This window comes from Somniosus microcephalus, chromosome 15 (genome assembly GCF_052327205.1).
Source record: "Somniosus microcephalus isolate GS21.2 chromosome 15, FLI_Smic_1.0, whole genome shotgun sequence".
Taxonomy (NCBI): domain Eukaryota; kingdom Metazoa; phylum Chordata; class Chondrichthyes; order Squaliformes; family Somniosidae; genus Somniosus; species Somniosus microcephalus.
The window spans coordinates 25,689,040-25,761,128 of record NC_141001.1 but is presented as its reverse complement, the minus strand read 5'-3'; the positions used below and the strand labels follow the sequence as shown (position 1 = coordinate 25,761,128).

General features: G+C 46.8%; 1 protein-coding gene across 2 annotated transcripts; it reads right to left on the bottom strand.

Annotated features, from left to right (window-relative positions):
* Positions 1-33,935: 33,935 nt before the first annotated feature.
* Positions 33,936-69,209, bottom strand: znf408 (zinc finger protein 408). 2 transcript variants are annotated; one of them, XM_086007570.1, is made up of 7 exons: positions 69,013-69,209; positions 67,176-67,272; positions 62,156-62,430; positions 53,225-53,298; positions 51,407-51,603; positions 40,450-41,406; positions 33,936-35,262 (listed from the first exon to the last, which is right to left on the bottom strand). In XM_086007570.1, the coding sequence occupies exons 2-7, from the start codon at positions 67,255-67,257 to the stop codon at positions 33,995-33,997; spliced, it is 2,853 nt and encodes a 950-aa protein (XP_085863696.1). In that variant the 5' UTR covers positions 67,258-67,272; positions 69,013-69,209; the 3' UTR covers positions 33,936-33,994. The 2 variants fall into 2 exon arrangements, with proteins under 2 accessions (XP_085863696.1, XP_085863697.1); XM_086007571.1 differs by lacking the exons at positions 53,225-53,298; positions 62,156-62,430; positions 67,176-67,272; positions 69,013-69,209 and adding an exon at positions 52,625-52,808.
* Between the last annotated feature and the right edge of the window lie 2,880 nt (positions 69,210-72,089).

The following is a 72,089-nucleotide window of genomic DNA, read 5'->3' as shown; positions in this document are numbered from 1 at the left end:
TTGAACCGCTGTAGTCCATGTGGTGATGGTGAGCCACCTCTTGAACCGCTGTAGTCCATGTGATGGTGAGCCACCTCTTGAACCGCTGTAGTTAATGTGGTGATGGTGAGCCACCTCTTGAACCGCTGTAGTCCGTGTGGTGAAGGTGAGCCACCTCTTGAACCGCTGTAGTCCGTGTGGTGAAGGTGAGCCACCTCTTGAACCGCTGTAGTCCATGTGGTGAAGGTGAGCCACCTCTTGAACCGCTGTATTCCATGTGGTGATGGTGAGCCACCTCTTGAACCGCTGTAATCCGTGTGGTGAAGGTGAGCCACCTCTTGAACCGCTGTAGTCCATGTGGTGAAGGTGAGCCACCTCTTGAACCGCTGTAGTCCATGTGGTGATGGTGAACCACCTCTTGAACCACTGTAGTCCATGTGGTGAAGGTGAGCCACCTCTTGAACCGCTGTAGTCCATGTGGTGATGGTGAGCCACCTCTTGAACCGCTGTAGTCCATGTGGTGATGGTGAGCCACCTCTTGAACCGCTGTAGTCCATGTGGTGATGGTGAGCCACCTCTTGAACCGCTGTAGTCCATGTAGTGATGGTGAGCCACCTCTTGAACCGCTGTAGTCCATGTGGTGAAGGTGAGCCACCTCTTGAACCGCTGTAGTCCATGTGGTGAAGGTGAGCCACCTCTTGAACTGCTGTAGTCCATGTGGTGAAGGTGAGCCACCTCTTGAACCGCTGTAGTCCATGTGGTGAAGGTGAGCCACCTCTTGAACCGCTGTAGTCCATGTGGTGATGGTGAGCCACCTCTTGAACCGCTGTAGTCCATGTGGTGATGGTGAGCCACCTCTTGAACCGCTGTAGTCCATGTGGTGAAGGTGAGCCACCTCTTGAACCGCTGTAGTCCATGTGGTGAAGGTGAGCCACCTCTTGAACCGCTGTAGTCCATGTGGTGAAGGTGAGCCACCTCTTGAACCGCTGTAGTCCATGTGCTGAAGGTGAGCCACCTCTTGAACCGCTGTAGTCCGTGTGGTGATGGTGAGCCACCTCTTGAACCGCTGTAGTCCGTGTGGTGAAGGTGAGCCACCTCTTGAACCGCTGTAATCCGTGTGGTGATGGTGAGCCACCTCTTGAACCGCTGTAATCCGTGTGGTGATGGTGAGCCACCTCTTGAACCGCTGTAGTCCATGTGGTGAAGGTGAGCCACCTCTTGAACCGCTGTAATCCGTGTGGTGATGGTGAGCCACCTCTTGAACCGCTGTAGTCCGTGTGGTGATGGTGAGCCACCTCTTGAAACGCTGTAGTCCGTGTGGTGAAGGTGAGCCACCTCTTGAACCGCTGTAGTCCATGTGGTGATGTTGAGCCACCTCTTGAACCGCTGTAGTCCGTGTGGTGATGGTGAGCCACCTCTTGAACCGCTGTAGTCCCTGTGGTGATGGTGAGCCACCTCTTGAACCGCTGTAGTCCGTGTGGTGAAGGTGAGCCACCTCTTCAACCGCTGTAGTCCCTGTGGTGATGGTGAGCCACCTCTTGAACCGCTGTAGTCCGTGTGGTGAAGGTGAGCCACCTCTTGAACCGCTGTAGTCCATGTGGTGATGGTGAGCCACCTCTTGAACCGCTGTAGTCCGTGTGGTGAAGGTGAGCCACCTCTTGAACCGCTGTAGTCCCTGTGGTGATGGTGAGCCACCTCTTGAACCGCTGTAGTCCGTGTGGTGAAGGTGAGCCAGCTCTTGAACCGCTGTAGTCCGTGTGGTGAAGGTGAGCCACCTCTTGAACCGCTGTAGTCCGTGTGGTGAAGGTGAGCCACCTCTTGAACCGCTGCAGCCCGTGTGGTGAAGGTGAGCCACCTCTTGAACCGCTGTAGTCCGTGTGGTGAAGGTGAGCCACTTCTTGAACCGCTGTAGTCCGTGTGGTGAAGGTGAGCCACCTCTTGAACCGCTGCAGCCCGTGTGGTGAAGGTGAGCCACCTCTTGAACCGCTGTAGTCCATGTGGTGAAGGTGAGCCACCTCTTGAACCGCTGTAGTCCGTGTGGTGAAGGTGAGCCACCTCTTGAACCGCTGTAGTCCGTGTGGTGATGGTGAGCCACCTCTTGAAACGCTGTAGTCCGTGTGGTGAAGGTGAGCCACCTCTTGAACCGCTGTAGTTAATGTGGTGAAGGTGAGCCACCTCTTGAACCGCTGTAGTTAATGTGGTGGTGGTGAGCCACCTCTTGAACCGCTGTAGTTAATGTGGTGAAGGTGAGCCACCTCTTGAACCGCTGTAGTTAATGTGGTGAAGGTGAGCCACCTCTTGAACCACTGTAGTCCGTGTGGTGATGGTGAGCCACCTCTTGAACTGCTGTAATCCGTGTGGTGAAGGTGAGCCACCTCTTGAACCGCTGTAGTTAATGTGGTGATGGTGAGCCACCTCTTGAACTGCTGTAATCCGTGTGGTGAAGGTGAGCCACCTCTTGAACCGCTGTAGTCCGTGTGGTGATGGTGAGCCACCTCTTGAACCGCTGTAGTCCATGTGGTGAAGGTGAGCCACCTCTTGAACCGCTGTAGTCCGTGTGGTGAAGGTGAGCCACCTCTTGAAACGCTGTAGTCTGTGTGGTGATGGTGAGCCACCTCTTGAACCGCTGTAGTCCATGTGGTGAAGGTGAGCCACCTCTTGAAACGCTGTAGTCCATGTGGTGAAGGTGAGCCACCTCTTGAAACGCTGTAGTCTGTGTGGTGATGGTGAGCCACCTCTTGAACCGCTGTAGTTCATGTGGTGAAGGTGAGCCACCTCTTGAACCGCTGTAGTCCATGTGGTGAAGGTGAGCCACCTCTTGAACCGCTGTAGTCCATGTGGTGAAGGTGAGCCACCTCTTGAAACGCTGTAGTCCGTGTGGTGAAGGTGAGCCACCTCTTGAACCGCTGTAGTCCATGTGGTGATGGTGAGCCACCTCTTGAACCGCTGTAGTCCATGTGATGGTGAGCCACCTCTTGAACCGCTGTAGTTAATGTGGTGATGGTGAGCCACCTCTTGAACCGCTGTAGTCCGTGTGGTGAAGGTGAGCCACCTCTTGAACCGCTGTAGTCCATGTGGTGAAGGTGAGCCACCTCTTGAACCGCTGTAGTCCATGTGATGGTGAGCCACCTCTTGAACCGCTGTAGTCCATGTGGTGAAGGTGAGCCACCTCTTGAACCGCTGTAGTTAATGTGGTGAAGGTGAGCCACCTCTTGAACTGCTGTAGTTAATGTGGTGAAGGTGAGACACCTCTTGAACCGCTGTAGTCCGTGTGGTGAAGGTGAGCCACCTCTTGAACCGCTGTAATCCGTGTGGTGATGGTGAGCCACCTCTTGAACCGCTGTAGTCCGTGTGGTGAAGGTGAGCCACCTCTTGAACCGCTGTAGTCCGTGTGGTGAAGGTGAGCCACCTCTTGAACCGCTGTAGTTAATGTGGTGAAGGTGAGCCACCTCTTGAACCGCTGTAATCCGTGTGGTGATGGTGAGCCACCTCTTGAACCGCTGTAGTCCATGTGGTGAAGGTGAGCCACCTCTTGAACCGCTGTAGTCCGTGTGGTGAAGGTGAGCCACCTCTTGAACCGCTGTAGTTAATGTGGTGAAGGTGAGCCACCTCTTGAACCGCTGTAGTCCGTGTGGTGAAGGTGAGCCACCTCTTGAACCGCTGTAGTTAATGTGGTGATGGTGAGCCACCTCTTGAACCGCTGTAGTCCATGTGGTGAAGGTGAGCCACCTCTTGAACCGCTGTAATCCGTGTGGTGATGGTGAGCCACCTCTTGAACCGCTGTAGTTAATGTGGTGAAGGTGAGCCACCTCTTGAACCGCTGTAGTCTGTATGGTGATGGTGAGCCACCTCTTGAACCGCTGTAGTTAATGTGGTGAAGGTGAGCCACCTATTGAACCGCTGTAGTCCATGTGGTGATGGTGAGCCACCTCTTGAACCGCTGTAGTCTGTGTGGTGAAGGTGAGCCACCTCTTGAACCGCTGTAGTCTGTGTGGTGATGGTGAGCCACCTCTTGAACCGCTGTAGTCTGTGTGGTGAAGGTGAGCCACCTCTTGAACCGCTGTAGTCTGTGTGGTGATGGTGAGCCACCTCTTGAACCGCTGTAGTCTGTGTGGTGAAGGTGAGCCACCTCTTGAACCGCTGTAGTCTGTGTGGTGATGGTGAGCCACCTCTTGAACCGCTGTAGTCTGTGTGGTGATGGTGAGCCACCTCTTGAACCGCTGTAGTCTGTGTGGTGAAGGTGAGCCACCTCTTGAACCGCTGTAGTCCATGTGGTGAAGGTGAGCCACCTCTTGAACCGCTGTAGTCCGTGTGGTGATGGTGAGCCACCTCTTGAACTGCTGTAGTCCGTGTGGTGAAGGTGAGCCACCTCTTGAACCGCTGTAGTCCATGTGGGGAAGGTGAGCCACCTCTTGAACCGCTGTAATCCGTGTGGTGATGGTGAGCCACCTCTTGAACCGCTGTAGTCCGTGTGGTGAAGGTGAGCCACCTCTTGAACCGCTGTAGTCCGTGTGGTGAAGGTGAGCCACCTCTTGAACCGCTGTAGTCCATGTGGTGATGGTGAGCCACCTCTTGAACTGCTGTAGTCCGTGTGGTGAAGGTGAGCCACCTCTTGAACTGCTGTAGTCCGTGTGGTGATGGTGAGCCACCTTATGAACTGCTGTAGTCCGTGTGGTGAAGGTGAGCCACCTCTTGAACCGCTGTAGTCCATGTGGTGATGGTGAGCCACCTCTTGAACCGCTGTAGTCCATGTGGTGAAGGTGAGCCACCTCTTGAACCGCTGTAGTCCATGTGGTGAAGGTGAGCCACCTCTTGAACCGCTGTAGTCCATGTGGTGAAGGTGAGCCACCTCTTGAACCGCTGTATTCCATGTGGTGATGGTGAGCCACCTCTTGAACCGCTGTAATCCGTGTGGTGAAGGTGAGCCACCTCTTGAACCGCTGTAGTCCATGTGGTGAAGGTGAGCCACCTCTTGAACCGCTGTAGTCCATGTGGTGATGGTGAACCACCTCTTGAACCGCTGTAGTCCATGTGGTGAAGGTGAGCCACCTCTTGAACCGCTGTAGTCCATGTGGTGATGGTGAGCCACCTCTTGAACCGCTGTAGTCCATGTGGTGATGGTGAGCCACCTCTTGAACCGCTGTAGTCCATGTGGTGATGGTGAGCCACCTCTTGAACCGCTGTAGTCCATGTGGTGATGGTGAGCCACCTCTTGAACTGCTGTAGTCCATGTGGTGAAGGTGAGCCACCTCTTGAACCGCTGTAGTCCATGTGGTGAAGGTGAGCCACCTCTTGAACCGCTGTAGTCCATGTGGTGAAGGTGAGCCACCTCTTGAACCGCTGTAGTCCATGTGGTGAAGGTGAGCCACCTCTTGAACCGCTGTAGTCCATGTGGTGATGGTGAGCCACCTCTTGAACCGCTGTAGTCCATGTGGTGATGGTGAGCCACCTCTTGAACCGCTGTAGTCCATGTGGTGAAGGTGAGCCACCTCTTGAACCGCTGTAGTCCATGTGGTGAAGGTGAGCCACCTCTTGAACCGCTGTAGTCCATGTGGTGAAGGTGAGCCACCTCTTGAACCGCTGTAGTCCATGTGGTGAAGGTGAGCCACCTCTTGAACCGCTGTAGTCCATGTGGTGATGGTGAGCCACCTCTTGAACCGCTGTAGTCCGTGTGGTGAAGGTGAGCCACCTCTTGAACCGCTGTAATCCGTGTGGTGATGGTGAGCCACCTCTTGAACCGCTGTAATCCGTGTGGTGATGGTGAGCCACCTCTTGAACCGCTGTAGTCCATGTGGTGAAGGTGAGCCACCTCTTGAACCGCTGTAATCCGTGTGGTGATGGTGAGCCACCTCTTGAACCGCTGTAGTCCGTGTGGTGATGGTGAGCCACCTCTTGAAACGCTGTAGTCCGTGTGGTGAAGGTGAGCCACCTCTTGAACCGCTGTAGTCCATGTGGTGATGTTGAGCCACCTCTTGAACCGCTGTAGTCCGTGTGGTGATGGTGAGCCACCTCTTGAACCGCTGTAGTCCCTGTGGTGATGGTGAGCCACCTCTTGAACCGCTGTAGTCCGTGTGGTGAAGGTGAGCCACCTCTTGAACCGCTGTAGTCCCTGTGGTGATGGTGAGCCACCTCTTGAACCGCTGTAGTCCGTGTGGTGAAGGTGAGCCACCTCTTGAACCGCTGTAGTCCATGTGGTGATGGTGAGCCACCTCTTGAACCGCTGTAGTCCGTGTGGTGAAGGTGAGCCACCTCTTGAACCGCTGTAGTCCCTGTGGTGATGGTGAGCCACCTCTTGAACCGCTGTAGTCCGTGTGGTGAAGGTGAGCCAGCTCTTGAACCGCTGTAGTCCGTGTGGTGAAGGTGAGCCACCTCTTGAACCGCTGTAGTCCGTGTGGTGAAGGTGAGCCACCTCTTGAACCGCTGCAGCCCGTGTGGTGAAGGTGAGCCACCTCTTGAACCGCTGTAGTCCGTGTGGTGAAGGTGAGCCACTTCTTGAACCGCTGTGGTCCGTGTGGTGAAGGTGAGCCACCTCTTGAACCGCTGCAGCCCGTGTGGTGAAGGTGAGCCACCTCTTGAACCGCTGTAGTCCATGTGGTGAAGGTGATCCACCTCTTGAACCGCTGTAGTCCGTGTGGTGAAGGTACTCCCATAGTGCTGTGGAAGAGGGAGTTCCAGGATTTTGACCCAGCGACGATGAAGGAATAACGATATATTTCCAAGTCAGGATGGTGCGTGACTTTGGAGGCGGTGGTGTTCCCATGTGCCTGCTGCCCTTCTCCTAGGTGGTAGAGGTCACTGGTTTGGGCGGTGCTGTCGAAGAAGCCTTGGTGAGTTGCTGCAGTGCATCTTGTAGATGGTACACACTGCAGACACGGTGCGTTGATAGTGGAGGGAGTGAATGTTTAAGGTGGTGGATGGGGTGCCATTCAAGCGGGCTACTTTGTCCTGGATGGTGTCAAACTTCTTGCGTTGTTGGAGCTGCACTCATACAGGCAAGTGGAGAGTATTCCATTACACTCCTGACTTGTGCCTTGTAGATGGTGGAAAGCCATTGGGGAGTCAGGAGGTTAGTCGTGCACCACAGAATACCCAGCCTCTGACCTGCTCTTGTAGCCACAGTATTTATTTGGCTGATCCAGTTAAGTTTCTGGTCAATCATGACCCCCCCAGGACATTGATGGTGGGGGTTCGATGATGGTAATACCATTGAATGTCAAAGGGCAGTGGTTAGACTCTCTCTTGGAGATAGTCATTGTGTGGCATGAATGTTACTTGCCACTTATCAGCCCAAGCCTGAACGTCGTCCCAATTCTTGCTGCATGCGGGCACGGACTGCTTCATTATCTGAGGAGCTGTGAATGGAACTGAACACTGCAATCATCAACGAACATCCCCACTTCTAACCCTAGGATGGAGGGAAGATCATTGATGAAGCAGCTGAAGATGGTTGGGCCTAGTACACTACCCTGAGGAACTCCTGCAGCGATGTCCTGGGGCTGAGATGATTGGCCTCCAACAACCACAACCTTTGTGCTAGGTATGACTGCAGCCAATGGAGAGTTTTTCCGCTGATTCCTATTGATTTCAATTTTACTAGGGGCTCCTTGATGCCACACTCGGTCAAATGCTGCCTTGATGTCAAGAGCAGTCGCTTTCACCTCATCTCTAGAATTCAACTCTTTTGTCCAAGTTTGGACCAAGGCTGCAATGAGGTCTGCAGCTGAGTGGTCCTGGCGGAACTCAAACTGAGCATCAGTAAGTAGGTTATTGGTAAGTACTGCTTGATAGCATTGTCAACATCACCTTTCATCACTTTGCTGATGATTGAGAGTAGACTGATGGGGTGGTATTTGGCCAGATTGGATTTGTCCTGCATTTTGTAGACAGGACATACCTGGGCAATTTTCCACATTGTCAGGTAGATACCAATGTTGTAGCTGTACTGGCACAGCTTGGCTAAAGGCATAGCTCATTTTAGAGTAGAAGTCTTCAGCATGACGGCCCGGATGTTGTCAGTGCCCATAGCCTTTGATGTATCCAGTGCGCTCAGCCATTTCATATCACGTGAAGTGAATCGAATTGTCTGAAGACTGGCTTCTGTGATGGTGGGGATCTCAGAAAGAGGCCGATATGGATCATCCACTCGGCCCTTCTGGCTTGTAGGGGGTGGCGCGTGTGCCCAGTCAGTTATGCCCCTGACTGCCTGTGAGCGGTTCGAATCACTCCCATGCCCCTGGGTTCTAGACACCGGACTTAGGTACAGGCGGCGATACAGAAAACTCGAGTAGACAAGTGGTGTGGTGTAAGAAAACCAAGATTTTATTAAAACTGAAATGAAAACACAGTCTTGAGAAATTACTGGTAGAAAAAAAATTACAAGCATATAACAATAATTATACTTATACAGGGAATGGGGAACACATGGCACATCGAGGGAAAAACAACTTCTTTAACAATCCCCTTATCCTTATCCCACTCCTATACCTAACTAGATTAAGCTATGAGGGGCCAGGAATTCATGCTCACCAATCCCAAGCAAAGCCTGTTGTTTTAGCAATTGCGAGTTTTGAGGTCTGGTCTCCTGTCCGTTGGGGTACTCCGTCGCCATGTGGTCTCAGGGCGCGGTGCTGGAGCTGTTGCTGCGACACACCTTTCTTCTCCTCAGCTACCGTCGTCGTCTCGATGGGTTCTCTTCTCCCTCGGGCGGTCGTCGGTGGTAACGTTGCGTCAGCGAGACGGGTGGCGGTCTTCACTGCTTAGATTTTACTACCCAAGTGTCAAACGCCGGTATATTCGTTATGGCGTGGACAGCTGCGTTTAATGCCAGCTCATTCGCAGTGTTCAACTAGCCAACTTAGTCTCACTATCCATATATTTTCTTCCCCCAAGCGACAGCTTATAACTAGGCGCTCGGTCTTAATTAATGCGGTTTCTGCTGCTCTTGTTGGGTCTTTACCTTCTTCTTCGTCTCGCCTTAAACCGTCTCATTTTGTCTGCCCCTTTTGGTGGCCCGTGTGTCCTGTATAACTTTGGACCCAGGTCTCGTTCCCCTCTCCGCGCTTGGTATGGATGTCCTTGGTTGCCACTTAATGCGGGAGCGAGAAGAGAACCCGCCGCGAGGCCAGGGCACGAGTACGAGTGGCAGCAGCCCAAGAGGCCGGAGCCACGAGCGCAGAGCAGGAGTAAGGAGCAAGAGAGAGAGATTGCTACTGAGAGCCTATAATTATACCCGTTCCTTCATCTCCTATCTGCACGCCAAATCAGGTCAGTCCATTGTTTGATTTTGGCGGGCTGTTTTAAACGATTATACCAATCTAAGTTAACTAGCTTTAGATGGCCGTTTATTGCACCTAATGGCCTGATGTCCGGGCTGTATTGTCATTAATGCATATTAATCGGCCTGTGCAGCCTTGATGGCTTCCATAAGCTGTTTCTGATCATTTATGCAGACAAACTAATGGCCTTGTGCTTAGGCCTAACTGGGTTGATCTGTTCCAATCTGACAAAATGCATATTCAGTGTTTGCCTAGCTGTCTGGTTTTTCAAACACAAAAGCCCTTTTCACAGAAATGCATTTTAAGTTTCAATTTCCCAAAGCAGCCTGTTTTGTGCTGCAGAGTCCAAGCTTGTAAAATCTTACAGGTTTTTGGTCACGAGGTGCGGATGCCATCTTTTAGATACCCTTTTTAAATTGTCCATACCGGGTCCCTTTTATTAATAACCTTGGAGAAATGTGGGAATTTTGCGAATCCTACACTCCCCTCTGTGATATTAAAACTTGCTTGAAGTATCATCCTTACAAGGTGAGCAAAATTTTCTGACCCTCCATAGTCAACCTTCCCCTGTAATTACCTATCTAATATACCCACGACACATGCACTTCCCATTCCGCGAAAATGTTGTGTACATAAGTATACATAGAATAACTACAGTCGTTTACACACATCCAAGCATGGAGGGGGTCCAACACCCCTGCACCACTTGGTACACATACATCTTTATTAACAACGCGGCGCAAGATCTTTATTAAAGACAACAAACACAAAAAACAACAATCTTTAATCAAAAATGCAAGGAAAAAAACTCAAAACAGGCGTATCTCCCTCCACCTTCACAATGTTCCTTCCAGATCCTCTGGTTTTGGAATTCTAACAACTGACCTTTTCCCTTGCACTGGATGCAGATCAGATACAACACTATCCCTAACTGGCAAACCACGAGAATGTGGGAAGCCAGTCTGACCCACGAAGGGACCTCTATGTTATTGAAAATGTCCCACCACAGTGGAATCACAATATCCAATATCTTAGCCCCTATCTCTACTGTTTTCTGCTCTAGAGTGTAAAAATGTTTCTGCGAAACTATAACGGCTTTGAGTATTTTGGTAAGGTGTTCAGGGAGAGGGGGAATTTTATAGCCAAAATGCGCTACATACTTCTGCAAATTGGTAAAATTCTCCTTCACAGTGAGGTGAACAGTGAACTCCTGGGCCACTTGAACTTCTGCCTCGGGTTTAAAATAGAAACTGCTGTCACTAACCGGACACCAGCTATGCTGTCCATGCTGGTAGTGGGACGCTCCTGTGGTGACACAATATGTCCCACCTCCTATATATGCTACCTGCGGGGGAACATGGTCTTGTGCCATTGCCTCCCTGGTACAATTTATAGGTTTCGCGCCAGCAGCTCTGAACTCGCACTGGTTTTGAATAGGCATTCAAGTGCTGGGGACACAGGAGGTCAGTACCTGTCATAGCGTGCTCCCACTTTATGACGTAAGGTGGGACCGCTGTGAAACGAACATGTGCACCCCCTTGAATGACTCCAATGTTCTCTACCCTGTATAGCGGCGCGGGTCGGGCTGTCCTACCCATGACCGGCATCCTAACTACTACTCCCATGATCGTGTGGTTGGACCATCCGCAATCCACTGGGACTGGGTAGGCTTCGGAAGCTAGCCGGAGTTGGCACGGGCTTACTGCATTCTCAAACGGATGGAGGGCTGCGAGGTGCTTGTTGCTGATCCAGGAGGGGACTAAACCCGGTTTTAAATCCTCCAGATTACTGCAGCCCTCGCCCAGCAACCATGCCCCATACAGCACGCACACCTCATTCTGCGCAGCCTGGTCAGAAGCATTTCTGTCCTCCCTTATGAGGGCATTCACTGTCTTTGCGTGCTTCTCCAACTCCGCTATGATCTCCTTTTAAATGGACCATCATGGCCTGGTCCTCATGTAACTCCAAGCCCACTACCTTGTTCTCATCCATTAATATCTTCCTTAACTGTGTTTTTAAACCGTTTATCTGGGTCTGCAACTCGATGTCATCCAGGCTGTTGATGACAGAGGACCCAGTGTTAAACGCAGTAAAAACATCATTCCATACTCCCCTTCTTTGTCTCCCTGCATTACCCAAAAACTCGCGGTGTGTGGTGTACAGTTCGGTTTTGTCGACACTGACGAAATCGAACTCATAAAACTTCCTGAACATGTCCTTCAATAGGGCCTGGTATAGCTGCTCAGTTTTTTTGGGGCACCACTCCGGCAAATGTACCTCAGTGAGATTTAAAATCATGGAGGCTACCGCGTAGTGTACCCCCTGGTACAGCACCTAATCGGTAGGTACTAGTACCAGCCCATTCCCTGGTCCCTTGGTGGTGGTGGGGCACTCTTCCCTGTGTATCCTCGCTGCCAGCGCCGTGGGCGGAGGCTTACGGGGCGTGTTACAAGCTCAGTGGCATTGACTGGGATTGGGGAGAATGTGACCCCGCACACCTTGTGGCTGGTATCCCACTTCATCCCCTCCCCGGCGTCTTGCTACTGCCGGTGGAAAATGATGGATATGCCTGCGGGGCAGACCCTCTCGGAACCCCACATACAGATATAAATCCCTTGGTCCAGTTCCCACCACTTGTCCCAACACACACTTAATCCTCCGTGAGTCCCTGTAATCGTCCGGTGGGTATTGTTCCCCAACCATTCACACGCGACTGCGGGGTTTCTCATATCTTTGCTCAGCTTCCTGAGCCACCACCACCTATCCAGAGGAATGCGTCCCTTGCACGTTAAACATATATGCTTCCCTACGGTGATGCTGACCCTCGTGGTAACGACCCATACCCTGGGGCATAGGAGGGAGGCCTCCCCGTACGTGAATCCGGTTTGGCTGGAGTACTGAGACGAATTGGACCCCAGCCATCCTGGCCACCTTCCCTCGTGGACGTAGACGGTGGTCTCCTCTGCATCTCCCGTACGCCGCTTCCGTCGGTCGCTCTAGGTGCTCTATCTCCCGCGCACCCTGTTGTGTCTCCTTGTGTTCTTATACTATATATATTACAGACACTTTTAGTTCATTTTAGTTAGTGCTTTTACTTAGCTGTATTTTTTGCTTTGTTACAGTACTGCTGCATGGTGCGGAGTGATACAAGATGTCCGACGCTGCACTGTGCACTGCCCGTGCACAGTGTGCCACATAGCAATATAACTACACCATACCAAAGTAGTTCCATTTAACGATGTGATACTATAACAATGTAACATCCCTCTTTCTCAAAAAACGAAAACATGAAATTTAACAATTTAAATTAACAAATATATCTAAACTATTATCAACTACAAAGAATCGTGAGTTTTTTTTATTCGCGATATCGCTCAGGTGGTTGGATGTTGTCCCTCCATCTTGTGGATTTGGTGGTGACCATTCCTCCCTGTGGTGTTTTGGTGTGTTCCGCTCTCATTGTTGTTCTTGCTGTCGCCTTTGGAGTTGGAGTGTGCATGCTCGTGGTTGTTTGATTTGTAGCGCTTGTTTCTGGTGTACTGCTTGTGGTAGCTGGTGTTGTCAATGTTGCTGATGTTGTCTGCTGCTTATCCAGTTCAGGTGAAGGTCTGATGTGGTGTCTGTTCCGTCTGTATTGGTTACCAGGTTCAGTCTCTACGAAGTAGGATCTTGGAGTATCAGCTTTTCCAATGACCTTGGCTGGATTCCAGGTTTTCAACACCAGGTCTTGCACATGCACTGATTGTCCATTCAGCAATTCTGGTAGCGTCTTTGCATGTTTATCGTAATATTTGCTTCCTACGATTTGTGCTTCTGCCAGCTTTTGTCTGAATCCTCCTGGTCCTGGGGAGGATGTATTTTTGCTGGTAGTGTAGTCTTAAACTTCCTCCCATTCAGCAATTCCGCAGGTGATTTCATGTCTGCTTTCAGTGGTGTTGATTTGAGTGATAGGAGGGCAAGGTCTTGGTCTTCCCCCATCTCACTACTTTTGATGAGAGTTCTCTTGACAGTCTGGATCTGTCTTTCGATGAACACGTGTCCCCTTGGGAAATGTGGGGATGAGGTTACTATTTTGAACCCATACTTTTCTGCCAGAGCTCTGAATTCACTCGATGTGAACTGGGTTCCATTGTCACAGATTACCTTTTCCGGGATTCCTTGTTCAGCAAACAAGCCCTTTGCAATCCTGGTGGTGGTTGTGGCTCTCAAGTCTTTCATCCTTCTCACAAAAGGAAACTTGGAATAGTAATCTGCCACTATGAGATACCATTCTTGATTGCACATGAAGAGATCTGCCCCAACAGTGTGCCATGGTCTTGACGGTATTTCACTAGGTATCATCTCCTCTTTGTTGTGCATTGCTGTATTTCTGGCATATACCACATGCAGAGACCATCTGTTCGATATTTTTGTACATGCCTATCCAGTATACAGCTGATCTGGCTCTCAGCTTGCATTTCTCCATTCCCATGTGGCCTTCATGTATGAGATGGAGAAGTTGTGTCTGCATCATCTTTGGCACGATGATCCTCGATCCAGCAAGGAGAATACCATCTTCTACTGCAATATTGTCTTTAATTGTCCAGTATTGACGACTTGTCGCCTGTACCTGCTGGATTCTCTCCGGCCACCCCTGTATTACTTCTTGTGTGAGTAGTTGCAACTCCTCATCTTTGCTAGTCTCATCTCTGATTTGATTGGGCTTTGTAGGGGTAACATTCACTAGGCGGTGGATTTTTACTGTTAGGCCCTCCACCTCGTGTTTCTCATATGGCGACAATCAAGACAACGCATCTGCTAGCACCATTTCCTTTCCTGGCTTATATTTAAGCGTGAAGTCATAGCTTTGGATCCTTAGAAGTAGTCTTTGCAGTCTTGCAGGCGCTTTGCACAGATTCTTCTTATAGATCTGTTCTAGTGGACGATGGTCACTATTGTAAATCGCCTGCCATATAGGTATGTATGGAATTTCTCGCATCCGTACACTACTGCTAATAGTTCTCTTTCTATGTTGGCGTATCTCGTCTCGGCTGACGTCAAGGCCTTTGATGCGAAAGCTATCGGCTTTCCTTCCTGCACCAGAGCTGCCCCTAGTCCTCTGGTAGAAGTGTCTACTTGCAGAGTGACTGGTTTTCTTCTGTCATAATATGACAGACTTGTTTCTTTGCACAACAGTTCTTTAAGTTGTTTGAAATTCCTTTCGTGTGATTCAGACCACTGGTATTCGGCGTCTTCTTTCAATAGCTCTCTGAGATTTGTTGTATGTTCCGACATGCGTGAGATGAAAGAACTCATGTATTGGACCAAGCCGAGGTAACTCCTCAGCTCTTTCTTGTCTTTGGGTGGTTTCATTTCAGCAATCGCCGCAATCTTCTCTGGACTTGGCTCGACTCCCTCTGGTGTATAAATCATACCGAAGAATTGGCATTCCTTGACTTTAACTATGCACTTATCTGCATTTAACTTGATGCCAGCCTTCCTGGTACTCTCCATGGCCTCATGTAGGTGCATATCATGGTCTCTTTCATCTGCTCCATAGATCTGAATATCATCAGCTATTCCGATAGCTCCTTCACAGCCTCTATGTCTCGTCTATTTTCTGTTGAAAGATATCTTGACTGACATTTAGCCCGAATGGTAGCCGCAGGAATTTGTAACGCCCAAATGGTGTGTTGAATGTTGTCAGTGCTGTTGATTCCTCATCCAACTTCACGTTCCAATATCCATTTCTGGCATCTAGTTTTGACAAAACCTTGGCTTATGCCAGTGATGGCGTAATCTCCTCTAGCATTGGGGTGGGATAGTGGTCCCTCTTTAATCGCCTGGTTTAGATCTTTGGGGTCCAAACATATTCTGAGACGCCCGTTTGGCTTTTCTCGTACCACAATTGAGTTTACCCAGTCACTGAACCCACAGACCTTTACGATCACTCCCTTTTCTTCCATCTCCTTTAGCTCTCTTTCAAGCTTTGTCTTCAGCTCGATGGGTACTTTTCGTGGAGCATGGATAACAGGCTTTACCTCTGGATCGATGGTGATGTGGTCTTGGAAATCTCCGAAACATCCCACTGTATCATCGAAACATTCCGGATACATGTCTATCAAGTCTTTTTTACTCTTGATTTGTGGGTGGTTCTCCAGTGGGGTGTTGCTGTCTATCTTCAGTGGCATTTCTGTCAGCTCGCGATTCACTGAGATCAATCTCAACTTCTCGCAGCTGTTTAATCCCAGGATCACTGGCCCCTAAGTGTCAGTGGCATAGAACATGCAGTTGATGTTCTTTCTTTTATGTGTCCCTTTGATAAAGGTTATTCCGAGTTGTTTAATCTCACTCCCCCGTATGCTGTCAGCGTGACATTACTTGCCTTTAAACAACCATTTTTCGGGTAGCCATCTTCTCTCAGGTTTTCAGGAAAGATCTGCTGGTACAGTTTCAATGGGAGAATGTTGCTCTGAGCCCGTGTCCAGCTTCAACTTTAAGTTGATGGTTGTGGGCCGACCTTTGACCTTTTTTTAATATTTGGATGATGGTGTGCAATTCTCTCCTCGGAGTATTTTCCGCTCTGGACATCTCGTGAAGCTGTATCTTTATGGTTTCGATGTTTAGTGCATTGTCGTGATCATCATCATCCTGCTCATCCATGGCATGGATATGGTGTTTCTTTCTCTGGTTCTGCTGTCCGCCTTTGTTTTTGATGTATGTTCCTTCTTTCTTCATTCTACTCCTCTTTTCCCAGTGGTTTAGTTTGCCACATGCATTGCAGCTTGTTCCATATGCTGGACATTTCCTCTTGTCTGTGTAATCATGCGGTCTTCCACAATTTCTGCACATGTTTCCCCCGTTGTCATGTGCATGTCTTTGTGTGTTGTACAATGGAACCCAGTTCACATTGAGTGAATTCAGAGCTCTGGCAGAAAAGTATGGGTTCAAAATAGTAACCTCATCCCCACATTTCCTTAAATTTACACTTGCTGGCTTCATTTCTCAGCCTTGTCAGGAAATTGTCAGCTGTTTCACCGGGTTCCTGTCTTAGACTCTGGAATTTGTATCTGTGTATACGATGATTGGATTTAGGCTCTAGATGGTTGCTGAATTTATCAAAAATTGTCGCAGGGTTTTCCTTTTCCTCTTCAGTCAAACTCCAGCTATTATACAAATCTAGACCTTTTTCTCCTGTCCACAACAGAATGTAACTAACCTTTTCCTCGTTGGTAGTACCCTTCAGGAAGCTTTTGAATGTAAGCTCACATTTCTGTTTGAACTTGCGGAATGCTTCTACTATATCGTCGGCTTCCCAGTTCATGAGGGGTTGCATTTGCACCATCAGTGCAGCGGCAACCGTCATTTTAGTTTCCCGTACGATTCACTTTCAATCATTGCAGACACCGGCACTCACAATCAGCTCATAAAATCACTTTTCGTCTTATTCGTAGTTCGTATAGCACAATTTTGTACTCACTTATACTGTTGCCACCATGTTGTGTCTCGTGTTCTTATATACTATAAATATATATTACAGACACTTTTAGTTCATTTTAGTTAGTGCTTTTACTTAGCTGTATTTTTTGCTTTGTTACAGTGCTGCCGCATGGTGCGGAGTGATACAAGATGTCCGACCATGCACAGTGTGCCACATAGCAATATAACTACACCATACGGTGCAGCACGGTGGCATAGTGGTTAGCACTGTTGCCTCACAGCGCCAGGGACCCGGGTTCGAATCCGGCCTCGGGCAACTGTCTGTGTGGAGTTTGCACATTCTCCCCGTGTTTGCGTGGGTTTACTCCGGGTGCTCCGGTTTCCTCCCACAGTCCAAAGATGTGCAGGTTAGGTTGATTGGCTATGATAAATTGACCCTTAGTGTTAGGGGGATTAAATACGTGGGGTTACGGGGATAGGGTGGGATATGTGTTGGTGTAGAGGTTACGGGGATCGGGTGGGATATGTGTCGGTGCAGGCTCGATGGGCCGAAATGGCCTCTATCTACACTGTGGGGTTTCTGTGATTCTGTGATTTCTGTGATACCAAAGTAGTTCCATACCAAAGTAGTTCCATTTAACGATGTGATACTATAACAATGTAACACACCCATAGATGTGGGAGTCTTCTACATTGCCCCTCCTTCCCAGGCTCAGTCCTATCAGGGCGAGTAGGATTACGATCCCCTTCATCCTGACAGTCTTTCTATAACAGGTACAAAAACATACAGCCAGGTCCCCAAGAGATTCTCTGGCTTGGGTGAAGCATAGCTGGGTCTCACGACCTCGACTCAAAATACACACTCTTAGCAGATTACTTACTTAATCTAAACCACCCATCACCTTGTTTAACTTAAGCTAAAACACCCAAACTTAAGCGAAATATTTAAACTTGACAATACAAACTTAACTTACCTAAACTATATACATCCGCCGCCCGTCTCCGGGCGGCCAGGCTAATTCCTGGTTGAGCTGCGGCACACCGCTTCCTCTGGCGTGGCCGCACCGTCCTGCACTGTTGGTCCCTCGCCACCCGTGGCGGCTAGCTGGGGACCTCTGTCCTTTGACTTCCCCGACTCGGGAGGCTGTCCCTTTAAACTGGGGAGCTGGTGAACATGGCTTTCTCGGCTGAGGCGTCCGTGGGGCTTTTTTCTTGGCCGATGGGCCTTTAACCCGGACCGCTGTCCCCTCCGGTGCGGCCTGTGGGCTAACCACTGCCGCTGGCCAGGGATCTTCTTCCTTAGGCTTGACCTCCCCCGAACCTGGGCTGGGGGCAGGTAACTCTTCGCAGCCTGTTGCTACAGGCTGAGAGTCTCCGCCCCCAGGTCCCAAAACTGGGTCCGGGGCGGGGTCTTCACCCTCGGGTCCCTCCTCGTCTGGATCCCAGAAGAGTGGGGGAGTGTCCCAATCGATGGGCGGGATGGCCCCTCCCTTTAAGCAAGCCAGTGTCTGCCTGCGCTGTCTGTGAACTCGCTTCTGCTGCAGGCTGAGGATTTCTATCCTCAGACCTTACCCCAACTGGCTGTTTTCCCCTTTTCAGGTTGAAACAGTTTGCACTGGTTAATATAACCAGCAGCCTGTTTTAAAACCTCGTCCGCTGCCCCGAACGGGCCTTCTAGGGACTCCCCGTTCTCTTTCCTTACCAGGATGGCCTCACAGACGGGATCTTGGGCTTGGACCTGCTTTAGGTCCGGGGCCAAAGCTACCCCCTGCGTGCCTCCCTTGTCCCGGACTGTGGCTACCGGGCCTGCTCTACAGGGATCCCATAACTCTCCTTCCCCGGCCCTCTGCTCGGCCACCTCGTTGGTTCTTTGGTTACCCTCCCACGTGGTAGGGAGGGATCCTAAAACTATGGCCAAATGTTTGGCCATTTCCCCAGCCTGCTCGTTCCCTGTGGCTCCCATTAGGCTAAATGGGGCCTCGTTAGACCTGGGTGGATTGGTCGGGTCTTCCGAATGGACCACTGTGCTGGAAGCTCCAGTGTCCACCGAATATCTCCCCTGCACCGTCTCCACCCGCATCTTAACACAGGGCTTGTTCCCCTCATCGTTTTCAAGGGGACACAGGTCGACAGGCTGCGCTGGTTCTAGTCAGGGCTGTGGGTTGGATGGGGCTGATGGGGTCAGAGCACCGGTAGTGGTGGCTACTCTCCTCTGGCCAGTCAATATGGACCTCATGGCCTCCAAAATTGACTCGACCACGGCAGGAGGGATTCCTGCCTCCGTCTTTTGGGCTGGGGCTGTGGAATTCTTTCCCTTGTTATCTTTCCAAGGGTTTTTGCACTCCTTCCGCCAATGACCATCTTTCCCACACCCGTAACAATTCGTCTTTGTGTTGGGGGGTTATTCCCTTCCTGATGCCACTCTTTCCTACTCGGTCCGGGTTTGACCTCGTGCACCTTCCCCTTGGATGGGTGTGCATCAGTTCCCCTACTGTTCTTATAGGCTAGATGTTGTGTATGTCCCTTTAAGGGAATAACTGGTCTCAGACTGCAGTACCGGCAGTGACCATCCCTGTATAAAAGGCCCTGGCAGGCTTCTGTAGTTTCAGTTTCCAGATTGTCTCCATTCAGTAAAGACTTGTTAAACCAACTCCTGCATTCCGTGTCTCCATTAACACACAGATTTAATACTGGCGACGAGTAAGAAACGAACTTACCTGCAACTCGGCAGCACCTCAGACGACGTTATTGAAGGTCGAAGCCAGAAAAGAAAAAAAAAAAAAATCCAAAGAAACTCGAGAAACGGGCGTCGACCGTGGGCAACCGCCCTCCAAATCATCGGATTGAAAACTTGCAGGGGAGACTGTCAAGAGCCAGGCTTGGTTCCCCAGTCTGTGGTTTCCCAGCTAATCGGGCTGGTGGCAGGTAGTGCACTGATCCTTCCTGGGCTGCGGCGGGCGAGAGCTCGATCGGGTGGCTCTGCAACGGGGCCGGGCAGCGAGTCGGGAAGCAAAGAGAGAGAGGGTGGAGCACACACAGCGCGGCCGGTGCTTCGCAGCCGGGCAGCGTTCGGACCTAAGAGGGAGGGAAGTGTCCCAGAGGGTCCGCTCCACGACGGGAACGGTTAAAAATAAAAATACCGCGGAGAGCAGCGTTGACAGCAGCGGCAGCAAAGCGGGGGAGGCGCCATCTTAACTCGGCGGGGAAGAAGGAAAAGCGCGGGAGGCGCCATTTTGATCCATCGGGGATGAAGGAAAAGCACGGGAGGCGCCATCTTAGATTTTCAAGATGCCAAAGACTGGCGATATCACTGCCTTCGATAATGCAATAGAAGACTGGACCACGTATGTGGAAAGAGTCGAGGTATATTGCGAGGCAAACGAAATAGCCGAGGGGAAAAAGGCATCGGTATTGCTAAATTTAATGGGCGCAAGAACGTATGGCCTATTGTGGGACCTGATTACTCCAGCCAAACCGAAGGCAAAGAGTTTTAATGAAATTATTGCTATCCTACAGGAACACCTAAATCCTACACCGCTGCTGATAGCAGAAAGATTTAAATTCCACAGGAGAAATCAGCATAAAAATGAGAGCAATGCTGATTACCTTACGGAACTACGCAAGTTATCAAAGCACTGCCAATTCGGAGCAGAACTGACAAGGTATCTTACGGGACAAATTTGTCTGTGGACTCCTGAGTGAAGGAACCCAGAAGAGGTTACTCTCAGAGAAAGAGCTGATGCTAGATAAGGCTTTCAGCGTGGCAGTATCATATGAAGCAGCAGCAAGGGGAGCTGCGGAAATACAACAAAAGCCACAGGAATACGACACCCACGAAATGACACGGGGATTTGCAAAATGTTATCGCTGCAGCAGAACAAACCATGACCAGAAGGACTGCTGGTCCAAGGACAAAATATGCAGGAAATGCGGAAAGATGGGACACATTGCACGAGTTTGCAGGTCTGAGAAGAAGACCAACGACAATAAAAAGGCTACTAAGGAACCGTACAGGAAAGTACAAAAGATGACGGACAGTAGTTCCGAAGACCAGATGAGCGATAGTGAATCCGGGAACAAGAGACTAAGCTGTCTCAAACTTCACAACGTAATCGCAAAAGAGGATCACCGAACCATTTGGGTCACCCTCACGATAGCAGGGTCTCAAGTCAAAATGGAATTGGATACAGGATCAGCTCTAACCATCATGAATCGACGAGACTACGAGCGGCTATTCTCACACATACCCTTGAGAGAGACATCCATTGTCTTGAGGACGTATACGGGGCAAAAAGTATGCCCCAGAGGAAAAATAAGGGTGCCTGTCGAATACAACGGCAAGAAAATACGGAAATTGTATCTCTACATTCTGCAAGATGGTGGACCACCATTATTGGGACGTGAATGGATCAGAAAGAAGTTTAGACTGGCACTCCATTCAGGCACTGACAGTGGCTGGTAAGAAGGATGAGGACGTCACTCCTGGACGATTGTCAACAATCTTAGCTGACGCCAAAGAGGTATTTCAACAAGAACTGGGCACTCTTAAAGGCGTAACCGCCTCGATAAAAATAGAGGAGAATGCAATTCCCAAGTTTTTCAAAGCAAGACCGGTACCATATGCAATTCGCCCAGCCGTCGAGGCAGAGCTGGAGAATCTGGAGAATGCAGGCGTGTTATCTAAGGTAGACTGGAGCGAGTGGGTGACGCCCATTGTTCCTGTCATGAAGAAAACGTTAAACAATAAGTCTCAGGGGCCAAGGAAGGTTCACATCTGTGGGGACTTCAAGGTGACAGTGAACCCAGTCCTTCACACAGTACAATATCCTCTTCCAAGGATAGAAGATATCTTCGCCTCACTATCCGGAGGGAAGCGTTTTACAAAAATTGATCTAGCGCAAGCATATTTGCAGATGGAGGTTGAAGAATCCTCTAGGAAGTATCTCACGATAAACACTCACAAAGGTCTTAACCAGTATAATCGACTGGTATTCGGAGTAGCAGCAGCTCCGGCGATATGGCAAAGAGCGATGGAACAAGTCCTGCAAGGGATTCCGAGGACTCAGTGTTACTTAGACGACATCCTAGTGACAGGTGAAGATGACAGTGAACACCTTGCCAACCTAGAGCAGGTGCTCACTAGACTACATGAACATGGGCTACGAGCCAATCGCCCCAAGTGCGAGTTTTTTAAGAAACAGATATCGTATTGTGGCCACGTGATTGATGAAGAGGGGTTGCATAAGTCCCTTGACAAAATTGAAGCGGTAATTAAGGCTCCAGCGCCTGAAAATGTGTCACTACTGAGGTCATTCCTCAGATTGGTGAATTACTACCAAAGTTTTTGCTGAATTTGTCCACAATTCTGCACCCACTGAACGCCCTACTACGAACGGGAGTAGCATGGAAATGGAGCAATGAATGTAAGCGGGCCTTTCAGAAGAGTAAGGACCTAATCACTTCAAGAGAAGTATTGGTTCACTACAACCCATCACTACCGATAAGACTGGCGTGTGATGCGTCTCCCTACGGCATTGGGGCGGTACTGTCACATAAATTCCTTGATGGTTCTGAGAGGCCGATAACTTTTGCGTCACGCTCGTTAACTTCAGCCGAGCGTAACTACGCCCAGATTGACAGAGAGGCCCTCAGCCTGGTGTGGGGGGTGAAGAAGTTCAATCACTACCTGCACAGTCAGAAATTTACTCTACTAACTGATCATCAACCTCTCGTCTCCATTTTCAACCCTCAGAAGGGCGTACCGATAATGACGGCACAACGGCTACAGAGGTGGTCCCTTTTCCTAGGGGCACACCAATATGACATCGAGTACAAAGGAACTAAACAGCATGGGAATGCTGATGGATTGTCACGCCTACCGTTGCCGACGGTGGAAGAAGAACTGGCAGTGGATCCAGTGGAGTTATTCCACTCGGCTATTGTCGAATGTCTCCCTGTGACGAATGCAAACATAGAAAAGGAAACACGAAATGACCCGACACTCTCCTGGGTCTATGATTTAACGGTGAAGGGATGGCCAGCACATGGCGAACCACTGCTGCCAGCATTCTCGCTGAGAAGAGAACAGCTGTCAGTGTGCAGAGGAACCTTGATGTGTGGATCCAGAGTAGTAATTCCACCCAAATTGAAGGATAGAGTGCTCAATGAGCTTCATGAGGGTCATCTGGGAGGGGTAAAAATGAAGAACTTAGCCAGAGCATTTGTGTGGTGGCTGGGAATCGATAGAGAAATCGAAGAGATGACCAAGAGCTGTACAGGATGCCAGAAGGTCCAAAACGCCCCACCACAAGCCCCTCTACATCCATGGGAGCGGCCCTCATCTCCATGGCAAAGGGTGCACATTGATTTTACTGGTCCCTTTATGGACTCGATGTTTTTAATTGCGGTGGATGCACATTCAAAGTGGCCAGAGGTAATAAAAATGTCCTCAACCACCACAGAAAAAACTATCAGTCTTACGAACAATATTCATCAGAAATGGGCTGCCTGAACAGATTTGCTCCGACAATGGACCACAGTTTGTGTCTGAAGAGTTCCGGAGGTTCTTAAAGAACAATGGTGTTAAGCATTACACATCCGCCCCATATCATCCAGCCACCAATGGATTGGCTGAGAGGTTCGTTCAAACATTCAAGAAGGCTATCAAGGCAATGTGTAATGAAGACATACCCCTACAACACAAGGTGGATAACTTCTTGTTTGCCTACCGGAATGCGACACATGCGGTTACCAACCAAACTCCAGCCATGATGTTCTTCAATCGAAGACTACGATGCCGCTTGGATTTGGTTAAGCCAAACGTCAGAAGAGATGTGGAGAACAGGCAGTTTCAGAATATGAATGAAAGACCGACCAGGAGTTTTAAGATAGGTCAACCAGTTTTGGCCCGGGACTACCGCACAGAGAAATGGCAGCCAGGAACGATCTGTACACGGCAAGGACCTCTAATGTATACCGTGGACGTTGGAGAAAGCATTGTAAGATGCCATGCTGACCAGACTCTAGAGTCACTGGAAAACCTCAACTCCACACCATGATCTGATACACCTGGCGATGAAACCGAAGTACCAATTGCATCTACCGCAGAATCGGTGATATTGGAAGCAGACGAACCAAACAACGACATTGATCCCGACTCAACCTTGCCAGAAGAACCTGATATCCCAAAGAGGCGTTATCCAGACAGAATCAGGAAGCCTCCTCAAGACTGAACTTATAATTGCTTAACTTCAACTAATGTATCTAGCAACCGTAATTGTAATTAGTTATTATTTAGTTGTTAAATGAATGTTATGTACTGTTTATCTAAAAAGGGGAGGAATTGTTGTGTATGTCCCTTTAAGGAAATAACTGGTCTCAGACTGCAGTACCGGCAGTGACCATCCCTGTATAAAAGGCCCTAGCAGGCTTCTGTAGTTTCAGTTTCCAGATTGTCTCCATTCAGTAAAGACTTGTTAAACCAACTCCTGCATTCCGTGTCTCCATTAACACACGGATTTAATACTAGAGTTAACTGTCTGATCACCGTAAGTTCGGTGGTCTGGGGGTTCTTGGGGTCGAACCAGACTTCTGCCTTGGCCCGGACTTGTGGCAAGCTGTTCGCCACCAGGCAACGGAGCCAATGGGCCAGGGGATCCCCGTTCAGGAACCCCCAGATCGGCGCCCCCGGACAGGCCCTCTGGTACACTGGCCATAACCGGTCCGCGAAAGCCTGCGGGGTTTCCCCTGCGAGCTGGACCGTCTTCTCCACGTGGGAGAAAGGGCTCCCCTCATTCATCCCCATGGCCTCCAGAACTGCATCTCTGAGCTCCTCGTACCCGCTCTGCCCCCTCTTACACTCATCAGAGAGGGATTGGAGGACTGCTCTCCAGGGAGAATAGCAGCATCTTGGCCTGCTCAGTGCCATCGCAGTCGTTGACGCTGGCTGCCTGCCTGCTCTATGTCCCTGAAGTGGATCGAGGGGTCTCCCTTTTCGGACAGCTTCGGGATATGGTTGACTATAGCCCTAAGCTGTTGGGTGCTATAGGGTAATACGAACTGGTTTTGGAGGGGTCCCTCATCGTCGCCATTGACGGGTGGGCCGAACCTCCGATGCCGTGCTGGGCACATCGGTCCCAGCTCCAACCTCTCCGGCGGGGGTTGCTCCACCTCTGGCTCCACCCCCCCCCCTTGCTGCCAAACCTCGCTGAAACTTGGCACTACGCGTGGTGGTCGTGAGATCTCCTGTCCCTCAACCGGGTCGTCCCTGGGCACTACCGGTGTCGTTGGAACTGTCCTCCCCTCGTTCCCCATAAAATCCGCCTGACCTGCCTTTGGGCTTATGAGGCATACCATGCCTTTTGCCTTCCGGAGAGCCCGGCTCAGATTTTCTATCTGTGGTCTGCCTCCTCAAACCCCTGTTCGCTCGCAAGCTTCCTTTACCTCCTGTACTTTCTCTTCCTGTTCCCTAATCTGCCTTGCCAAGAGGGCGTTTTTCTCCCGCAACCTTAACTCATTTCCCTTGGCCTCGGTAACTTGGCACCATAGGTATTCCAACTGGGCCTTGTGTTCTCCCATTAAATGCACCCTCTCCTGATTCAAGGCCAGCAATGCTACCAATAACTTCTCCCCTGCTAGAGCCTTATCCTGGATCTCCAGGGCTGACTCCCTTAACTCGACTGCCTGTGCTGCAACGAGCCTGTCCAAAAGCTGGACCTGCTTTTTGAAACACATCAGCCAAACTGCCTTCTCTAAGGACTTCTTGTGTTCCTTTCCCTCTGTCCACTTAGCTGCTGCATCTACCGGACGCCCAGCCCTTAACAGAGTGGTGATCCACTTCTTAGTGATATTCACCTTGCTAAACATAATCAGAAATCATTTCCTCCATCGTGGTTTGCTCATCCGAACCATTGTCTACTGTATCGCAACCCTGTTGCTGGTGTCCTGCCGCGGTTGCCATTTTCTGTAGGGGGTGGCGCGTGCGCCCAGTCAGTTATGCCCCTGACTGTGAGCGGTTCGAATCGCTCCTATGCCCCTGGGTTCCAGACACCGGACTTAGGTACAGGCGCCGATACAGAAAACTCGAGTAGACAAGTGGTTTGGTGTAAGAAAACCAAGATTTTATTAAAACAGAAATGAAAAGTCTTGAGAAATTACTGGTAGAAAAAAAATTACAGGCATATAACAATAATTATACTTATACAGGGAATGGGGAACACACGGCACATCGAGGGAAAAGCAACTTCTTTAACAATCCCCTTATCCTTATCCCACCCCTATACCTAACTAAATTAAGCTATGAGGGGCCAGGAATTCATGCTCACCAATCCCAAGCAAAGCCTGTTGTTTTAGCAATTGCAAGTTTTGAGGTCTGGTCTCCTGTCCGTTGGGGTACTCCGTCGCCACGTAGTCTCAGGGCGCGGTGCTGGAGCTGTTGCTGCGACACACCTTTCTTCTCAGCTACCGTCGTCGTCTCGTCGCGATGGGTTCTCCTCTTCTTCTCCCTTGGGCGGTCATCGGCGGTAACGTTGCGTCAGCGAGACGGTTGGCAGTCTTCACTGCTTAGATTTTACTACCCAAGCGTCAAACGCCGGTATATTTGTTATGGCGTGGACACCTGCGTTTAATGCCAGCTCATTCGCAGTGTTCAACTAGCCAACTTAGTCTCACTGTCCATACATTTTCTTCCTCCAAGCGCCAGCTTATAACTAGGCGCTCGATCTTAATGCATCTTCTGCTGCCCTTCTCTGCTCTTGTCGGGTCTTTACCACCTTCTTCATCTCGCCTTATCTCGTCTCGTTTCGTCTGCCCCTTTTGGTGGCCCGTGTGTCCTGTATAACTTTGGGCTCAGGTCTCGTTCCCCTCTTGGTATGGATGTCCTTGGTTGCCACTTAATGCGGGAGCGAGAAGAGAACCCGCCACGAGGCCGCAGCGGCAGCAGCCCAAGAGGCCAGAGCCACGAGAACAGAGCAGGAGTAAGAGGCAAGAGAGATTGCTACTGAAGGCCTATAATTATACCCGTTCCTTCATCTATCTGCGCACCAAATCAGGTCAGTCCATTGTTTGATTTTGGCGGGCTGTTTTAAACGATTATACCAATCTAAGTTAACTAGCTTTAGATGGCCGTTTATTGCACCTAATGGCCTGATGTCCAGGCTGTATTGTCATTAATGCATTTTAATCGGCCTGTGCAGCCTTGATGGCTTCCATAAGCTGTTTCCGATTATTTATGCGGACAAACTAATGGCCTTGTGCTTAGGCCTAACTGGGTTGATCTGTTCCAATCTGACGAAATGCATATTCAGTGTTTGCCTAGCTGTCTGGCTTTTCAAACACAAAAGCCCTTTTCACAGAAATGCATTTTAAGTTTCGATTTCCCAAAGCAGCCTGTTCTGTGCTGCAGAGTCCAAGCTTGTAAAATCTTACAGGCTTTTGGTCACGAGATGCAGACGCCATCTTTTGGGTACCCTTTTTAAATTGTCCACACCGGGTCCCTTTTATTAATAACCTTGGGGAAATGTGGGAATTTTGCGAATCCTGCAGGCTGAAGATGGTTGCGAACTCTTCAGCCTTGTCTTTTGCACTCACGTGCTGGGCTCCGTCATCATTGAGGATGGGGATGTTCATGGAACCTTTCCTACCGTTAGTTGTTTAATTGTTCACCACCATTCACAACTGGATGTGGCAGGACTGCAGAGGTTTGATCTGATCCATTGGTTGTGGGGTCACTTAGCTCTGGCTATAGCATGCTGTTTCGTATGTATGTAGTCCTGTGTTGTAGCTTCACCAGGTTGGTACATCTGGTGCTGCTCCTGGCATGCTCTTCTACACTCCTTATTGAACCAGGGTTGGTCCCCTGGCTTGATGGTAATGGTAGAGTGAAGGATATGCCAGGCCATGAGGTTACAGATTGTGGTGGAATACAATTCCACTGCTGCTGATGGCCCACAGCATCTCATGGATAACCAGTTTTGAGCTGCTAGATCTGTTCTGAATCTATCCCACGGTAGTAGTGCCACACAACACGATGGAGAATGTCCTCAGTAGGAAGACGGGACTTCGTCTCCACAAGGATTGTGCGGTGGTCACTCCTACCAATACTGTGACGAAAATTCCCAAAAGTTGACACCCAGCAAGAACTCAATTTCTTCAGAAGGGATGGAAAGTGGCAAGGAGGAAATGGGTGAGAAAATGCAAGGAGCAGACACTTTCCTTCTGACTGTACTAGAGCTGGTGAAAGTCCCATCTGAAGCATTACCCTTTCCGACACGGCTTGACCTGTGTAATTCCAGCATTCAGATGTTTTTTTTTTAAAAAACAATGCTACACATGTAATCCCTTACTTTGCTGCTCAGGTTATCTAGCATTTGCAGGTTCCACTGTTTGATTTGAATCTGCAGGGCCGCCCAGTGTGAATGTACTCTTGCCCTGGCAAGTGACTTTTCGGTAATAACTAATGCCGAGCTATTACTTGCCGTACCAGGGCTGCTGGAGTCGACATCAGGTTGTATAAATTGTATAGATTGCCCATTAGTGTCTCAGTAAAATTACTATGTTTGTGTTCTTAGCTACCGACTGGATCACATTTGTCCATGATACAGAAGCATCCTGTTTTAACAAATAAATTTAAAAAGTCATTAGCTGGACGTGAAAGGCCCCACTTGGTCTGTTGGGAGTGCAGAAATCAGTCAACTCAAAATGTGCATTATGCTGACCAAATATGGTGGGGCTGTTAAGAAATGGAGGCAAACTTGTAGTGGATAGTGAGGGAATGGCAGAGATACTAAACAAGTGCTTTACCTCAGTTTTCAGAGAGTTGGTTATTGAGATTGTAGATGTAGGACTGTTAGTGGAGGTTATTATTAAACGTGAAATGGTACTAAATAACATGCTTAAGATAGACAAATCATAGGACCTCGGTTTCAATCCAAAGATGCTGAGGCAAGCTAAGGAGAATAGTGGAGATCCTGACTAATTTTCCAAAACTGTGGAAAAGAAAATTGTACTAGAACTGGAGGTTGACAAATATGGCTTCCCCTCCTAGAGAGGCAACATTACGCCAGGACATTATCAGGCAGATAGTCTTACCTTATAGTTGTTGGTAAACTAGTAAGTCTATAATAAAAAGGAAATTAATAAGCACTTAGAGAAACAAGGAGTTAATGAGGAGCTATCGATGTGGATTTCTAATGTGCAATTTATGCACATTAGAAATGGAGTGCGTGTGGCTAATACGGATTTTTAAAAAGTAATCGATGTAGAGAACTGTGAAGTAGTAATGTTCCAGATATAGTTTAATAGGGAAAGGAAATACTTCTTAAATGCTAAGATTTTTTAAACGAGTCGAGGGACTTTGGTGTGAAGATATATAGGTCCTTAAAGGTGAAACCACAAGTAGATAATGCAGTAAAAACGAGAAGGCAAATTGATTCCCTTTGGTTTGTGTCTAGAGGCATAGAATACAAAAGGAGGTAATGTTGAACTTGTTCAAGACCTCAAGCCACAGTTGGGAATATAGTGAATAGTTCTGGACACCAATGTTCCCTTTAAGCTTCGTGGCTGCGCAGCGCTCTGCAGCTCCCACGCAGCCGGCTCACTAGCCATACCTTAAAGGGGCCGCGCCCCCCCCCCCAAAAATTAAAGGGAACATTGCTGGGAACCCTGTTATAAGGATGTAAAAAGCAAACCACACCGTAGATTCACTAGGATGTTACTGAGGATGAAGGGTTACAGTGGTGGATTAGCTTGAAGTTATGGCTTTTTTCATTGGATCTGAGAAGGGTGAGGGTTGACATGCTGGAGCTCTTCAAGATTATGAAGGGTTATGATAGGGTTAACAGTGATAGCTTGTTTCTATTGGACAGTGACAAGAGGGAAAATAGTTCAAAATAATAGCAGAGAATTTAAGGGGAGATTAGAAAAAATATTATTTACACAAAGGGTGGTTAGAATGTGGAATTCTCCACAAAGAGGTGCATTAAGGGGTACGGGGAGCAAGCAAGAGATGGAATTAGAATTAGAATAGGAAGGTCATATGGAGAAAGGGAAGATAGATTATGAAAGTAAATTAGCAAAAAATATAAAAAGATAGTAAGAGTTTTTATAGTTATATAAAAAGAAAAAGGGTGGCTAAAGTAAATGTTGGTCCCTTAGAGGATGAGACCGGGAAATTAATGGTGGGAAATATGGAGATGGCAAAAACACAATGAATATTTTACATCAGTCTTTACAATAGAAGACACTTAGAATAACCCAACACTGGACAAACAGGGGGCTAAAGGGGGGGAGGAGCTAAACACGATCAAAATCACTAGAAGTGGTACTCGGTAAAATAATGGGACTCAAGGCGGATAAATCACCTGGACCTGATGGCTTACATCCTAGGGTCTTGAGGGAAGTGGCGGTAGGGATTGTGGATGCATTGGTAATAATTTTCCAAAACTCCCTGGACTCGGCAAAGGTCCCAGCAGACTGGAAAACTGCTAATGTAACACCCTTATTTAAAAAGGGCAGTAGACAGAAGGCTGGAAACTATAGACCGGTTAGCCTAACATCTGTGGTAGGTAAAATTTTGGAGTCCATTATTAAGGAGACAGTAACAGGACATTTGGATAATCATAATTTAATAGGACAAGGTCAGCATGGTTTTATGAAGGGGAAGTCATGTTTGACAAATTTGCTGGAGTTCTTTGAGGAAGTAACGTATAGGGTGGATAAAGGGGAACCAGTGGACGTAGTGTATTTAGACTTCCAAAAGGCATTTGACAAGGTGCCACACAAAAAATTATTGCTTAAGATAAAAAATCACGGGATTGGGGGTAATATTCTGGCATGGATAGAGGATTGGCTATCTAACAGAAGGCAGAGAGTTGGGATAAATGGTTCATTCTCAGACTGGCAATCAGTAACTAGTGGTGTTCAGCAGGGGTCAGTGCTGGGGTCCCCAACTCTTTACAATCTATATTAACGATTTGGAGGAGGGGACCGAGTGTAACATATCAAAGTTTGCAGATGATACTAAGATGGGAGGGAAAGTAGTGAGTGAGGAGGACATAAAAAACCTGCAAGGGGACATCGACAGGCTAAGTGGGCAGAGATTTGGCAGATGGAATACAATACTGGAAAGTGTGAGGTTATGCACTTTGGCAGGAAAAATCGTAGAGCAAGTTATTATCTTAATGGCAAGAAACTGGAAAGTACTGAAGTACAAAGGGATCTGGGGGTCCTGGTGCACGAAACTCAAAAGGTTAGTATGCAGGTGCAGCAAGTGATTAAGAAGGCCAATGGAATGTTGGCTTTCATTGCTAGGGGGATATATAAAAATAGGGAGGTATTGCTTCAGTTGTACAAGGTATTGGTGAGACCGCACCTGGAATACTGCTTACAGTTTTGGTGTCCATACTTAAGAAAGGACATACTTGCTCTCGAGTCAGTACAAAGGTTCACTTGGTTAATCCCGGGGATGAGGGGATGGACATATGAGGAGAGGTTGAGTAGATTGGGACTCTACTCATTGGAGTTCAGAAGAATGAGAGGCGATCTTATTGAAACATATAAGATTGTGAAGGGGTTGGATCGGGTGGATGCGGGGAAGATGTTCCCGATGATGGGTGAAACTAGAACTAGGGGGCATAGTCTTAGAATAAGGGGCTGCTCTTTCAAAACTGAGATGAGGAGGAACTACTTCACTCAGAGGGTGGTAGGTCCATGGAATATGCTGCCCCAAAAAGCTGTAGAAGCTACATCATTACATAAATTTAAAACAGAAATAGACAGTTTCCTAGGAGTAAAGGGAATTAAAGGTTACGGGGAGCAGGCAGGAATTTGGACATGAGTCTAGGTTCGGATCGGTCATGGCCCTGTGGGTAGCGGAGCAGGCCCAGGGGCCGTGTAGCCTGATCCTGCTCCTATTTCGTGTGTCTAATTCTGTTAGATTCAGGAGATGGTTCTGTGATAGTGGATTGGCGGTTAGGATCAGATCAGCCATGATCTTATTGAATGGCGGATCAGGCTCGAGGGGCCGATTGGCCTACTCCTGCTCCTATTTCTTATGTTCTTATAAAAGCACTGGCACAGATTTGATAGCCCTAATGATCTTGCTCTGCACTGCAACTTTGAGTCTAACCAATTGTTAGTGGTAGCTATTAGTCACTAGGCTTTGTGTTTGTGTTCACCTGATGTCAGGAAATTTCAAAATGAGCTATCATTCTGAGCTATGGTGACAAATCTTTCAATCACAAAATATGAAGAAAATCACAATTTTCAGAGAACATCATTGAGTTAAGTACTCAATAGTTATTATTTGCTGACGCATTCTGTTCTAACTCTCAACAGGAGTTCCAAAACACACACACGTACTCCAACAACAGAACTGAGTTCCTCTTCACTTGGCAATTATTTTTGGTTTTTTTTATGTATACTTTCCATACTTGGAAAAAGAAACCTCACATGAAAGGAGCCGAGTTTTTTTTTGGTTGGAGTATATTGTACCTTCATCTCTGGACAGTATGGTCTGTAGGTATTTTGGAAATTAATTGCAATAGTTCACACTAACATACCGTTGACTCAGCTCGTCTTGCCTCCAGATCAGATGGCCTAAGAGACACATTAGTGAGTCTCCTGTAGTTGTCCACTGTGCTTGCCTGGGAGAAAGGGTGGGTCCGGCCCCAGGTCAGGCACAACACACTGCTCCACGTTTTAAATTGTGTCCTGATATGGTAATAGGAGCTCTCTGTTTTATTTCAAAAAATGTATATATCGCTTAGTAAAGAATAGCTGAAAGTAACTCCAAGCCAGCTTTTAAACAAAAGTTAATTCTGGGGATGTGGGTGGCACTGGCAAGGCTGCCATTTATTACAGGAAACTTTGTGCTATCCGGCACCCACGGGACCAAGCTGCTGCCGTTGCCTCAAAACTGCCGTACTCTCCAGAGTTAATGTTGAGAGATACGGAGATTCTTATCTCCGTATTTTACAACAAACACTGTTGCTTAGCAACAGCTTCTAAACACTCGGGTGTGGCCCTAAAGCTCTGTAGCTGAAGCTATTGCTATAGCTACAGACCTTGCACAGCTTGACTGTTCAAACAAAGCAACAAAAAAAAACCAAAAATAAAAAACGGCTGCTGATTTTTGCCGGTGGCTCCAGATTGCCGGATAGCTCACCTCCGGATAGCACAAAGTTTCCTGTACCACCTAGTTGCCCTGAGGTGATGGTGGTCAGTCTTCTTGAACCACTGCACGCAGTCTGATACAACTTGCTCGGCCACTCCAGAGGGAAGTTAAGAGTCAACCACATTGGTGTGGGCCTGGAGTCACATGTAGGTCAGACAGGGTAAGGACGGAAGGTTTCCTTCCCCAAAGGACATAGTGAACCAGTTGGATTTTTATGACAATCCAACATCTTTGTGATCACTTTTATTGATACCAGCTTTTTATTTCCAGAATGCTTGAACTGAATTCAAATTCTCAAACTGCCATGATGGGATTTGAACTCACGTTCTCTGAATTATTGGTCCAGGCCTCTGGATTACTAGTCCAATGGTGAAATTCATTAGCATTAATCGATTCGTCACCTGAACCCTGAAAGGAGGTTGTGCTTTGAAATCATTTCAGCTGCTCATTTCAACAAATCTGCGTGGAGGAGATTTTTGGGGCTGCATTAATTTGTTTTTTTCCCCCCCAGTGTCACCGAAGAGACAGGTGACCAATGCATTCTTTGCAAATGACGAGCAATGATTTTTACATTGAAGGGTTAACAATTGTGACGTATCCGCTAGAAGTTTAGATTGATAATCTACAGGTCATGACCAAGAAATGACACCAGTTTTTATTATATTTAATAACTAGCTATGTGATTGGATTGCAATATTAAAACCTTTGAAAAGTTGACAAGAGGTGGCTGATCCAACTGCTTTTGCCCCTCTAGCTGTAACCCTGAGGAGCTGTTTAGTACTAATACAGCAGGAAACCCTGGTAGCACACTAGTGAGACAACCACCGCTGGCAACACTTTCAATCTATGTTCTCGTACATGCTCATTATCAAGTGCAACCCTTAACTTTGGAAATGGATTATAAATTAAACACAATCATGACTCACATAATTGCACCTGTAAAGAAATTTGTGGGAGTTGAGTGCGACGATGCAGCTTCCAGGGTCTACACGGTCATGTCCATCCAGAAATGGGGATTTCTGGGCACACAAACCAGTCAGGTCTGTTACTGTCAGACACGATCTAAAAATGTAATGCATTGGATTCCCAAATGCAAGAAACACATTTTAATACAAAGTCAGACACACAAATAAAGACGTGTTATTGGAGTTCAACTGCCAGTTGATATCTCTACAATCTCAGCAACAGTATTAAACCCAATATCCTCCTCAATAACAACAGCATTGTTGGCCAATTTCTCTTGCTCTACAACACAGTTTCTGGTAGTGACTCGTTCAGTATAATCCTCAGTGTCCGGAATAATTATTTCTATGATATCTTCATTGAGAGGTCGCTGACTTCCTACCAGGGCCTGAGCAACCACGTCTTGCGAGGGGTCTCCAACCATTCCTTCAGTCTCCAAAGTTACATTGTGCTGCACCTGCTGGAATGTAATGCTCGGTTCACCTGGGCTCTGGCCGTCAGCACTTAGCACCACGTTCTCTTCGTGTTCTGTGCTCGGAATTTCCACCATTTCGATGGTGTGCACATAGAGGTTTAAAACTACACTTTCGTTTCCCATAGAGTCGTCGTTCTCTTGGCTGACTGTGTTTAAGCCTACTTTCCTAACTCGCTTTGGCGTCAACGCAAGAGTTTTGCTTTCGGAGCTTTCTTTTTCCAAAGAGGCGATGGCTTCTGCCACCTCCCCTAAACTCCGCGCCTCGCTTTTCTTGTGGGACGCCCTGTGTCTCTTTAAGCTTTGGGTCATGGTGTACCCTTTGCCACAGATGTCGCATTTAAACGGCTTTTCAGTCAAGTGTATTCTCTGGTGCCTGCGAAGCTTGGTGGCGAGGGTATATGCCTTCCCACACTGATCGCATTTAAAGGGTCGCTCTCCTGTGTGCAGGCGTTCATGAGCTCTGAAAGTGTGCGGATCCCTCAACGTTTTCCCACATATTGTACAGAGGTAGACTTCCCCAGTGTGTGAAATCCGATGTCTCCGCAATTCAGGCAACTGGGAGAAGAACTCCCCACAGTCCTCACATTTGTACGGTTTCTCCCCGGTGTGGATTCGTTGGTGGCCCCGGAGGTTGCCGATCTGCCTGAAGGCTTTGCCGCAGTACGTGCAAGTGAACGGCTTTTCGCCCGTGTGCAGCCTCATGTGGTTCTTCAGCGAGCCCGGATTGGCCAGCTCCTTGTCGCACACACTGCAGCTGCAGGCCCGCGGGTTGCCAAGGTTCATGGCCTTGAGGCGGTGGAGCTTCTTGTGAACCCGGAGGGACGGTGACCGGGCAAATGCCTTTCCACACTCATTGCACACGAATGGACGTTCCCCCGAATGTACCCGCTCGTGCTCTCGGAGATCCCGTTTCAATGCGTAGGCCTTGTCGCATTGCTGACATTTGAATGGCCGCTCGCCTCTGTGCAGCATCTGGTGGGCTATGAAAGAAGACAGTTAGAAGACTGTTTAAAACAGCAAGCAGTCTGCGTAGAATAACCCAGCAAACCATGCACAGCAATCAGTCAGTTCTTGGCCATGACTCCTGAGTGGATGATGGATCTTTTACCTTAGAAAAGCAAGCATACTTTCTGTCCATTTTAGCTTCTCAATTTCCCACTAATTACTTGGCTTAATTACCTTCTGTGAGACAGCATAGTGCATGTTGGAAGATGCATGGAGAACCATGGACTTGCATCCTCAACTCCGAACATATCTCTTTGCCAAAGTTGCTGATGAGAACCTGGGTTAAGCTGTTCGTGATGAGCGAGCCCAGTATGGGGCACTGGACTTGACATCTAAATCATCAAGGGCAAGCTTCCCCTCCACCATGCTGAAAGTAGGTATCCGTCATACAGCTGCTGAGGAAGCTCAGACTCTGAATAATGACTGCTGGGACATGTTACTTGGGAGGCCGGGTATGAGAACGTGTGCTCATATGGCCAGGGTTCAGTGCTTACCTGAATTAGCTGCGGAGAAGAGAGCAGATGCTGCTGAAGCTCCAGAGTGGTGGAACCACTCTTCTATGGGTGTTCGTGGTGTGTGTTCATGCCGTTGTCACAGCGATGGTGCCAATGCGCTCACACATCACTTGAGAAACTCCTGGTACCTGCTGCTTGCCTAGTGAGGACGCCAACCCACACTTAGGTATCTAATGACGAACTAGTGACTATCCTTTTTTGAGGCGGAGAAGGGAAATAATTGGGGGCTATAATTGGGGGCTTCATTTGGGTCACGGGGTCTCCAAAATGACATGCCTAGTAATGGAAGTTCAGTTTGTGACAGACGCAATAATCTCACACCTGAGCCAGGCAGGTGAGCAATACCCTGTTAATGGGAAAGACTTGTGAACAGGAGCTAGGATTCTAGCCACATGGCTCCAGATAACCTTCCAAGCCAACACTATAAGGGGTAGGGTGGTCCTAGTGGAACGAGCAGCAGGAAGCTTACCAGTGGTCCGTGCTGGTGGGCTTCATGGCATTAGTAGGTTAAACTCCAGCAGTGTCCCTATCCATAGTTGCGTCCTCTAAGCCTCAGCTTTGCCAACCTGCACCTAAGCTCTCTGGATTTAGCCAAGTGGGATGTGTCTAAAGGGTGAGAGTTTGCACTGTAAATCAAGCAAACAGAAACTCTTACCTGTGTAGATTTATCAGAGGCTTTGAGACTGTAACATTGTGATAGTCTTCTGCACAAATCAGACACGTAACGGATCAAAGCAAAACATGCAACTCACCATTCCCCATCAGGCAGGACCTGCAGATGGCCTGCCATTGCCAAGCTTCAATGGGCCACTAGGACTGTAAAGTTAGGGGAACTAATAGCGAGGTAAATCATGGGCATAGGCTTGCGTTCTCCTAGTCCATAGCACAGGTTGGTGATGCATCGTATGTGGATGCCTAAACCTGTCCTCCTCGCTACCTCGCTTTCCTCCTTTAAGACGCTCCTTAAAACCTACCTCTTTGACCAAGCTTTAGGCCACCTGCCCTCATTTATCCTTATGTGGATCGGTGTCAAATTTTTTATCTTAAAATTCTCCTGTGAAGCGCCTTGGGATGTTTTACTATGTTAAAAGGTGCTATATAAATACGCTGTTGTTGTTGGATCCACTGCCCAGATCTTAAATGTCACCATTTGTAAATGTCACCAAAACCAGTACCTCTAACACCACTTGTCAAAATCCAGACAAAATACATAAATAAATACAATGGTGATCTTAGAGGCATTTACAATTTCAGTCCAGCCAAGAAGAGGCAGCTGATGATTGGGGTCTGGGCTCCCAAAGGATCAATCCCAACCTTTCAACTCCTGACCTGGTCCCATGGTGGCACTGGCAGAGCCACAGCCCAGATCAGCCCACTATTCCACTCAGTTGGAGAAGGATGTGGGTAGCAGTGGAGATCCAAGGAAGGGGGAAACGAACATGAATACAAATAGGGAAAGTTGATCAAACGTCACTTAATACTGAACCAATCAACCACCCTGTTAGGATACATAGTTAATAATGAAAAGTCTCAATTTGAGATGACCATCAAATGTTTTATGTTATATGTGGAGGAAAAAAAGACATTTTTACCTCTTTTTAAATTTGTATATATGACCAATTTAGAGAGAAAACCTGGGACAGTATCAAGCACTCAGTATAGCTCACACTCTCCTCTACCCCAACAACATGCCTTCATCCCAAGCTCGGAGAACATCCTATAGTTCACTGTGACAATTTAATTTGCTACACCAGCCATCCTTGTGGCCTCGGAGTGTGGTAATTAGTGGCAAATGATGGGCTCACACTCACTAGTAAAGGAGTAGAGACTGCCAAACTTATTTTGTTTACAATCCTTACAGGTTCTTCCCCACTTACCTCCTATATAAAGTACCCGAAGAGTTAAAGGCACTGTACAAGTCCAAGATTTTGTTACAGATATTAGACAGGAGGGATGCAAAGACAGTGTGCTAACCCACCGTGTCAGCCAGCATCTTTACAGTTTATTTCTTTGCACACTGACTACTAATGCGTGGTTTTAATTGTTAGTGAAAATGTAAGTTTTTCCCCTTAAGCTGTCCTGGGGGGGGGGGGGGGGGGGGCGGAAATAAGGACTGTATGCATTATAAGGCGGCACACAATGCAGTGATCATCCTATAATTTAGCATTTAATTTAACATGAAAATATCAGCAGCCAAAAGACTTAAGGACTTATAACCAAGATAGTTATAACAGAGATTATAATGAGACTAGATGTATATAGACACTTGTTTGGGATTAATTTATGAAAATTACCAACTACAAAAGGCCCTCATGGTGTTAGCCATGGCTCAGTGATAGCAATCTTGCCCGAGTTAGAAGAATATAAGACACAGAACATAAGGATTAAGAGCAGGAGTAGGTCATATGGCCCTCCGAGCCTGCTCTGCCATTCGATAAGATCATGGCTGACCTTCGACCTCAACTCCACTTTCCTGCCCGATCCCCATATCCCTTCATTCCCCTAGAGTCCAAAAATCTATCTATCTATCAGCCTTGAATATATTCAATGATTCAGCATCCACAGCCTTTGGGGTAGAGAATTCCAAAGATTCACAACCCCGAGTGAAGAAATTCCTCCTCATCTCAGTCTTAAATGGCCGACCCCTTATCCTGAGACAATGTCCCCTAGTTCTACACTCTCCAGCCAGGGGAAACAACTTCTCAGCATCTACCCTGTCAATCCCCCTCAGAATCTTGTATGTTTCAATGAGATCATGTTTCATTCTTCTGAACTCCAGAGAGTATCGGCCCAATCTACTCAATCTCTCCTCATAGGACAGCCCTCTCATCCCAGGAATCAATCTAGTGAACCTTCGTCGCACCGCCTCCAAGGCAAGTATATCCTTCCTCAGATAAGGAGACCAAAACTGAGCACAGTACTCCAGGTGTGGTCTCACCAAGGCCCTGTACAATTGTAGCAAGACTTCCTTACTCTTATACTCCAACCCCCTTGCAATAAAGACCAACATGCCATTTGCCTTCCTTATTGCTTGCTGTACCTGCATGCCAGCTTTCTGTGTTTCTTGCACAAGGACACCCAAATCTCTCTGAACACCAACATTTGAAAGTTTCTCACCATTTAAAAAATATTCTGTTTTTCTATTCTTCCTACCAAAGTGAATAACCTCACATTTCCCCACATTATATTCCATCTGCCACCTTACTGCCCACTCACTTAACTTGTCTATATCACTCTGCAGGCTCTTTGTGTTCTCCTCACAGCTTACTTTCCCACCTAGCTTTCTATCACCAGCAAACTTGGATACAGGAAACTTTCTGGTATCCGGCACGGATGGGGCCGACGTGTTGCCGGTTCATCAACAATTCCGGATAACCGAACGCTATAGTAAAAGATACGGAGCTCAGAGCTCCGTATAAAGCAACAAACCCTGTGCAACAGCTTCAAAACAATCGGCACAAGTTGCAAGCGTCTCTGTAGCTTAGCAACAGCTTCAGCTACACCATTGCATAGCAACAAATCAATTAAAAAAAGTAACTAAAAGTAAAAAAAGTTACCTGAACCGACTCCTGAATTTTGCTGGTGGATAGCGCGTTCCGGTTATTTAGGGGCCGGTTAATCGAAAGTTTCCTGTACATTACACTCGGTCCCTTCACCTAAATCATTAATATAGATTGTAAATAGCGGAGGCCCAAGCACTGATCTTATGGCACCCCACTAGTAAAAGTTACAGTTTCAAGGTTGTAGTTTCAAGTCCCACTCCAAAGACTTGAGCACAAAGTCTAGGCTGACACTCCAGTGCAGTACTGAGACAATGCTGCAGTCAGAGGTGCCATCTTTTGGATGAGATGTTAAACCGAAGCATCATCTGCCCTCTCGGGTGGATGTAGAAGATCCCACGGCAATATTTGAAGATGAACAGGGGAGTTCTCCCTGGTGTCCTGGCCAATATTCATCACACTACCAACATCACTAAAACAGATTATCTGGTCATTATCTCACTGCTGTTTGTGGGACCTTGCTGTGTGCAAATTGGCTGCCATGTTTCCTACATTACAACAGTGCTACACTTCAAAAGCTATGAAGTGTTTTGGGAGGTCCTGAGGTCGTGAAAGACGCTATATAAATTCAAGTTCTCTCTCTTTCTGTCTCACATTTAAAACAGATAGATGTGGCAATAAAGAGCAGGTACTCTACATCAAAGGATGCAAGACTGTATTAGCTGATCCACCACCAGCTACCTTCACCGGGAGTCTGCCAGACAACCGTGTCCAGATGTGGAGTGCCAATGATGCAGAAGGACAACCAGCAAATCCAACTGGTTGCTTATGAAACAACAATGCATTTAGAGAGGTCTGTATGCCGGTCTGTCTAGCCCTCCCAATTGACACAGGAAGCATTACAACAGGAGGCACTGTGAGGGGGGATGGGGAATTATTTTAAAAATGGTTTAAGTCAGCACCAGTGGATAATGGTCTCTTTTATACAAAACTAGAAGCATTCTGTCTCCTTAAAGTCCACTGGTCTACTATAAATAATGAAAGATTAGACACAGAATAGAATATATTAAAAAAAGTCCACAAAGCATCATCTCCCTCCCTGGTGTGAAAATGACCGTGACAATTTTGGGCAGCCCCTTCCATTTACCTTTAAAACTCTCCTCAGAGCTGTAGCTTTTCCCACACTCGTTGCACAGGTACGGTTTATGGCCAGTGTGAGTGAACCGATGTTTCTTCAGGTGGCACATCTGGATGAAACCTTTTCCACAGTCATCACACCTGTACCTCCTCTCACTGGGGTCGATCTGGGAACTGTCACGCCGACAGAACTTCCCACTTGCCCCCAATTTGGTTTTAGGTGTGGGTTTCTCCTTAGCTTGAACGTGTTCTCCGTTTTCTGTCGGCAGTTTTAGCCCCTCCCCCTTTTTGTGCGGCGTGGCCAAATTGCCACCCGATTTCTCTTTTGCTCCGTGATCCTCCGGAGACTTGGCCTCTGTGTTTTGAACAGAGCATTTCTCTTTCTCTTCTTTAGGCTTGTCTCTCATTGTTTTCTTCCTCCTGTCCTGTTTCGGGGCCTCCACCTGTGGTACCTGGAGGTTCAGTGTTTGTGAATTGAGCCCAGTGTGTATCATTCGAACTCTCCCAGCTGCAGAAGTTCCAAGGTGCTTGCTGCATATTGATGACCGCAAGGTCCTCTCACCAAGTGCAGACTGCTTATTTTTCTTCAACCTTTTGGTCTCAATGTCACTAGCATCTTGTGCCAATTTGTCAATCCCAGGTTCATGCGGTTTCTCAGTGTCACTCTGTTTGGAGAAAGGGGCTGGGAGCAGCACTTGCTCAGTGTTATTGGCCCCGCTTAACTTTGGTTCACATCTCAAGGCAACCCGGTTCACTCTCTTCTCTGACAACTTGTTCTGAGTTTCACGTTTCATCTGAAGCCGCTGCGACCTTTTAACAGGCTGATCGGTTTTCACCATGTCCTTACACTCTGGCTCTTTTTCCACTACAGTTGGCTTGGTGCACAGTGGCATGAACTGAGGAGAATCGGTTGGCTCGTCATCAGCATGCGTTGGTGTACTATCCACGGGCTCTTCATCTAGTATTTCTGTTAACAAGAGGTCACAGCAGTCAATATAAAAACTTCTCTGTCTCCATGTAACTACAGGTGATCACATAGCTAACAAGTATAAAATGACAAAGTACCAAACCATAGAAACATAGAAGATAGGAGCAGGAGTAGGCCATTCGGCCCTTCGAGCCTGCTCCGCCATTCAACGAGATCATGGCTGATCATCCAAACCCTAGCACCCGGTCCCTACACCGACAGCCATCCCACCCAAGCCCTATCCCCGTAACCCCACGTATTTAATCCCCCCTAACACTAAGGGCCAATTTTTTATCATGGCCAATCAACCTAACCCGCACATCTTTGGACTGTGGGAGGAAACCGGAGCACCCGGAGGAAACCCACGCAAACACGGGGAGAATGTGCAAACTCCACACAGACAGTCACCCGAGGCCGGATTTGAACCCGGGTCCCTGGCGCTGTGAGGCAACAGTGCTAACCACTATGCCACCGTGCTGCCCCTATGCCACTGCCAGAGCAACTCTACTGGACTGAAATGATGATCCAAGCATAGTACTTAAAGGGAACATGCACTCTAGAGTATGGATACATAAAGCTCAATGTTAAAGAGTGATGGACATCAGCTGCTTACTGTTGACTTGTTCTTAACGACAATCTTATGTTAAACTGCTGCTCACCATAGAAATAGAATCATAGAAATTTACGGCACAGAAGGAGGCCATTTAGCCCATTATGTCTGTGCCAGCCAAAAAAGAGCTCTCCAGCTTAATCCCACTTTTCCAGCTCTTGGTCCGTAGCCCTGTAAGTTGCAGCACTTCAAGTGAATATCCAAGTACTTTTTAAAAATGTGATGAGGGTCTCTGCCTCTACCACCTTTTCAGGCAGTGAGTTGCAGACCCCCACCACCCTCTGGGTGAAAATTTTTCTCAAATCCCCTCTAATCCTTCTACCAATTACGTTAAATCTATGCCCCCTGGTTATTGACCTCTCTGCTAGGGGAAATAGGTCCTTCCTATCCACTCTATCTAGGCCCCTCATAATTTTATACACCTCAATCAAGTCTCCCCTCAACCTCCTCTGTTCCAAAGAAAACAACCCCAGCCTCTCCAATCTTTCCTCATAGCTAAAATTCTCCAGTCCAGGCAACATCCTGGTAAATCTCCTCTGCAACCTCTCTAGGGCAGTCACATCCTTCCTGTAATGTGGTGACCAGAACTGTACGCAGTACTCTAGCTGTGGCCTAACTAATGTTTTTTTTTTTTTTTAAAACAGAGCAAGCATAACCTCCCTGCTCTTATATTCTATGCCTTGGCTAATTAAGGAAAGTAACCACCTCTCTCTGTCCTGCTACCTTCAGGATTCTGTGGACATGCACTCCAAGGTCCCTCTGTACTTTTCAGTATCCTACCATTTATTGTGTATTCCCTTGCCTTGCTACCCCTCCCCAAATGCATTACCTCACACTTCTCTAGATTGAATTCCATTTGCCACTTTTCTGCCCACCTGACCAGTCCATTGATATCTGCCTGCAGGCTACAGCTTTCTTCCTCACTATCAACCACACGGCCAATTTTTGTATCATCTGCAAACTTCTTAATCATTCCCCCTACATTGAAGTCTAAATCATTGATGTATACCACAAAAAGCAAGGGACCTAGTACTGAGCCCTGTGGACCCCCACTGGAAACAGTCTTCCTGTCACAAAAACACCCGTCGACCATTACCCTTTGCTTCCTGTCAGAGCCAATTTTGGATCCAACTTGCCACTTTCCCTTGGATCCTATCTTTATATATAAAAAAGGATACTTCTGTCTGTCATTCCGTCTGTCTGTCTTGAATTAACACGAAAGTTATAGAGCGTACCTACACGTGCGTTACGTCGAAAGAAAGCTGACGATTCCAGAACCGTCCTAAGCGTATTTACATTTCGGCCGGACAAAAATTGTTCGCGCGTTATGCAAAAAACCTTCAAAAATTAAACTCATTATCTGCTAAGTAGCATTGATTGACTGACGTCAAGGTCAACCAATCCTGTGCCGGCACGATTGACCAATCCTACAGTTCAGTCACCTGATGGTTGGCCAATCGCTGCGTCTGTGGGCGAGACTAATGCTTTTCAACTCAGGCATCGGGCAGCCATTGCTTCACTACTTCCAGCTCAAACTCTGTTAATCCAGCTTCGAAAAAGTTAGTATCTCTTTTAAAAATTACATAACATTTACCAAAAACGTTTTATAAGTACTTTCACTTTCATCTTTGAAGCTATTAAAAGGTAGAAATGTTGCCCGGCAGCAGATTCACACAGGGACAGACAGGGAGGCACGGTGGCATAGTGGTTAGCACTGTTGCCTCACAGCGCCAGGGACCCGGGTTCAAATCTGGCCTCGGGCGACTGTCTGTGTGGAGTTTGCACATTCTCCCTGTGTCTGCGTGGGTTTCCTCCGGGTGCTCCGGTTTCCTCCCACAGTCCAAAGATGTGCGGGTTAGGTTGATTTGGCTATGATAAATTGACCCTTAGTGTTAGGGGATTAAATACGTGGGGTTACGGGGATAGGGTGGGATATGTGTCGGTGCGGGCTCGATGGGCCAAAATGGCCTCTATCTGCACTGTGGGGATTCTGTGTGTGTGACAGGCCCCAAAGCCTGGGACTCGATTTAAACCACCCGGCCCAAAACAGCCCTGGCAAAGCCGGGCTCCCCCAGCTAGTAAGAACATAAGACGTAGGAGCAGGAGTAGGTCATCTGGCCCCTCGAGCCTGTTCCGTCATTCAATAAGATCATGGCTCATCTGATCTTGGCCTCAACTCCACTTCCCTGCCTGCTCTCCATAACCGTGACTCTCTTACCATTCAAAAATCTGTCTATCTCCACCTTAAATATATTCAATTCAATGACCCAGTCTCCACAGCTCTCAGGGGAAGAGAATTCCAAAGATTTACGACCCTCAGAGAGGAAATTCCTAATTTCCGTTTTAAATGGGTGCCCCCTTATTCTGAAATTATGCCCCCTAGTTGGCTTTTACTTTTCTGACCAGTCTGCCATGTGGGACCTTGTCAAAAGCCTTGCTAAAATCCATGTAGACTACATCAAACGTGCTACCCTCAATCGAACCTCCTTGCTACCTTCTCAAAAAATTCAAATCAAGTTAATCAGAGATGATCTTCACTTAACAAATCCATGCCGACTGTCCTTGATTAATCCGTGTCTTTCTAAATGACGATTATTACTGTCCCTCAGAATTTTTTCCAATAATTTTCCCACTACTGAGGTTAGGTAGTCTGGCCTGTAATCACTTGTTTAGAGGCACCCCGGGAACAAATATTTTTTGTACAAACTCCCTCGAGGGAACATCCTGAATATCAACTGACCACAGCCCACCATCTCCATTCAGGATTTCATACAGCAGAGATGCGAGTTCTAAAACTAGCTACTACACGCTATATACAGGGGGCAGAGTGCACACCCCATCTACTGGGAGTGGCGGTACCATAGATCATGCTCTACCTACTGGGGGTGGTTGATGCATTGACTGTGCCCTACCTACCGGGTAGGAACAGGAATAGGACATTCAGCCCCTCGAGCCTATCCCATCATTCAATTAGATCATGGCTGATTTGTACCTCAACTCCATTTACCCATCTTTGATCCATATCCCTTGATACCCTTACCCAACAAAAATCTATCAACACAAAAAGAAAATACTGCAGGTGCTGGAAATCTGAAATAAAAACAGAAAATGCTGGAGAAACTCAGGTCAGGCAGCATCTGTGAAGAGAGAAACAGAGTTAAAAATAAAACAAAAAAGGTGACTCAACTGTGGCTAACAAGGGAAATTAGGGATAGCATAAGATCCAAGGAGAGGACATATAAATTGGCCAGACAAAGCAGCAGACCTGAGGATTAGGAGCAGTTTAGGATTCAGCAAAGGACAAAGGGATTAACTAAGAGGGGGAAAATAGAGTATGAGAGTAAGCTTTCAGAGAACATAAAAACTGACTGTAAAAGCTTCTTTGATATGTGAAGAGAAAAAGATGGTGAAGTCAAGCGTAGGTCCCTTGCAGTCAGAATCAGGGGAATTTATAATGGGGAACAAAGACATGGCGGACTTTGGTTCTGTCTTCACAAAGGAGGACACAAATAAACTCCCAGAGATGTCGGGGAACATAGGGTCTAATGAGAGGGAGGAATTGAATGAAATCAGTATTTGTAAGGAAATGGTGTTAGGGAAATTGATGGGATTAAAGGCCGATAAATCCCGTGGGCCTGATAATCTACGTCCTAGGGTACTTAAGGAAGTGGCTCTAGAAATAGTAGATGCATTGCTGGTCATCTTCCAAAATTCTATAGACTCTGGAACAGTTCCCATGGATTGGAGGGTAGCTAATGTAACCCCACTATTTAAAAAAGGTGGTAGAGAAAAAATGGGGAATTATAGACCGGTAAGTCTGACATCGGTAGTGGGGAAAATGTTAGAGTCCATTATAAAAGATATAATAGCAGAGCACTTGGAAAACAGTGACAGGATTGGACAAAGTCAACATGGATTTACAAAAGGTAAATCATGCTTGACTAATCTACTGGAATTTTTTGAGGATGTAACTAGTAGAATAGATAAGGGAGAACCAGTGGATGTGGTGTATTTGGACTTTCAGAAGGCTTTCGATAAGGTCCCGCATAAGAGACTAGCGTGCAAAGTTAAAGCAGATGGGATTGGGGGCAAGGTACTGACTTAGATAGAAAACTGGTTGGCAGACAGGAAGCAAAGAGTTGGAACAAATGGGTCTTTTTCCAAGTGGAAGGCAGTGACTAGTGGGGTACCACAGGGATCGGTGCTAGGACCCCAGCTATTCACAATATATATTAATTATCTAGATGAGGGAACCAGATGTAATATCTCCAAGTTTGCAGACGACACAAAGCTGGGTGGGCGTGTGTGCTGTGAGGAGGATGCAGAGAAACTCCAGTACGATTTGGATGGATTGTACAGATGCATGGCAGATGTAGTATAATGTGGATAAATGTGAGGTTATCCACTTTGGTGGCAAAAACAGGAAGGCAGATTATTATCTGAACGGCAATAGATTGGGAAAAGGGGAAGTGCAACGAGACCTGGGTGTCCTTGTGCACCAGTCGCTGAAGGTAAGCATGCAGGTGCAGCATGCGGTTAAGGCGGCAAATGGTATGCTGGCCTTCATAGCAAGAGGATTCGAGTACAGGAGCAAGGATGTCTTGCTGCAGTTGTACAGGACCTTGATGAGACCACACCTTGAGTATTGTGTGCAGTTAAGGAGACCTACATCAGAATGTTGTTTATAGACTACAGCTCAGCATTCAACACTATCGTCCCCAACAAGCTGGCCACCAAACTCCAAACTCTTGGCCTGAACACTTCCCTCTGCAACTGGACCCTGGACTTCCTAACAAACAGACCCCAGTCTGTCAAATTAGGTAACCACACCTCCCCCCCCCCCCCCGGCCCTGAACACGGGGGCCCCACAAGGATGTGTGCTGAGCCCCCTCCTCTACTCCCTCTTCACCCACGACTGTGTGGCTGTTAATGGTTCCAACACCATCATCAAGTTTGCAGATGACACCACGGTAGTAGGCCAGATCACCAACAACGATGAGTCAGCCTACAGGGAGGAGGTCCAGCATCTCGTGAAGTGGTGCGCCGACAACAACCTGGCCCTTAACACCAAGAAAACAAAGGAAATAATCGTGGACTTCAGGAAGTCCAAAGGCGGAAGTCACACCCCCATCCACATCAATGGGGCGGAGGTGGAAAGGGTGGCCAGCTTTAAGTTCCTCGGAGTCCACATCACGGAAGACCTCTCCTGGTCCCTCAACACCTCCTCTCTGGTGAAGAAGGACCAGCAGCGCCTATATTTCTTGAGGAGGCTGAAGGGATGTAATCTGTCACCCCCGATCCTCTCTAACTTCTACCGCTGCACTATAGAGAGCATCCTGACAAACTGTATCACGGTATGGTACGGCAGCTGTAGCTCCCATGACCGGAAAGCCCTGCAGCGGGTAGTCAAAACTGCCCAACGCATTACCGGCACCCGGCTACCGACCATAGAACATATATATCAGAAACGCTGCCTACGGAGGACACGGTCCATCATCAAAGACCCTACCCACCCCAGCCACAGTCTGTTCGCCCTCCTACCATCTGGAAGACGCTACAGATGCATTCGCACCCGTACGACCAGATTTAGGAACAGCTTCTTTCCCAGGGCTGTCATCCTACTGAACTCCACAAATAAACACTAAAGCCTGCACATCTGCCGATGCACTTTATTATGGTCATCTTTATGCTAATATATATGTACAAATGTATGTTGAAATGTTTAAGTGTCCTAATCCAAATTGTACACTCTCGGGAGCCGCAAGCCTACATTTCGTTGTACTGCACTTGTGCACTAACAATGACAATAAAAGTTGATTTGATTTGATTTGATTGATTTATCTGAAGAAGGATGTTCTTGCCATGGAGGGAGTGCAGCGAAGATTCACCAGACTAATACCTGGGATGGCAGGAATGATGTATGAGGAGAGATTGGGTCGATTAGGCTTATATTCGCTAGAGTTTAGAAGAATGAGAGGGGATCTCATTGAAACTTATAACATTCTAACAGGACTAGACAGACTAGGTGCAGGAAGGCTGTTCCTGATGGCGTGGTAGTCCAGAACCAGGGGTCAGAGTCTAAGGATATGGGGTAAGCCATTTAGGACAGAGATAAAGAGGAATTTCTTCACCCAGAGAGTGGTGAACCTGTGGAATTCTCTACCACAGAAGACAGTTGAGGCCAATTCATTAAATATATTCAAGAAAGAGTAGATATATTTCTTAAGGCTAAGGGGGTCAAGGGATATGGGGAGAAAGCAGGGACAGGGTACTGAATTTGGATGATCAGCCATGATCGCATTGAATGGCAGAGCAGGCTCGAGGGGCCGAATAGCCTACTCCTGCTCCTATCTTCTATGTTTCTATGTTTCACGTTTCAGGTCGATGACCTTTCGTCAGAAAAATCTATCAATCTCAGTCTTGAGAATTACAACTGATCCAGCATCCACAGCCTCTTGGGGAGAGTTTTCCAGATTTCTACTATCCTTTGTGTGAAAAACTGCTTCCCGATTTCAATCCTGAATGGCCTGGCTCTAATGTTAAGATTATGTCCCCTCGTTTTGGTTTCCCCGCTAGCGGAAATTGTTTCTTTGTATCGACCATATCGAATCCCTTTATAATTTTAAACACCTCAACTAGATCACCCCTCAAACTTTTAAATTAAATGGAATGTAACCCAACTTTATGCAACTTGTCCCCATTATTTAACTCTAAGAATGGTTGAACCAGAAATTGTGCCCTCTCTACTGGGAGTGGTGGAACCAGAGACTGCTCCCTATTTACCGGGAGTGGTAGAAGCAGAGACTGTATCCTATCTACTGGGAATGGTGGAACAAGAGACTGCAACCTAACCACCAGAAGTGGAGAAAACAGAGCCTGTGCCCTATCTATCAGGAGTGAATGAACCAGAGACTGTGGCCATAGCTTGATGCAGATGGGGTGCAGTCTCAGGGTCTAGTCTCTGCACTACCACTCCCAGTAAACAACATTAGTAGCCATAGCTCAACTAAATGGAGCTTTGGATGATACTGACCCCATCCACGTGGAGTTATGGATAGTGAGACTGCACCGTATCCACGTGGAAATAAATTTTGTGGTCAATCGTGTCAAAGGTTGCAGACAGGTCCAACAGGACAAGAAGGGATAGATTAAGTTTGTCACAGTCAATTAGGATGTCATTTGTGACTTTGGTAAGAACAGTTTCTGTACTGTGGCATGGGCAGAAGCCTGATTGGAGGGGTTGAAACAAGGAGTTCTGGGAAAGATGGATACGGATCTACATGGAGCTATTGATGCTGAGACTGCATTGTATCTACATGGAGCTCTGGACAGTGAGACTGCACTGGATCTACATGGAGCTATTGATGCTGAGACTGCACTGGATCTACATGGAGCTATTGATGCCGAGACTGCAGTGGATCTACATGGAGCTCTGGACAGTGAGACTGCACTGTATCTACATGGAGCTATTGATGCTGAGTCTGCACTGGAGCTACATGGAGCTCTGGACAGTGAGACTGCACTGGATCTACATGGAGCTCTGGAGTGAGACTGCACTGGATCTACATGGAGCTCTGGACAGTGAGACTGCACTGGATCTACATAGAGCTATTGATGCTGAGACTGCACTGGAGCTACATGGAGCTCTGGACAGTGAGACTGCACTGGAGCTACATGGAGCTATCGATGCTGAGACTGCACTGGATCTACATGGAGCTATCGATGCTGAGACTGCACTGGATCTACGTGGAGCTATTGATGCTGAGATTGCATTGTATCTACATGGAGCTCTGGACAGTGAGACTGCACTGTATCTACATGGAGCTATTGATGCCGAGACTGCACTGGATCTACATGGAGCTATTGATGCCGAGACTGCACTGGATCTACATGGAGCTATTGATGCCGAGACTGCACTGGATCTACATGGAGCTATTGATGCTGAGACTGCAGTGGATCTACATGGAGCTCTGGACAGTGAGACTGCACTGGATCTACATGGAGCTATTGATGCTGAGACTGCAGTGGATCTACATGGAGCTATTGATGCCGAGACTGCACTGGATCTACATGGAGCTATCGATGCCGAGACTGCACTGGAGCTACATGGAGCTCTGGACAGTGAGACTGCACTGGATCTACATGGAGCTATTGATGCTGAGACTGCACTGGATCTACATGGAGCTATTGATGCCGAGACTGCAGTGGATCTACATGGAGCTCTGGACAGTGAGACTGCACTGTATCTACATGGAGCTATTGATGCTGAGTCTGCACTGGAGCTACATGGAGCTCTGGACAGTGAGACTGCACTGGATCTACATGGAGCTCTGGAGTGAGACTGCACTGGATCTACATGGAGCTCTGGACAGTGAGACTGCACTGGATCTACATAGAGCTATTGATGCTGAGACTGCACTGGAGCTACATGGAGCTCTGGACAGTGAGACTGCACTGGAGCTACATGGAGCTATCGATGCTGAGACTGCACTGGATCTACATGGAGCTATCGATGCTGAGACTGCACTGGATCTACGTGGAGCTATTGATGCTGAGATTGCATTGTATCTACATGGAGCTCTGGACAGTGAGACTGCACTGTATCTACATGGAGCTATTGATGCCGAGACTGCACTGGATCTACATGGAGCTATTGATGCCGAGACTGCACTGGATCTACATGGAGCTATTGATGCCGAGACTGCACTGGATCTACATGGAGCTATTGATGCTGAGACTGCAGTGGATCTACATGGAGCTCTGGACAGTGAGACTGCACTGGATCTACATGGAGCTATTGATGCTGAGACTGCAGTGGATCTACATGGAGCTATTGATGCCGAGACTGCACTGGATCTACATGGAGCTATCGATGCCGAGACTGCACTGGAGCTACATGGAGCTCTGGACAGTGAGGCTGCACTGGATCCACATGGAGCTATTGATGCCGAGACTGCACTGGATCTACATGGAGCTATTGATGCCGAGACTGCACTGGATCTACATGGAGCTATTGATGCCGAGACTGCAGTGGATCTACATGGAGCTCTGGACAGTGAGACTGCACTGTATCTACATGGAGCTATTGATGCTGAGACTGCACTGGAGCTACATGGAGCTCTGGACAGTGAGACTGCACTGGATCTACATGGAGCTATTGATGCTGAGACTGCACTGGAGCTACATGGAGCTCTGGACAGTGAGACTGCACTGGATCTACATGGAGCTATTGATGCTGAGACTGCACTGGAGCTCTGGACAGTGAGACTGCACTGGAGCTACATGGAGCTTTAGAAGCAGAACTCATACTCCATCTACCTGGAATTATGGAAACATAAACTGCATGCTATCTACATGAAGATAAGGAAGCAGATAGCATACCACATTTACCTGTGCAAACTTCAACTGTCTCATTGTCCTCTTGTGCACTGTTTATTTCCTGTATTACTTGAACACGATTCTCCTCTGGCCAGAAGAGAAGTTCTTGGCCCAGTTCGATAGTTTTCCTGACCCTGTAGTAGATCTTTCCATAAAACTGGAAAATGACTGCATTGCTCTCTTCTTTTGTTTTTGCCTTGTTTGCATATCTGTAAAAACAACTCAAATTTATGACCCAACTGTAGCTGAGGCTGGGCTTCTGCAGACACTTTTTGTAACATCTGTCCACTTGGCCAACTCAAAGCTCACTTTATTGAACCATGTTAGAAATGTATTATATTCAATTTTAAATGCCCAGATTGCGCTCATGTATCTCCTGGCACTGATGCAAAGCGATACTGGAGGAGGCACGGAGGCATATTCTCAGCATGTGACCTGGGCTGGAGGGGGGGGGGGGGGGGGAATAGAGAAAGGGAGAATAAGGACGGAGGAGAAAAAAATAGGAATTTTATACCAAAACATCATAAGCAAAATAAAACTTTTCCAGAAATGTATTAGTGTGTGTGACTGTTATGAAATATACCTATATATATGTACTGCCCACACAAATGAAGTCCATAGGACAGTTGTAATTCATTAGAGTTTTGCTTTCATGGTTTATGATGCCACTTGAACCTCCCAATTAGATTACAGCCTATGATAATTCTCCAATATCCTCCAATACATCTGAATCACTTGTATACCATCAGCAATTGCTCTTTTGAGATCAGCCTAGGGTGCAATATTTACATTTTTTTGAGACAGCAAATCAGCAGACATTTCTGCATGCAAACAAGTCATTCAGGGGATGGTACTGGAGAGCCTTTCTGAACTTGATTGGTTAAAGAAATATTGAAATACTGGAATGATCTTATGAGAAAAATGACCAAGCTATGGTCATGAAAAGGACAGAAAGCGGCAAGAGTGAGTAAAGGCCAATTTGACCTATTCAGATCATTTTCACCTGCTCAACTCCATAGATATTTACTAAAATGGAGGATCCTTGCACTCTCTGCATGGTTAAACCCTTTTTGGGGTAAGGTGTGTGTGGGACAGTGGAACTACCTCAAGATAAAGTGTTTGAAATCAATGCGCTTCATCACTTTTTCAGCAAGCAGCTAGATGAAGCAATGTCACAGCACTGACTTGTTCCCACATTTGCAAAGGAAAAAAAAATCAAATAGACCCAACTTGTTCTGCTTGATTGAGCTTCCGATACCAATTAACAACTGTGGAGGAGTCATCGGTCTTTAGATACTGTTTAATGACGTTGAGAGGGCGATGCAGATGCAGTAACTAGTCACTGTTTAAATTACAGCGCTACTATCTCACTGGGCCAGTTGACTTTGTTGTGCTGAAGCTAGTCACTCCTAATTCCTCTAATGATTTTAAAACTGTGAATACAAAATTATATTGGTGACCAGAACATGGTTTCAGCAGATAAAAATAACATTAGAAATATATAGCTATTTGAACTCCTTCATGGTTAGGAGAGCACCCTAATACTGGAGACAATTAATTTATTGAATGTTTTTAAGAGGTTTGGGATAGTGACTCACTATGCTAGCGTAGGTCAAGGTGCCAGCATATAGACTTCAGCAGAAAGTCACGCGTTGACCCTCTTGGACCAGGATCTCTGTATGCCAACCCTCCCAAACTGAAGGGAGCTGTGGGAGAACAGATGGGTCAGCAACACTGAATTAGAATTTACAATAAATCAAAATTTAATAAGCACATTCTTGGGGAATCTTTGTTGAGTGCCGTTACATTTATACATAAAAATGATGTTACCTCATCCAGTTTGAGAGCGACTGGCTGACCCTCTGTGCTTCTGGCGATCCTCCTTTTTCACCATTTTCTCTAAGCTGCAGTAACAAAGACAATCAGTCACGGTGGATGGGATAAGGTCGTCTCCCTTTTCAAAAGAAGGAAAGGCATCCAGATTCATAGTGTCTCCGCAGTCCGCCCACCTTCGCTGTTTATTGCACTTATTCGCACAAGGGCTGACAGTAGGCTGGTGACATGGTGATCTGGCTGGGTTGCCCCTTACACTGTACTGTAAATATGTGCACCTCACATCTCGCTTTTTTCCGAACTTAATTTTTGTGGTTTAAAGTTTCTAGGGTCTCTGTTGTGTAGCGGGGAGTGGTAGTAAACAAGGGCCCTTGAGTATATCATTTAATTGTAGTGTAATTAGTGGTATCGATATGATTTAATTTAATTGCCCAGAAATTCGGGTCGGAGGCTTCCCGTGGGTGCAAGCCCCTGACCTGCACTTACCTAGCGCGCCGGCCGTTGTACTGTGGGCCCGCGTGGGATTCACATCCTGGGCCTGCTCCAACTGCCAGCGCGCAGTGCTTGCGTATCCCAGGGGCGCAGTTAGTTCGATGCATCCCCCAGGATCACGTGGGCCATGGAGAGTCAATGGTAGCAGGGAAATGCCCATTCATAAAATTGACAGGAAGGGCTGTCAAACCTATAAATACTATAAGCCCCAAAACATAACTAAAACTTCAAATAATTTTTTTTTAAATCACTTTTAAAATAACTATAAATCACACAAAATAACATTAAAACAATAATTTAAATTTTTGAAAAAAATAACATTTTCTAACGGGGCTAAAAATAAGCTTAACTTTCTTTAATGTATTTAAAAATAATAAACCTATGGAAAAAATGTTTTAATTTTAATTAATTCACCACCTACCTTGTTAAAAGCAGGCCTTGCGCCTGCTTTTTACATGTGTAACTCCTGGAGACTTACCCTCCTGGAGAAACCTGGGGAAAAAATCGTAAGTTCCATGTGCACGCACTGCCTCTCCGGTGTACGCGTTTGACCTCTGAACCCCTTCCTTTAAGGGAACGGAAGTTCCGGTTTCCCGCACATGCACGAAACTGCCACTTCCGTTGGGCCTACGGGTGAGTACCCCGTGCGTACTCACCCGTGGAGACCCGAATTTCTGGGCCAATTTGAATTACTTAAAGGGTAATTCATGGCAGGACAGCTCGGCCTCGTGGCATGCTCCTCCTGCACCATGTGGGAAATCAGGGACACTTCCTGTGTCCCTGACGACCATGTGTGCGGGAAGTGTATCCAGCTGCAGCTACTGACAGACCGCATTGCGGCGCTGGAGCTGCGAATGGATACATACTGGAGCATTCGCGATGCTGAGGACATCGTGGATAGCACGTTTAGGGAGTTGGTCACACCGCGGGTAAAGGCTGCACAGGCAGGAAGGGAATGGGTGACCACCAGGCAGAGTAGTAGGTGCAGGCAGGTAGTGCAGGGGTCCCCTGTGGCCATCCCCCTCTCAAACAGATATACCACTTTGGATATTGTTGAGGGAGATGGCTTATCAGGGAAAGGCAGCAGCAGCCAACTTCCTGGAACCATTGTGGTCCTGCTGCACAGGACGGGAGGAAAAAGAGCGGGAGAGCTATAGTGATAGGGGATTCTATTGTAAGGGGAATAGATAGGCGTTTCTACGGCCGCAAACGAGACTCCAGGATGGTATGTTGCCTCCCTGGTGCAAGGGTCAAGGATGTCTCAGGGCGGCTGCAGGGCATGCTGGAGGGGGCGGGTGAACAGCCAGTTGTCGTGGTGCATATAGGTACCAACGATATAGGTAAAAAACGGGATGAGGTCCTAAAAGCTGAATATAGGGAGTTAGGAGGTAAATTGAAAAATAGGACCGCAAAAGGTAGTAATCTCAGGATTGCTACTAGTGCCACGTGCTAGTCAGAGTAGAAATAGAAGGATATTTCAGATGAATACGTGGCTAGAGGAATGGTGCAAGGGGGAGGGATTCAAATTCCTGGGACATTGGAACCGGTTCTGGATGAGGTGGCACCAGTACATAGAAACATAGAGATAGGAACAGGAGTAGGCCATTCGGCCCTTCGAGCCTGCTCCGCCATTCGAGCCTGCTCCGCCATTCAATGAGATCATGGCTGATCTTCGTCTGAGATCATAGCTGATCTTACCAGTTCAGTACCCCGTCCCCGCCTTTTCTCCGTAACCCTTAATCCCCTTAGCCTTCAGAAATATATCCAATTCTCTCTTGAAAATATTTATTGAATTAGCCTTCGCAGCCCTCTGTGGCAGGGAATTCCACAGGCTCACCACTCTGAGTGAAGAAATTCTTCCTCATCTCTGTTTTAAATGATTTGCCCGCTATTTTTAGACTGTGGCCCCTGGTTCTGTGCTCCCCGGCCATTGGAAACATTCTCTCTGAATTCAGCCTGTCCAGGCCTGCCATAATTTTATATGTTTCGATGAGATCCCCTCTCAATCTTCTAAACTCCAGTGAGTACAAGCCCAAACTATTTAATCTCTCTTCGTAGGTCATTCCCACCATTCCAGGTATCAGCCTGGTGAATCGCCGTTGCACTCTTTCCATGGCAAGAACATCCTTCCGCAGATGGGGCGACCAAAACTGTACACAATACTCCAGATGCGGTCTCACCAGCACCTTGTACAGCTGTAGTAAGGTATCCCTATTCCTATACTCGAACCCCCTTGATATGAAGGCCAACATACCATTTGCCTTCTTAATCGCCTGTTGCACCTGCATGCTCTCCTTCAGTGACTGGTGCACAAGAACACCCAGGTCCCTCTGCACTTCCCCATCTCCCAATCTATTGCCATTTAGATAATAATCTACCCTCCTGTTTTTACCCCCAAAGTGGATAACCTCGCATTTATCCACATTATAGTGCATCTGCCACGTATCCGCCCATTCCCCCAACCTGTCCAAATCGCACTGTAGCCTCCTGACATCCTCATCAGAGCCCACCCCTCCTCCTAGTTTAGTGTCGTCAGCGAATTTGGAAATATTGCATCCAATTCCCTGATCCAGATCATTTATATATATTGTGAACAGCTGGGGTCCCAGGACAGATCCTTGCGGCACCCCGCTGGTCACTGCCTGCCACTCCGAAAACGAGCCGTTTATTCCAACTCTCTGTTTTCTATCCGCCAGCCAGTTCTCTATCCACGTTAATACTTTGCCCCCAGTCCCATGAGCCTTAATTTTGCATGATAATCTTTTGTGTGGAACCTTATCGAAGGCTTTCTGGAAGTCAAGGTACACCACATCCACTGGCTCTCCCCCATCTATTTTACCAGTTACTTCCTCAAAAAATTCCAGCAGATTAGTCAAACACGATTTACCCTTTGTAAATCCATGTTGACTCTGTCCGATCCTTTCCCCATTTGTCAAGTGCTCCGCTATTTTATCCTTAATAATGGACTCTAGCATTCTGCCCACAACCGATGTAAGGCTTACTGGTCTATAATTCCCTGCTTTCTCTCTACCCCCCTTTTTAAATATTGGGGTAACATTAGCTACCCTCCAATCCACGGGTACTGTTCCCGAGTCAATGGAGTTCCGGAAGATGATCCTTAGAGCATCTGCTATCTCCAGGGCCACCTCCTTAAGTACCCTAGGATGTAGTTTATCAGGCCCCGGGGATTTGTCGGCCTTCAGTCCCCTCAACTTACCCAACACCATATCCCTAGAGATACTAATTTCTGTCAGCTCCTCCCTCTCATTAGTCCCTATGTTTGCCGATATTCCTGGGAGGTTATTTGTGTCCTCCTTTGTGAATACAGAACCAAAGTATGAGTTTAATTGGTCTGCCATTTCCTTATTCTCCATTATATATTCTCCCGAATCGGACTGCAAGGGACCGACTTGGGATTTTACCAGTCTTTTCCTCCTGATATACCGATAAAAGCTTTTGCAGTCTGTCTTTATGTTTGCTGCACGTTTACTTTCGTATTCTATTTTCCCCTTCCTGATTAATCCCTTTGTCCTCTTTTGCTGTATCCTGTACTGCCCCCAATCTTCCGGTCTGGTGTTTTTTTTTGCCAGTTGATATGCCCTTTTTTTTGATTTTATGCTGTCCCTAATTTCCCTCGTTATCCACGGTTGAGTCACCTTTTTAGGTTTATTTTTATGCCAAACCGGTATAAACATGTTCTGGAATTCTTCCATTCTATCTTTGAATGCTTGCCATTGTCTATCCACTGTCAATCCCCCCAGAAACACCACCCAATCAATCTTACCCAATTCCCGTCTCATACCCTCGTAATTCCCTTTATTTAAGTTCTGGACCTTAGTCTCTGATTCAATTTCCTCACTCTCCATCTCGACTGAGAGCTCGATCATATTATGATCGCTCTGACCCAAGGGGCCTCGTACAAGAAGATTGCTGATAAGTCCCTTCTCATTGCACAATACCCAGTCTAAAATGGCCTGATCTCGAGTCGGCTCCTCGACATATTGGTCCAGATAACCGTCCCGAAAACATTCCAGGAATTCCTCCTCCTCAGAATTTTTACTAATTTGGGTAGTCCAATCAATATGTAAATTAAAGTCACCCATGATGACAGCTGTGCTCTTATCGCACGCTTCTCTAATTTCCCTTTTTATGCCTTCCCTCACCTCCATATTACTATTTGGAGGCCTATATATCACACCCACTAACGTTTTCTTCCCCTTGCTATTTCTCATTTCTACCCATACAGATTCCGTTTCATCCGAGTTAATATCCTTCCTTTCCATTGCATTAATCCCCTCCTTTACCAGCAATGCTACCCCACCTCCCCTACCTTTTTGCCGATCATTCCTAAATATTGTATATCCCTGGATGTTAAGTTCCCAGCCTTGCCCACCCTGCAGCCACGTTTCTGTAATCCCAATCAAATCATACTTGTTTACCTCTATTTCCACAACTAATTCATCCACCTTGTTCCTAATGCTTCTAGCATTAAGATACAAAGCCTTCAGGCTTGCTTTTTTCACACTCTCATTATGAATTAGTTTGGCCCTTTGTGTTTCTCTCCTTTGCTTATTGCTTCTCACCTGGACGGTTTGCACCTGGGCGGGACCTGAACCGATGTCCTAGAGGGAGTGTTTGCTAGTGCTGTTGGGGAGGGTATAAACTAAAATGGCAGGGTGTTGGAAACCTGTGCAGGGAGACAGAGGAAAGGGAAGCAAGGATAGAAACAAAAGACAGGAAGGAGAAAAGCAAAAGTGGAAGGCAGAGAAATCAAGGGTGTAAATCAAACAGGGCCACAGTAAATAAGAATTCTAAAAGGACTAAGAGTGTTAAAAAATCAAGCCTGAAGGCTTTGTGTCTTAATGCGAGGAGCATTCGTAATAAGGTGGATGAATTAACTGTGCAAATAGATGTAAACGGATATGATATAATTGGGATTACGGAGACATGGCTCCAGGGTGACCAAGACTGGGAATTCAACATCCAGGGGTATTCAATATTCAGGAAGGACAGGAAAAAAGGAAAGGGAGGTGGGGGAGCATTGCTGGTTAAAGAGATTAACACAATAGTAAGGAAGGATATTAGCTCTGATGATGTGGAATCTGTATGGGCAGAGCTGAGAAATACCAAGGGGCAGAAAACATTAGTGGGAGTTGTATACAGACCCCCAAACAGTTATGCGGAGGTTGGGGATGGCATTAAACGGGAAATTAGACGCGTTCAATAAGGGCACAGCAGTTATCATGGGCGACTTTAATCTACATATAGATTGGGCTAACCAAATTAGTAACAATACTGTGGAGGAGGAATTCCTAGAGTGTATACGGGATGGTTTCCTGGACCAATATGTCGAGGAACTAACTAGAGATCAAGCCATCTTAGACTGGGTATTATGTAATGAGAACGGATTAATTAGCAATCTTGTTGTACGAGGCCCCTTGGGGAGGAGCGATCATAATATGAAGGAATTCTTCATTAAAATGGAGAGTGAAGTAGTTGACTCAGAGACTAGGGTCCTGAATTTAAATAAAGGAAACTACGATGGTATAAGGCACGAGTTGGCTAGGATGGATTGGGGAATGTTACTTGAAGGGTTGATGGTGGATAGGCAATGGCAAACATTTAAAGATCGCTTGGATGAACTACAGAATTTGTTCATCCCTGTTTGGCAAAAAAATAAAACAAAAAAGGTGACTCAACCGTGGCGAACAAGGGAAATTAGGGATAGCATAAGATCCAAGGAGAGGACATATAATTTGGCCAGAAAAAGCAGCAAACCTGAGGATTGGGAGCAGTTTAGGATTCAGAAAAGGAGGACAAAGGGATTCATTAAGAGGGGGTAAATAGATTATGAGAGTAAGCTTGCAGGGAACATAAAATCTGACTGTAAAAGCTTCTATAGAAGAGAAAAAGATTGGTGAAGTCATGCATAGGTCCCTTGCAGTCAGAATCAGGGGAATTTATAATGGGGAACAAAGAAATGGCAGACCAATTAAATACATACTTTGGTTCTGTCTTCACAAAGTAGGACACAAATAACCTCCCAGAGATGTCGGGGAACATAGGGTCGAATGAGAGGGAGGAACTGAATGAAATCAGTATTTGTAGGGAAATGGTGTTAGGGAAATTGATGGGATTGAAGGCCGATAAATTCCCTGGGCCTTCGTAGCGAGAGGGCTTGAGTACAGGAACAAGGATATCTTGCTGCAGTTGTACAGGGCCTTGGTGAGACCACATCTTGAGTATTGCGTGCAGTTTTGGTCGCCTTATCTGAAGAAGGATGTTCTTGCCATGGAGGGAGTGCAGCAAAGATTCACCAGACTGATACTTGGGATGGCAGGAATGACGTATGAGGAGAGGTTGGGTCGATTGGGCTTATACTCGTTGGAGTTTAGAAGAATGAGAGGGGATCTCATTGAAACTTATAAAATTCTGACAGGACTGGACAGACTAGATGCAGGAAGGATGTTCCCGATGGTCGGGGAGTCCAGAACCAGGGGTCACAGTCTAAGGATAAGGGGTAAGCCATTTAGGACAGAGATGAGGAGGAATTTCTTCACCCAGAGAGTGGTGAACCTGTGGAATTCTCTACCACAGAAGGCAGTAGAGGCCAATTCATTAAATATATTCAAGAAGGAGTTGGATATATTTCTTAAGGCTAAAGGGATCAAGGCATATGGGGAGAAAGCAGGGACAGGGTACTGAATTTGGATGATCAGCCATGATCTCATTGAATAGTGGAGCAGGCTCAAGGGGCCGAATGGCCTACTCCTGCTCCTATCTTCTATGTTTCTATGATGATCTACATCCTAGGGCACTTAAGGAAGTGGCCCTAGAAATAGTAGATGCATTGCTGGTCATCTACCAAAATTCTATAGACTCTGGAATAGTTCCCATGGATTGGAGGATAGCTAATGTAACCCCACTATTTAAAAAGGGTGGTAGAGAAAAAACGGGGAATTATAGACCGATAAGCCTGACACCGGTAGTGGGAAAATGCTAGAGTCCATTATATAAAAGATATATAATAGCAGAGCACTGGGCAAACGATGACAGGATCGGACAAAGTCAACATGGATTTACAAAAGATAAGTCATGCTTGACTAATCTATTGGATTTTTTTGAGGATGTAACTGGTAGAATAGATAAGGGAGAACCAGTGGATGTGGTGTATTTGGACTTTCAGGCTTTCGAAAAGGTCCCGCATAAGAGATTAGCATGTAAAGTTAAAGCACATGGGATTGGGGGTAAGGTACTGACTTGGATAGAGAACTAGTTGGCAGACAGGAAGCAAAGAGTTGGAATAAACGGATCTTTTTCTGAGTGGCAGGCAGTGACTAGTGGGGTACCGCTGGGATCGGTGCTAGGACCCCAGCTATTTACAATATATATATATATATATATATAAATAAATGATCTAGACAAGGGGAGTAGATGTAATATCTCCAAGTTTGCAGACGACACAAAGCTGGGTGGGCGTGTGTGCTGTGAAGAGGATGTAGAGAAACTCCAGTACGATTTGGACAGGTTGGGTGATTATACTACATTTGCCATGCATCTGCCCAATGTGGATAAATGCAAGGTTATCCACTTCGGTGGCAAAAACAGGAAGACAGATTATTATCTGAACAGCAATAGATTGGGAAAAGGGGAAGTGCAACGAGACCTGGGTGTCCTTGTGCACCAGTCGCTGAAGGTAAGCATGCAGGTGCAGCAGGCAGTTAAGAAGGCAAATGGTATGTTGGCCTTCGTAGCGAGAGGATTCAAGTACAGGAGCAAGGATGTCTTGCTGCAGTTGTACAGGGCCTTGGTGAGACCACACCTTGAGTATTGTATGCAGTTTTGGTCACCTTATCTGAGGAGGGATGTTCTTGCCATGGAGAGAGTGCAGCGAAGATGCACCAGACTGATACCTGGGATGGCAGGAATGACGTATGAGGAGAGATTGGGTCGATTGGCCTTATACTCGCTGGAGTTTAGAAGAATGAGAGGGGATCTCATTGAAACTTATAAAATTCTGACAAGACTGGACAGACTAGATGCAGGAAGGATGTTCCCGATGGTCGGGGAGTCCAGAACCAGGGGACACAGTCTAAGGATAAGGGGTCGGCCATTTAAGACCGAGATGAGGAGGAATTTATTTTCTCAGAGGGTTGTGAATCTTTGGAATTCTCTGCCCCAGAGGGCTGTGGATGCTGAGTCTTTGAGTATATGCAAGGCTGAGATAGATAGTTTTTTGGAATCAAGGGATATGGAGATCGGGCAGGAAAGTGGAGTTGAGGTCGATGATCAGCCATGATCTTATTGAATGGCGGAGCAGGCTCGAGGAGCCGTATGGCCTACTCCTGCTCCTAATTCTTATGTTCTTATATATCATGCAGACTCCAGATACTAGAGGACTTCTAGAATAGAAGAGTTTACTAAAATACTCCGTACCTCCTTTGAAATGAAAGATGCTATTCCAGTTACATCATCGCATTCCAGTTTTCCTTCAAGAGGTCCGAAGAATATTCCTCTGGGAAGTGCCTTAGAAACGCACCAGATGCCTAGCTGGTTTTCCTGAGTCTGGGAAGGTCCTGCTGCCAGACCAGGGGGGAGTGTGTAGAAGGCTCGGCATGGCAACCCAAGCTCCACTGGAGTATCTTTTATAAAAGGCGGCAGGCCGTGTACTGGACATCTCTTTTCGAAGAACTCCTGACAGTCCTCACAGACTAAAGAAAAAAATGGAACAGGAGAATTTACACAACATTTAAGGTTTAAGAACAGCAAGGTGAAGCAACACATTAGTGCATAAAGCCGTGGGTTTTCACATGAGCTTCCATCCTGCTGATAAGTTATCAAACACGGCTGGTTCCTAAGAGGCTCCACACCGTCATTCTCAACACCCCTTTCTGCCTAGTAAGAGTAGCAATGATGAAGGCTGTGTTTAAAGTTGCCCACCCACCCATCCTCTCAGGCAGAATCCTGTGTATACGATAACATAAAGCTACAAAATGGAGAAAATGGAGAACAATTTCTTGTTTTAGGCCAGTTCTCTGATTGTTACCTTCTTTGTAGCCCCAACTGTTATCTGGTAGCATTGGTCTGGCTGTATGTTGGTGCTAGCTCATGCTCCTGCTTCTTCTGCTCCACTTTCCCCTCCCTCCCCTATTTAAAGTGTGGTGGATATAACTCGGAGGCTACATTGCCAATGGTCACCCTCTTTTGTTTGAGTGGTGATAGGGGGGACAAAAGCCCAAACTATTCTTTAAATGACTGATACAGACTCAGAAATTTAACATACTGTAACTGTTTCTTTCCAGGTTTTTTGGTGGGTTCATGTTTTGTTACATATTTTCCTGTTTCTACCAGACCCAAAGCACTCGCATTGATAGAGACATGCCATACCACATGTTCGTTTGCTCCATATTTTATTCACGATTTAGCACATTTGCAGATTTATCTTTAAAAAAAATTAACTTTTCATTTTTAAGTAAACATGTTTGAATAAAACACTTCAACAATGTCAACTTGTATTTATATAATGCCTTTAACATAGTAAAACATCCCAAGGAGCTTCACAGGAGTGTTACCAAACAAAATTCGACACCAAGCCACGGAGATATTAGGACAGGTGGACAAAGCTTGATCAAAGAGGTAGGTTTTAAGGAGCTTCTTAGAGGACTTTTCCTACATTTCAAAAGTACTTCATTGGCTGCAAAGCACTTTGGGGCACCCCAAGGCCATGACAGGCGCTATATAAATGCAATTCTTTCTTTCTTTCAGGAGGAGTGGCAGAGGGGTTTAGGGAGAAAATTCCAGAGCTTAGGGCCCACAGCTGAAGGTACGGCCACAAACGGTGGAGCAAAGAAAAACTTCCCAAAAAAGAAATGGGTCAGGCCATAATTTCAATTTTTAAACAAGTCTCTGTCCACTGAAACATGAATACCTGTGGTATTAAATGGCAGCAGAACTAAACTTCAGTCAACAGTATTCCACCAGTGAGGTGGCATTTTGAATGGGGGAGGTGGAACAATAAAAGACTAGTGTGGCACAGGATTGGAGAGCCAACGTGCAGCATGAAAGGAGGAAAATGGTCTTCAGCTGATCTCTGCCACATTGATGTCGGAAACATAGAAACATAGAAGATAGGAACAGGAGTAGGCCATTCGGCCCCTCGAGCCTGCTCCGCCATTCAATGAGATCATGGCTGATCATCCAAATTCAGTACCCTGTCCCTGCCTTCTCTCCATATCCCTTGATCCCTTTAGCCTTAAGAAATATATCCAACTCCTTCTTGAATATATTTAATGAATTGGCCTCTACTGCCTTCTGTGGTAGAGAATTCCACAGGTTCACCACTCTCTGGGTGAAGAAATTCCTCCTCATCTCTGTCCTAAATGGCTTACCCCTTATCCTTAGACTGTGACCCCTGGTTCTGGACTCCCCGACCATCGGGAACATCCTTCCTGCATCTAGTCTGTCTAGTCCTGTTAGAATTTTATAAGTTTCAATGAGATCCCCTCTCATTCTTCTAAACTCCAGCGAGTAGAAGCCTAATCGACCCAATCTCTCCTCATACGTCATTCCTGCCATCCCAGGTATCAGTCTGGTGAATCTTCGCTGCACTCCCTCCATGGCAAGAACATCCTTCCTCAGATAAGGCGACCAAAACTGCACAGAATACTCAAGGTGTGGTCTCACCAAGGCCCTGTACAACTGCAGCAAGACATCCTTGCTCCTGTACTCAAACCCTCTCGCTACGAAGGCCAACATACCATTTGCCTTCTTAACCACCTGCTGCACCTGCATGCATACCTTCAGCGACTGGTGCACAAGGACACCCAGGTCTCGTTGCACTTCCCCTTTTCCCAATCTATTGCCATTCAGATAATAATCTGCCTTCCTGTTTTTGACACCAAAGTGGATAACCTCGCATTTATCCACGTTATATTGCATCTGCCATGCTTCTGCCCAATCACCCAACCTGTCCAAATCATATCGGAGTTTCTCGGCATCCTCCTCACAGCACACATGCCCACCCAGCTTTGTGTCGTCTGCAAACTTGGAGATATTACATCTAGTTCCCTCGTCTAGATCATTAATATATATTGTGAATAGCTGGGGTCCAAGGACCGATCCCTGCGGTACCCCACAAGTCACTGCCTGCCACTCGGAAAAAGACCCGTTTATTCTAACTCTTTGCTTTCTGTCTGCCAACCAGTTCTCTATCCAAGTCAATACCTTGCCCCCAATCCCATGTGCCTTAACTTTACACACTAATCTCTTATGCGGGACCTTATCGAAAGCCTTTTGAAAGTCCAAATACACCACATCCACTGGTTCTCCCTTACCTATTTTACCAGTTACATCCTCAAAAAGTTCCAGTAGATTAGTCAAGCACGATTTACCTTTTGTAAATCCATGTTGACTTTGTCTGATCCTGTCACTGTTTTCCAAGTGCTCTGCTATTACATCTTTTATAATGGACTCTAGCATTTTCCCCACTACCGATGTCAGGCTCACCGATCTGTAATTCCCCATCTTCTCTCTACCACCTTTTTTGAACAGTGGGGTAACATTAGCTATTCTCCAATCCATGGGTACTGTTCCAGAGTCTAATCGAATGTTGGAAGATGACCAGCAATGCATCTACTATTTCTATGGCCACTTCCTTAAGTGCCCTAGGACGTAGATTATCAGGCCCTGGGGATTTATCGGCTTTCAATCCCGTCAATTTCCCTAACACCATTTCCCTACAAATACTGATTTCTTTCAGTACCTCCCTTTCATCAGACCCTATGTTCCCCGACATTTCTGGGGGGTTATTTGTGTCCTCCTTTGTGAAGACAGAACCAAAATATGTATTTATAATTGGTCTGCCATTTCTTTGTTCCCCATTAGAAATTCCCCTGATTCTGACTGCAAGGGACCTACGCTTGACTTCACCAATCTTTTTTCTCTTCACATAGCTATAAAAGCTTTTACAGTCAGTTTTTATGTTCCCTGCAAGCTTACTCTCATAAAGGGCTACACAGAGGCTAAGGACAAAAGTCCCAATCCCCTGGTCATTGTCAGAACCCTCTTAACATGCAGCTCAGCGCAGCACTGACATTAATTCTAATGAAGAAACAAGGAGCATGCATTTCTATAGCGCCTTTCATGACCTCAGGCTTTACAGCCAAGGAAGTACTTTTAGAGTTGTAATGTAGGAAATGCAGCAGCCAATTTGCACACAGCAAGGTCACTCAAACTGCAATGTGATAATGACCAGATAATCTGTTAGTGATGTTGGTTGAGGGATAAATATTGGCCAAGACATCAGGGAGAACTCCCCTGCTCTTCTTCATCTAGTGCCATGGGATCTATTACATCCACCTAACAGGGCAGACAGGGCCTCAGTTTAATGTCTTATCTGAAATACAGCACCTCAGACAGTGCAGCACTCCCTCAATAATGTATGGAGTGTCAGTCTGGATTATGTACTCAAGTCTCTGGAGTGGGGTTTGAACCCACAACCTTCTGACTCAGGAGCAAGAGTGCGATCCACTGAGCCAAGGCGGACATTCAATCCAAAATGTTAACTCTCTTCAGGTGTTTGCAGCACTTTATGTTTTCTATTTCAGATTTCCAGTCTGCGCAGCTTTAATTTCTCTTCGCACTGGCGTAGGTTTGTCTGCATAGCGCCCGAAGAAAAATACAGGAATTCAAAGCTCAAATTAAGATAATTGTAATGTAGAATCTGAAGGATTCTAGCATGACAGGACAATTTTTATCTGCTGACATTACAAAAAGTACATTTTACCGTAATGATTCTACAGCCTATAGTTACATTTGGACTGGTAATTAAAATAAAATCAACCCCTGATGGTTTAGTGGGTAAGTGCACCATATGGTTTGGCACTAAGTTACACACATCAGGAAAATCCCAGCTTTAATCCCTGGGTTGTATTAATTAAGACAATTCTCAGCAAGTGTGGCATTAAGGTGTTGCAATTAGTCTCATCACCCCAGGGATGGGAAAAATAGGCTGATTTCTTACTGAGGAGGTACTCAGTCACTTCCAATGTTCTTCCCCGTTCTGAAGTGCTGGTTCCATGGGCACCAACAGCATGCTAGTGCCTCTCCCGAGATGCCATACTTCATGAGTCAGCCTGGACAGCGAGTGCTGGTAGGGTATTTAATAGGAGGGTATCACAGCCACACCCATACCTCCCTTCTTACTCGATGTCCACACATTTGCCCGTTCCATCAGGGGTTGCTGCATCACAGTCAGGAGTGAAAACCCTGGCTTATTTCCTCCCGCCGCCCCTCTTAGCCTAGAGGCACAGATACAAACAGCAGCAGTTCCAACTGTTACCTCAACTGAGATCAACTAACTCAGCACAAATTGGGCATCAGAGCTCATTATCTAAGTCAGTTATTCCACAATCTAACTCTTTAGTTAAAAAATATATATGTACAGGGTTTTACTTACACAGCTGCTGCTTGTGGTCTGGTGGAATAAGGTCCTCTTCAGTTAACCCTAGCCCCTCACTTTCTTCATTTACTTGTGGCATCTTTTGGTAACACACCTACAAACAGAAAAAGTCCTATTAATTACAAACTAGCAAAATAAAATAAAACAGATCCTACCTGTATCATCCTCCCCAATCAACCTTGATCAAATCCTGCCCTAGGTATCATGACCCTATATTCAGCCAATCCTGACTTTCGCCACTGGAAACTACACTCACAAGAGTTTAATTCGAACCAGACCCTCTGGTTAAGTCACAGCAGTGGGCAAGTGTTACATGAGGATGTTTATGTGGAGGCTGAACCTGGTTCCTGGCTGAAAGATTTCACGGTCCACATGACCACTCCCTGTCACATAGCAAAGGTTGCTAATTTCAAGGAAATAAATTACATGTTGGAGTTATGCAATATATAATACATGTTACTATACACAGACAAATAGATCTGTATGTAAGAGAACCAAAACAGCTAGTAAAAGTGGACAGTCCCTAATTCATTTTCTAAAAAAAACTAGTCCTGGCAAACATAGTTCTAACATTGTTGTCACTTGGTTTTCAGTCAACTGTCTTCGTGTATATGTAAATCTTTAATACTCTGCTCACTTGAACTGTAAGGACATCCAAGAGTAATTAAAACATTTATGTATAAATATATGATGTGAACACTACATTGAAGTACTGGTGGCTATAGAGATAGGTACAATTTGAGGGGAGGATTACGTGGTGATATTTCCAAGGTGGGTTTCAAGCATAGGCTTTTGCCCAAGAGGAAACCTATGTCTTTGTGCCCGCAGAAAGTTAAGATGATTTCTACGAAGAGCAGAGGGTCGGATCATCGGGCCTGTCTCCAGGTCTCTGTAGCAAGTTAAGAGGAAAAGGGTTATCAACCTGAAACGTTAACTCTGTTTCTCTCTCCACAGATGCACCACAGTTGCCTCACAGCGCCAGGGACCCAGGTTCGAATCCGGCCTCGGAGTTTGCACATTCTCCCTGTGTTTGCGTGGGTTTTCTCCGGGTGCTCCGGTTTCCTCCCACAGTCCAAAGATGTGTGGGTTAGGTCGATTGGCTATGATAAATTGACCCTTAGTGTTAGGGGGATTAAATACGTGGGGTTACGGGGATCGGGTGGGATATGTGTTGGTGTAGGGGTTATGGGGATCGGGTGGGATATGTGTCGGTGCAGGCTCGATGGGCCGAAATGGCCTCTATCTGCACTGTGGGGTTTCTGTGATTCTGTGAGATGCTGCCTGATCTGCTAAGTGTTTCCAGCATTTTCTGTTTTTATTTCAGATTTCCAGCATCCGCAGTATTTTGCTTTTGTAAAAGGAAAAGGAGTGCGTGGCGGGCACGCAGGGAGAAAGTGGGGAAGAGACGGGAAGGAGAGACTTACAGAAAGAAACGAAGATACGGAAGAAAGTGCTCGACAGTCATACCAAGAGAAAGGGAAACAGAAAGATGGAGGGAGACGGAAGACTTAGAGAGAGGGCGGCAGACAGTTACAGAAGGGAGACACGATTGTTATTTTTATCCATGAGTAACGCCACAGGAAGTCGTCTTGTATAAAAAAATATACATTTCGACTGGTATCCCGATTAATCAAATTAAACAGGAGTAAGGATGGGTGCCGATGTTTTAAATACACAAGTCTCGGTGAGAAGTGAAATGTGTCCAGTTTTGAAGAGCAGACTGTGGGTTTATTTTTTGGTTGTTATGCGGCCTGCGCTGCTGTGTTTATTTAGATCACAGCTGGTCTCCCTGACTCTCGCAAACTTCCCTCCCTCCCCCAGAGCGCGGTCTGACCTGAGTCGCTGTCAAAGGTGGTCGAACTCCATGTCCAGGCCGCGGACGCCAACAACACCAGCCAAGCCACCGCCGGACTCCATGTTTCAACAAGCTGGAACCGCCCGCGCTCTGCTTCCCCGCAGCAACACTGACTCGCAACAAACGTTCCGACCTCACTTCTCCCCTCCCCCACCAGAACTGCCAGCGCTGGGGGAATGTGAGGGGCGAGTTATCACCTGCAATGCAACATTGATACAGATTGGAAAATCATTAAAAATATGTAGAGCTGTCCTTATTTTAACAGTGACGTCCTGGTTACGTTTGAATCCAAAATAAATTACTGTATCATTCATAATGAGGGGCACTTGTCAGGCACAAATACAAAACATTATTATAATATGTTCATAATTCAATTCACCATTCTTATTTCATTCCAGTGAGTAACAACTTTGTTTTAATTTATAAAAGTCCTAACCAGATTTCAGGAAAAAGTATTTGAAAATTTTTTCCTCGTTTGTTTGCAAACACAGTGCATCATACGGTGTTAGGGAAATTGATGGGATTGAAGGCTGACAAGTCCCCAGGGCCTGATCATCTACATCCTAGGGTACTTAAGGAAGTGGCCCTAGAAATAGTAGATCATCTTCCAAAATTCTATAGACTCTGGAACAGTTTGGGTGATTGGGCAGAAGCATAGCAGATGCAATATGCCTGAACACTTCCCTCTGCAACTGAACCCTGGACTTCCTAACAAACAGACCCCAGTCTGTCAAATTAGGTAACCACACCTCCACACACCCCCCCGCCCCCGACCCTGAACACGGGGCCCCACAAGGATGTGTGCTGAGCCCCTTCCTCTACTCCCTCTTCACCCACGACTGTGTGGCTGTTAATGGTTCCAACACCATCATCAAGTTTGCGGATGACACCACGGTAGTAAGCCAGATCACCAACAACGATGAGTCAGCCTACAGGGAGGAGGTCCAGCATCTCGTGAAGTGGTGCGCCGATAACAACCTGGCCCTTAACACCAAGAAAACAAAAGAAATCATTGTGGACTTCAGGAAGTCCAAAGGCGGAAGTCACACCCCCATCCACATCAATGGGGCTGTGGTGGAAAGGGTGGACAGCTTCAAGTTCCTCGGAGTCCACATCACGGAAGACCTCTCCTGGTCCCTCAACACCTCCTCTCTGGTGAAGAAGGCCCAGCAGCGCCTATATTTCTTAAGGAGGCTGAAGAGATGTAATCTGTCACCCCTGATCCTCTCTAACTTTTACCGCTGCACTATAGAGAGCATCCTGACAAACTGTATCACAGTATGGTATGGCAGCTGTAGCTACTATGACCGGAAAGCCCTGCAGCGGGTAGTCAAAACTGCCCAACGCATTACCGGCACCCGGCTACCGACCATAGAGCACATATACCAGAAACGCTGTCTACGGAGGTCACGGTCCATCATCAAAGACCCTACCCACCCCAGCCACAGTCTGTTCGCCCTGCTACCATCTGGGAGACGCTACAGATGCATTCGCACCCGTACGACCAGATTTAGGAACAGCTTCTTTCCCAGGGCTGTCATCCTACTGAACTCCACAAATAAACTCTAAAGCCTGCACATCTGCCAATGCACTTTATTATGGTCATATTTATGTTAATATACTACAAGCCAAATGTATGTTGAATGTTTAAATGTCTTAATCCAAATGTACACTCTCGGGAGCCGCAAGCCTACATTTCATTGTACTGCACTTGTGCACTAACAATGACAATAAAAGTTGATTTGATTGATTGATATAACGTGGATAAATGCGAGGTTATCCACTTTGCTGGCAAAAACAGGAAGGCAGATTATTATCTGAACGGCAATAGATTGGGAGAAGGGGAAGTGCAACGAGACCTGGGTGTCCTTGTGCACCAGTCTCTGAAGGTAAGCATGCAGGTGCAGCAGGCGGTTAAGAAGGCAAATCGTATGTTGGCCTTCATAGCGAGAGGGTTTGAGTACAGGAACTTGCTGCAGTTGTACAGGGCCTTGGTGAGACCACACCTTGAGTATTGTGTGCAGTTTTGGTCACCTTATCTGAGGAAGGATGTTCTTGCCATGGAGGGAGTGCAGCAAAGATTCACCAGACTGATACCTGAGATGGCAAGAATGACATATGAGGAGAGATTGGGTCGATTGGGCTTATACTCGCTGGAGTTTAGAAGAATGAGAGGGGATCTCATTGAAACATATAAAATTCTAACAGGACTAGACAGACTAGATGCAGGAAGGATGTTCCCGATGGCGGGGGAGTCCAGAACCAGGGGTCACAGTCTAAGGATAAGGGATAAGCTATTTAGGACAGAGATGAGGAGGAATTTCTTCACCCAGAGAGTGGTGAACCTGTGGAATTCTCTACCACAGAAGGCAGTTGAGGCCAATTCATTAAATATATTCAAGAAGGAGTTAGATATATTTCTTAAGGCTAAAGGGATCAAGGGATATGGGGAGAAAGCAGGGACAGGGTACTGAATTTGGATGATCAGCCATGATCTCATTGAATGGCGGAGCAGGCTCGAGGGGCCGAATGGCCTACTCCTGCTCCTATCTTCTATGTTTCTATCATATTGTAAATTGTGGATGATAGTGTTGCATGACTTTTCAAGCTCTTCTCCCTTGTCCAAATAAAGCAACGTTTGCCAAACACTCCTTTGTAAAGACAACATTCCTTTAAAGAATACTAGTTTTGAAGAAAACAGCATACAATATATAAAAATGGTTGCAGGTCAGTAAACAATCATTCATAGGATTACACAGGATATACGGCACAGAAACAGGCCATTTGGCCCGACTAGTCTATGCCGGCATTTATGCGCCACACGAGCCTCCTCCCATTTTTCCTCATCTAAATCTATCAGCATAACCCTCTATTCCCTTCTCCCTCATATTCTTGTCTAGCCTCCCCTTAAATGCATCTATACTTTTCGCTTCAACCACTCCCTGTGGTACCGAGTTCCACTGTCAGTCTTGACAAAGGGTTTTGACCTGAAACGTTGACTCTATTTCTCTCTCCATGGATGTTGCCTGGCCTGCTGAGTTTTTCCAGCATTTTCT

Coding starts and splice junctions, on each gene's coding strand:
- znf408 (XM_086007570.1), bottom strand. CDS start 67,257: ATGCCACAAGTAAATGAAGAAAGTGAGGGGCTAGGGTTAACTGAAGAG. Junction 62,431..67,175: donor AGACCACAAGCAGCAGCTGT/GTAAGTAAAACC, acceptor TTTTTTCTTTAG/TCTGTGAGGACTGTCAGGAG. Junction 53,299..62,155: donor CATCTTTCATTTCAAAGGAG/GTACGGAGTATT, acceptor TTGTTACTGCAG/CTTAGAGAAAATGGTGAAAA.